The 53,980-nt window shown below is 40.3% G+C and overlaps 1 protein-coding gene and 1 long non-coding RNA gene across 5 annotated transcripts; one reads left to right on the forward strand and one right to left on the reverse strand.

The window, feature by feature from the left end:
* Positions 1-18,803: 18,803 nt before the first annotated feature.
* Positions 18,804-33,633, reverse strand: LOC125895541 (uncharacterized). Of its 2 annotated transcripts, none has more exons than XR_007450184.1 (3): positions 33,188-33,633; positions 19,279-19,542; positions 18,804-19,169 (listed from the first exon to the last, which is right to left on the reverse strand). It is a non-coding gene; the product is annotated as an uncharacterized LOC125895541 (long non-coding RNA). The 2 variants fall into 2 exon arrangements; XR_007450185.1 differs by lacking the exon at positions 33,188-33,633 and adding an exon at positions 23,299-23,348 and having other exon boundaries at positions 19,279-19,351.
* Positions 33,634-35,905: 2,272 nt separating this feature from the next.
* On the forward strand, positions 35,906-42,954 carry LOC125895530 (regulator of G-protein signaling 5-like). Of its 3 annotated transcripts, none has more exons than XM_049587443.1 (6): positions 35,906-36,082; positions 36,233-36,307; positions 36,401-36,520; positions 38,686-38,750; positions 40,531-40,694; positions 41,434-42,954. In XM_049587443.1, the coding sequence occupies exons 1-6, from the start codon at positions 36,039-36,041 to the stop codon at positions 41,671-41,673; spliced, it is 708 nt and encodes a 235-aa protein (XP_049443400.1). In that variant the 5' UTR covers positions 35,906-36,038; the 3' UTR covers positions 41,674-42,954. The 3 variants fall into 3 exon arrangements, with proteins under 3 accessions (XP_049443400.1, XP_049443403.1, XP_049443402.1); XM_049587445.1 differs by having other exon boundaries at positions 35,962-36,082; positions 36,226-36,307; XM_049587446.1 differs by lacking the exon at positions 36,233-36,307 and having other exon boundaries at positions 35,907-36,082.
* Positions 42,955-53,980: the final 11,026 nt, after the last annotated feature.

Genomic DNA, 53,980 nt, shown 5'->3' on the forward strand with positions numbered 1-53,980 from the left:
GAAGGCCTAGCACTTGTCAGTAGTCCAGTGTTTTCACAGCGACAAAGAATGATAAAGTTACACTAAAATTATGTATAACAGGGCTTTCATACAGTTTTGCACACACATTACTCTTGGATGGATTACTCGCGAATGCAGGCTCGCACAGAAATGCCACGCATATCACATGAAAGTGCAGGAGCAGAGCTTTCCACTGATACCACACACATCATTGTGCTGTCATCCCATCACGCTATAAATACAGATTATTTGTCTACAAAATAAAAACCTGACAAATTTCTTTACAATCCATTATACAGATCTTGTTACCAGTCACTTCATATAGTGAGGAATATCGTATCTTACCACGTCTTAGGCTTGCGCATGTTTCTCCCTGTCTATCCACATTTGTAGTCCGGCTTTCAAGATGCAAATATCTCCATATTGTCCAGTTGACACTCCATCAAAAGACCAGCCACTTCACCTTTGCGCACCCAGACAACTGTAGCCTAATTATGCATGCATGGGCCGTAGTCACCATATACATTGAGGGGGACATGTGTCCCCCCCATGCCTTAAATGACCCCCCAATATATAACTGAAACTGAAAAACAACAACAGACTTTGTTTACTGCAAACAAAGTGGCAAATATTATCTTGGAGGACATCATTGTTCTTGGTTGACTATTTTTCTATAATCTTAGATGTAAATATTGCATGTTTCTTTCAGATAAAAAACATTTTTGACTTGTGAATGAGTCAATGGAATTTCTTGCAATAATGAAAAAAATTGGCAATCATGTCCGCCTGGCACAAACCACATGTTTTGGACAGCTGTGAAGTGACAGAATGTCCCACCATCACAGTTCTTATATTGACAGATTCTAGAGAGTCTTCCCTCTTCATATATGGTAGAATATGTCTTCTTCCAACTTGCTATGGTGAAATACATGTAAAAATGTAAGAATTTAGTAACACAGATTTGTTTTTTTCATTGATATAAAATTAATATAAAATACAAGCAGATAGAAGGACATGGAATGATGGCAAATCTGGTTAGCCCAGATTGTCCTGAAAAAAAAAACCCAAGATATAGCATGTGTATGTAGCCTTTAGAATGACTGTGATAGGCAGTAAAAATACCCCAAAAACGGCCCAAAGGGTTATACTGTGCAAAGACAATATGCCCAACATACTTAGAATATGCTAACAAATCTATAAGCTGACCCATTAATACAGCTTAGAGAATTCCATGGTCTAATTGCTAATCTTATTGATCAAAATGGTCATGGTTTTTATTGGGAGGGGGTTTGTCTTTTAAAATTGATATAGCCAGCCATGAATTTTTTTATTACTTTTTTTATTTATTTTTTTGCTGTGTCTGAATTTATTGTTGTACCTCAGTACCATTGACACCGAGGCTTCTCCCTTGATGTGATTTCCAAGGTTTTAAAAATACAAATGAATGAAATCCTCTGAAGCAGCATTTTATATGAAGTAGGCTACTCACCGTATTAGGTGTCCAAATTTACCCAGTGGGCCACATTGGACCACATGGTGGGCTGGTTTTATCCAGCAGGCCATTTGTTTGACACCCCTGGTATACACTTTTGATACTTTACTTACACATTTTACTGCCTTCCCTAATTTAACTTACGCAGGATTTTTAATGAAAGATAATATATATATTTTTCAATTACATGTTTCAGCACTTTTCCTTTGGCAAAGGATTCCTCCACCATTGCATATTAACCTAGTTGATCCCCATGCAAACCATCAGGTTTTGAAAGACTGTTTTACTGGATGTCATATGGCAACTTTCCTAAGTCAAGCAGCTATCTGTAGTATTGAAATGTTTGTGTAGTGCAGCAAAAAGTAAGGAAGATAAAGACTGAGGTCTTTAGTGGACGGATGTATAATCAATTCAGAGGCCAGGGTTTGTGTCTCATTTGACCTTTGACTCTTAAATATTTGACCACAATCTTCCCTCTATCTTTCCCTGACTAAGTGCTTTCAGTTGCTTAACTTTAACCAAACTCAAGTCATGCTTTAGTAGCCACAGAAGAAAGAAAATCAGGATTGACAGCGTATCAACAATTTTGTTGAAAGCATCATTACAAAAGATTCTTCAGACTGTTAATTTCTAAAAAAATTGGTGCTCATAGATTGAAGGCTGTACTGAACGTAGAGAGGAATTACTGTTCTGCTGCAGATGCAGTGATAGTTAAACATTTGACCTTTGTCATAACAAAATAAACAGTCCATGGAGTCACCAGGCTAAAAATCGATATTTCGTGTGCAGCTGCTGTGTTGCAACTTCTATTAGGTACACTTACGTAAGACTCAGAATCGTTGGGACAAAACCATCCATGCAGTAGATGCCACACTTGTTATTTTTAAAATGTACAAATTCAAATGAAAGTAAATTACTCCCTGTCTTAAAATGTGCAAATGTTTTCAATAGCAAATCAATGCAAATCCAGGTAGGGTCACGTGACAATGAAAACTGCACTCATAGTTTAAAAACCTCAAGATGAGCTCAGAGCTGGACCTAAGTTAGTGGAGGTGAAGGTTGACATACCGTATCTGGCCATTCAAAGTCATATTTTCTTTCCAAAGGGGGTATTTTAGTTCCCCTAAACATCTACATATTTGTCACTTGAAATTGCATTCATGGTGTTCAATTGATAGTAGGGCCATAACGGTATATGTATTTGTATCGAACCGTTCGGTACGCGACTTTCGGTTCGGCACGACCCTGTACCGAATTATTGGGCGCAGGATATTATTTTATTTTATTTTGTTTTATTTTAATTCCGTTTTTGCGAGCCGAACCATTTAAAATATCTAGTTCCCCGACGGACATAATTGAGTGACTGACCGAGTCCGGCCGTAAATCTCCGCTTTCACTTTGTGCAGCGCATTCTCGCATTTTGACAACATGGCAAGTGAGCCTGACGAGCCTGAAGACCCACCCGCAAACCTTAAGTCCTCCGTTTGGGAAAACTTTGGTTTCAGGGTAAAATACGAAGATGGAAATAAACAAGTTGACAAGACAAAAGCAGTGTGCCGACACTGCAGAACAGCGGTCAGGTATGTACTTGGAAACACGTCTAACATGCTAACGCATCTAAAGTGACACCACCTGAGTTTGAACGTTAACTGGCACGACTAGAAAAAGCAATCTGGTGCAAACTACAATATCGTCGTCGTTTAAAAAGAAAGCGTTTTCCTGACCATCGCGCTAAAGAAATAACCAACGCCACTGGAGTTGAGTAAAATTGTTCAAGCTGCATTTTAGATATAAGCATGTTTTGTTTACTGCACTTTAACAACGTGGCAAAGCTAAGTTCCTAGTAAAACTGAATCTGAACAGGCTTTAAAGCTGACCAGCTGCACTATACTTTTTATTTTAATTGAGTAAAACTGTTTAAGCAGAAATTTATATTTATATTTTTCATTCAAAAAATGTGTTAAAAAAACAGCAGGATTTTATTTTTCACTTTTATATTTCTATTTTCATTCAAACAATGTGAAAAAGCAGGATTTTATATATATTTGTTTCATTCGAAAATTGTGTAAAAAGAGTTAACTGCTGTGGTGGTATGTTTTAATAAGATTACCAATAAGTAAAAGATATTTAATAGTTGTCTATTTTTTCATTACTGTACTGAAAAAAAAAAAAAAAAACGAACCGTGACTTGTGTACCGAGGTACATACCGAACTGTGATTTTTGTGTACCGTTACACCCCTATTTGATAGTGAATAAAGTTGTATGTGTTCTGATTAGTCAGAGGGTATAGGAGTGAAATGGTGTGTACAGTCATGACCTCCAGGGCATTACCATTGCTGGAAATCAGCAAAAACTCAGTAAAAAGCTTCAGATGATGGAAGATGCACTGGTCTATATTTGATCCAAGGACCTTAATTTTTCTGCCTTTAAAAAACTTTTCCACATACAGTACAGGCCAAAAGTTTGGACACACCTTCTCATTCAATGTGTTTTCTTTATTTTCATGACTATTTACATTGTAGATTCTCACAGAAGGCATCAAAACTATGAATGAACACATGTGGAGTTATGTACTTAACAAAAAAAGGTGAAATAACTGAAAACATGTTTTATATTCTAGTTTCTTCAAAATAGCCACCCTTTGCTCTGATTACTGCTTTGCACACTCTTGGCATTCTCTCCATGAGCTTCAAGAGGTAGTCACCTGAAATGGTTTCCACTTCACAGGTGTGCCTTATCAGGGTTAATTAGTGGAATTTCTTGCTTTATCAATGGGGTTGGGACCATCAGTTGTGTTGTGCAGAAGTCAGGTTAATACACAGCCGACAGCCCTATTGGACAACTGTTAAAATTCATATTATGGCAAGAACCAATCAGCTAACTAAAGAAAAACGAGTGGCCATCATTACTTTAAGAAATGAAGGTCAGTCAGTCCGGAAAATTGCAAAAACTTTAAATGTGTCCCCAAGTGGAGTCACAAAAACCATCAAGCGCTACAACGAAACTGGCACACATGAGGACCGACCCAGGAAAGGAAGACCAAGAGTCACCTCTGCTTCTGAGGATAAGTTCATCCGAGTCACCAGCCTCAGAAATCGCAAGTTAACAGCAGCTCAGATCAGAGACCAGATGAATGCCACACAGAGTTCTAGCAGCAGACCCATCTCTAGAACAACTGTTAAGAGGAGACTGCGCGAATCAGGCCTTCATGGTCAAATAGCTGCTAGAAAACCACTGCTAAGGAGAGGCAACAAGCAGAAGAGATTTGTTTGGGCCAAGAAACACAAGGAATGGACATTAGACCAGTGGAAATCTGTGCTTTGGTCTGATGAGTCCAAATTTGAGATCTTTGGTTCCAACCGCCGTGTCTTTGTGAGACGCAGAAAAGGTGAACGGATGGATTCCACATGCCTGGTTCCCACTGTGAAGCATGGAGGAGGAGGTGTGATGGTGTGGGGGTGTTTTGCTGGTGACACTGTTGGGGATTTATTCAAAATTGAAGGCACACTGAACCAGCATGGCTACCACAGCATCCTGCAGCGACATGCCATCCCATCCGGTTTGCGTTTAGTTGGACCATCATTTATTTTTCAACAGGACAATGACCCCAAACACACCTCCAGGCTGTGTAAGGGCTATTTGACCAAGAAGGAGAGTGATGGAGTGCTGCGGCAGATGACCTGGCCTCCACAGTCACCGGACCTGAACCCATTCGAGATGGTTTGGGGTGAGCTGGACCGCAGAGTGAAGGCAAAGGGGCTAACAAGTGCTAAACACCTCTGGGAACTCCTTCAAGACTGTTGGAAAACCATTTCAGGTGACTACCTCTTGAAGCTCATGGAGAGAATGCCAAGAGTGTGCAAAGCAGTAATCAGAGCAAAGGGTGGCTATTTTGAAGAAACTAGAATATAAAACATGTTTTCAGTTATTTCACCTTTTTTTGTTAAGTACATAACTCCACATGTGTTCATTCATAGTTTTGATGCCTTCTGTGAGAATCTACAATGTAAATAGTCATGAAAATAAAGAAAACGCATTGAATGAGAAGGTGTGTCCAAACTTTTGCCCTGTACTGTATATTGTTAATATGGCATATTAGTCACATGTAAAATGCAAACACAGAGCACACAGGCAGAACCACTTTGCACACAGACTCTATTCAGGGCAAAAGGGCTACCTCTGCCCTGCATACGTTAATGTTATGTGTAGGATTAGGGTTCATTTTCTAGTAATGTTGATGTGCTGGCTAAACAGTCAGGTCCGGTGTTCCAGAGTGAGTTGTCTAAACCTATAAGGTTAACTAAGTACATTTACTTAGACTACATAGGAACAATTCTGAGGCACTTGTGCTTTAATTGTGTACTTTTACTTCTATACCACAACAGAGAAAAATGTGTTTTTTTTTTAATTTCACTACATTTTGTCAGTTCTAGTTAGTTGACAAACAAGGATTTTGAAAACTGTTGCCGCTTACTTCTTATCTCAACGACTGTTGGATGGACTGCCATAATGCTAAAATAAAACAATAAAGGTCCCCTGGAAACCCTACTGAGTTCTATGATCTTAGTGCCAATGATCAACATTTTGAAAATATCCACTTGTCTATGTAGCAGATGACCACCATACTATTTACTACATTAAAGAAGCGCTCCACCAATTGTACATGTAAATGTCAGTGTATAAGTCACAGGAAGTCTCTAAAGGCAGTTGTATAATGTCCTCTGTGGTAATTAGTGTATTCAACATATGAGAACAAGAACTAGAGGTCACCAAACTCAAGTATGAGAAATTAACTCCAGTGACATCACCTCAGTCTCTGCAAGAGCTCGGAGACGCTGAAACCCTTTGTCATCAACTATGGCATGGAATCCGAATAAAGCTGGAATTAATTAGCAAGAGATGGATCTAAAGGGCTAGCCTTCTTGGTGCGCCCATATTTGAAAAAAAAAAAAAAAAGCTTCCTAAGTGCCCTCTTGGATGCCGCTAAGGTAGGTAAAACATAATAAAGTGCCCTCTAGGGTGCCTTAAATTTGAGAAAACGTGATGCAGTGGCATATAGGCTGCCCTAAATCAGTGGCGGCCCTAGCAGATTAGGTGCCTTAGGCCAAAAAAGGTCAGTTGCTGTAACTCACCAGTCAAAGTACTGCACGTTTCTTACCAAAATGCAAAAAGATGAAAATATGTGCTAATTTGTTTTCAGTAAGATGTTGTACATGTGTTATGACAATCACATATATCAATAATAAAAGAGATTTCCAAATTAATTTGTTCAGAGAATGATAAACAACAACAGTTAAAACAATAAAATTATATATGACACTGTAAAATGATAATAAAATGTACAAATTAACTTTCTAATTGAACTAAGTGAGGCATGGGTATTGAACTTCTGGGCTGATAATCAGCAAAAGCAGATACTGATGTTTTATTTTTGTGTTTTATTTTGTTTTTTTTTATTTATTCTTTCATGCCAGGGAAACAACAAAATCTGCACTACGAAAAAATAAATGAACAGTTTTGAAGTCATTCAGTCCTTCATTACACTATCTTTGATTGTGCACAAATTCAATAATACACGTTTATGAATCAACCTTTGACATAACCTTCTTTCACATGAAAAACCCCTTAAAAAAATAAGCAAAAGAACTTTTAAACCTTTTACATCATAAATCCCTCTATAATATCTGTTTTATACTGCTGTGAAAACATCAACATATTTCTCCTTCAAACAGCTGCATTTATTTGTTTCTCACCAAAAGCTACACTTCACAAGATTACATTGAAAACATCATAAGTACATTGTAATTTACCTTCTCCCGATACTCATTTTTACTGAATAGAGCTTGAACGCCTCACAGTGTAAATCAATGCAAACTGTGCACTGTTCGTTGGGACCAAAGGCTGCTTAGAGGTAACAATAACTAGCTCTCCTCCTGCTGATTTCATTTTTTTCCTCTCCACTCCTCTCAGTAGTGTAGTGGTAGTTGAGTGGGCACCAGTGAGCTTTTGTCGCCTTGACATGATAATGATACGGCGTGTTCCGGGGTTCAGTGGCATCAGATAACTTGCCTATCCCCCACAGAAAGCAGGTAAAGTGTACGAGCAGGGGAGAAAAAAAGTCCTCCCTATTACTGTATGTATTAGGCTTTGATGTGTAGTTATGGTGTTGTTTCCTCATGTAATATTTATAAATAATAGTAGCAATATTTGTGATATCCCCTTCAGATGATGGCGCCCTTAGCATTCACCTATACTGCCTATGCCATGATCAGTGTGGAATCCAGTATTTTTTGAGCTTGTTCCACTTTGTACTGTGTGTACTTTGGACTAAAGATCAGGATATGTCAACTGCATTGATTTTTAGCATTAGCATTTTAACTCAACATACTGAATATTCTCACATGCACTTACTGACATTAGGATGGTAAAATGTAAAACTGTGAGGTGAAAATGATAAGCTCAGCCTACAAAATAAACTTTTAATTTCTGTAAAACACGGCCTTTCCTTTGGCACAACTTTCAGTCTCAACTTTACTTTTTTTAATTTTATTTTTTTGCTTTTGTTTGCACTAAGTATTTAAGAATAGCAAAGCTGCTTGTCACATCAAATGTTCCTCTAATGTGGCATGTGTTGAATATAGATTTCAAAAGGGCAATGTGCACTGAAACCAAGAAAGGCCTGTGAGTGCATTATCAAGTGTATATGCAAATTCTGTATATAAATACATATATATAGTCATGACAATGTATGCCAAGTACAGAAAGATAAGGTTTAAAATTAGCGAAGTGTTCCTTTTTTAGAAACACAGTGTCATATCTGCGTGAGTGTACACTGTCTTACATAAGACACAAGGTGGTGCTACAGTATATTGCAACATCAGAACAACAGCGCTTGGTTTAACTCACCCAGAGGTACTAGGGTTGTTGTTTACAAGTCTGAGGTAAAGCTACAGTGGAAGTTGAATGTAAACGGAAAGTCAGACTTTCAGAAGAAACATAGTATATTCATATATACTGTATGCACATATTTACACAAACAATCCAATTCAGTCATCACCAAATATGATACCATTCCATGGTATTTGCATCAAAGATCAAACCTGACGTCATCACCTCATGTATTCACAATGTCCACAACACACTAGAGACAGATCTCTGACGCCATCGTTTCGTTGCTTCATCCACAGTGATTCACACTAGTGGGCTGTAAGTGGTGCTGTGGAAACTTAGAGACAAAGGTGGCTCTTGCCCAAGGGTCGTTACTGAGAAACAGTTTATCTCATTTGACCTTCAGCTCTCCCTGCCCCTGGGGGAGTATGAAAACCACCATAGTTTGTCTCAGATCTAGATGGTTTTTAGTGTCACTTGTTATAGTTTATAGCGTAATGCTTTTGGATATTTCAACAACTGAAGAGAGGAATACAGATGCTGAATGGGAAAATTGTTTTGGGACTTAACTGGAGCTGCCTGTATATTCCCAGCACCAATAATAGGAGTACTGTTACTGATTTTATTCAAAGGACAAAGAAGAATACACAGGCTTTTCATCTTCAGTCCATTGTTGTTTCCACCTCTCTCTCACTGTCCATTTTAGTTTTGCACAATAAGTGTTTAACTTTCCTTAAAAAATCCTTTGACTCACCTGTTTCCACACACACAACACAAATGTGCAACACAATTCTAGTGCACAAGGCAAATAATACACTTGATACTACAACTACCTCTGCTTGGTAAGTGATGACACATGATGAGGTGACAGGTTTAAAGACACCAATGGATAAGGTGGAGTTGAACAACAAATCTGTCCTTTATTTTCGATGTTAGGACATGTGAAAGTACACTATAACACTTATATGGCTTACCCAATGAAGTAGAGTGGTTAGGGTTTATGTTTGTAGTCTGTTTATCCCGGGGTTATAGGCTGATTTGGAAGGTGATCTAATTAGTGAATAAGCATCAGTGTTGTTGCCATGCTAAAGTGCAAGTAAGTATACCATCTAACGCTAATAGCGTTTGTGAAGAGACACATGTCCACCACTTAAATGGTTAACAAAAAAAGAAAGGATATTGTTGGGTTTAGGTGGATTTATTTTAATACACTGAGCTGTACATTTGATTACAGTTGCTATAGTTTCCCATCACTGCTCTCTGCTTGCTAACCCTCTGGGACCAAGTGTGTACTGTGCTGGTGGGCCAGTTCTCCCTCAAGGACATACAGCACAGTTCATTGAGTGCCCTATACAGCAGGTCAAAACTATCCCCAACACATGCACGCACGCCTGCATGCATGCATGCACCTCTTATGGGTGTTCTTTTTATGACTGTTATTGTGTACATTTTTTACACCACTACATTTATGTAATGGTTAACTATGAACATTTGCAAATTAACATTGTACATTTAACAAAACATGAAGCTGAATAGGGGCTTTTCACACTGTGAATTCTGAGAGCAGAAGTTGGCAAAGGCAGCAGAGACTTCAGGGCCGTGTCCACCAAGTGTTTTTTTTCCTGAGCCCAGTGTAATTTTTATATTTTTTGTAAAGGGAACGCTGTGTATTTATGCTACCTTACAAACACTAGCAGCAGGAGGAAGCGCTGAGCGTGAATTTTGCGCTGAGTACTGCACGTTGGGGTTTCTTTTTCTGAGTGCCATTGTTCAACTTTGGGTAAAAAGCAACTGTGATGAGCACAGCATTTTTACTCAGCCATTCAACCGCAGTGGAGGAGGGACAAATACCACAAAGACCAACTGTCATATCTCATTTTCCATATCATAGTAACCAGATGCAACCAAAGCGTCTCAGCTGAAAAAACGCTGCACCTCCGAAGCACTCTCAGATGCTCCCAGCAGGGCGTTTCCCGAGGAGCACCTGGTGTTTTTTTAGCTGGGAAAAAACGCTTTGTTCGACATTGGACCTTACTTCCGATTATCATTTGCAAAAGTCATAATAGTATACCATACTGTTCCAACAACAAGCCTTATTTAAGTTTCCACAACTTTCTGTTGGATAATGGATTGCAAGATTGCTGGGGTACAGTAATCATAAGAGACGAGGGCACCACGATCAGAATTCTTTATGGCACCTATGTGTGTCTGCAGTTTTCATTTTCATAAGGGGGATATGTATTCATCCCCAAAAGGCTAAAGACATTTCAAAAAGGAGGCTGTTCCGCCAAGGTTTGTCTGGAACAACTGGGGAAGAAGCCAAAAATGGCAGTCGACATATAAGAAGGGCCGGTGATCGACTTGGTGATCAGGGCTTGGTGCCAGGAGATGGTTGCCTCAGTAGGTGCAGCTTCTGCCCCGGCCCTTACCATGCTTTATGTCCTCCACCTGGTAGGTTAAAGTGCCACCCAGTGAGAGTCGATATAATACTAAATGTGGTAAGTTAGCATGAAAATCATGTATCAGTAGTTGTTTTAGAACACTTGTTCTGGCATGCTAAAATATTACAATATCCTGGTCTTGTCAATCTCGTGAACCCCATATTGATAAAGAACTAGTTAAGCGAAAGTCCGAGCGGGGCGGATGGGGAGGGTGGTGAAAGGGTCCAATGAACACAGACTCTAACCTGAGAGAGCGGTGTTCACATCCTGTAAGATTAAAAAGCTAAACCCTGTTCTATTTTTCCTAAACCTAACCACATGCTTTTGTTGTGTAAACCCAACCACGTTTTTGTCGTTGAATGAAAAAAAAACTTTAATTAGTGGCGCTGAATCGATGTAGTGCATTTATTTTTTGAAAGAGACTGTATGAAAACGATAGATTTCCTGTGAAAACAGAAGTGTATTTTTACACAATGCATGTAACAGGCAGAACTTGACACAGTGTCCTAGAACATCAACAACTAATCGTAAGTACTATATCGTAGGCAACTGGACTTGCTTACGTTTCAGTCCTCCGTCAGTTGTTGTAGAGTTACGTTTCAGTCCAGTTGCCTACGATATAGCACTTACGATTACCATGACCTGGATGACTGAGAATCTTCACCGACACATCAAAAACCAACGCACCCGTGGTACCTTGCATGTTGTAACTGGACGTTGAAAGTCCATGACCAAATGTTGATATGTGACAGGGTTGGAGTGAGATTGTGTTGACAGATTGTAACATTTTTCTCAGGAGCTGGAGGCGACCAAACCAGAACTAAAGGAAAAATGAATATTGAACTTATCAGGTGGAGAAAATTCAAATCCAAATGAATGTTAATGTTGCTTTCTGTCTGCAACGTGTGGTAATAAAAGCAACTATTTCTGAACACATTATCCATAGCAATTTATTAAGGTGATAATATGTTGGAGCTTTGCCTCCGTCAGTTGTTGTAGAGTTTTTCAGCCCACTAGCGGCCAGATTTTATTGATTAATGCATTTAACATTTTAATGGTCAATGACAGAAGCAACTCCTTGTATTAAATACTTCATTATTTGTCAATTTAATCAGGGGTTGATTGGAATTGATTTGAGTACTTCTCTCACTACCTAAAGTTTTACCCATAAAAAGGAGTGCAGCTGCAGGTTTCTGTCATGTGTTTCTGTAATGAATAGCCTCTGGATGTAACAGTCAGTATGATTTTAATCAATCTTGCAGGGAGAGAACAGTACATGTTGTTACTGACTGACCACAGAGTGTCTGCATAATTCATGCGGTTGGGCAAAATTTACTTATTGCCTTAGAACATAGAAAACAGTTTCTTCATCCTTAAGGCGTATTACTGAGATGTTCTTAGGTGTGCGCATGAATACGCATTTTGACTGTAGAAGGCCAGATAGGAGTACTGTTTTTAAAGTCATGCTGACATTGAATTAGTACGCATAAAACATTGATGTTTAAAAAGCACAAAGTGAGGATCATAACCCTTCCACTGAACAAACATCCTCTGTACTTTTGCCGGAGGTCTGGTGGGCAGTGTCAGAGTCTCTTGCTCGAAATGATACAAAACAACCTATTGTGGCTCACAGTTGACCTATGGCTAAGTCCCGCCCTCAAACGCAATGAGCCAATCACAGTGCATATAGCCATCTCCATACACTCGGACATTCTCTGCCTCGACCTTCATTGAAATGCATTACAGAAAGTCAGTTTTGTTCGGTTTTATGAACTTTTTCGGAGATTTGAAGTTTAAAAATGGTCAAACAGTGTGCATGGCGTACATGCAACTCCACCACAAGGTATCCTGAGAGGCTGGGCGACGAGGTGTATTTTTTACACTTTAAACCACATCTCATCCGAGAAAAGTGTCTCCTTTGGATAAAGTTGTGTGGTAACGTTAGACCACAACATCAACTCAATGTGAATAAGATTAACAATGATGTCTACATCTGTTCTAAGGTAAGTCAACATTGTGTTTGAGGCAACATATTGTCACTTTGCTGGAAAGAATCTATCTTATCTTTAACATCTCTAGCTAACGTTAGCTAAAGTTAGCCTAACGTTAGCTCCTAGCTGCATTGTTCATCATGTCACCTTGTTTGAGTTCTTTAGCCTATTATGTTCTAGTTTTGTACTTTGGTGATCGTACATCATTGTTAGCTGTTGTCCAAAGGGCTCTAGTTAAGCTAACATTAACTTCTGGAGCTTAGCTTCATTAATTTATCTGTAATAATCGCAAAGATAACAAAGGTTGGCAAACGTTATGCTGAATGATTCAGTGTAAATACTGTAGCACCAAACTGACGGAGAGACACTCTTGGTAAAGATGGTAAAAAGGCCGTTATCCCTTTCTCATATCCTGAGCCAAAAACCTTAACTTCAGTGGCACTTCAAATTGTTGTCTTTGATGGTGATGGCAACGAGATGCTGTTCACAAGCGTACACTGTGACCTGTTAAATTCTGGCTTGTAATGTAAGCTTTTCATCGACCTTCTCAACAATATAATGATGAATATATCCCTCCAATGGGTAGTTTAGACCCTTTTGGTTACTTCTCAATGACATTTCAGGGCTTGACGCTAACTTTTTTCCCAAGGAGCACATGTGCTCCTAAGTTGAAAAAGTAAGGAGCGCACAACTTTAGGGGCACAATGTAAATTGATCAAATAATGTGTTTTCTGTAATAAACATGATGCAAATCGACATTTACAAGCAAAATTATGTAATGAATTTGTATAAAAAATGTACAGAAAGTTAAAATCATCAAGTTTTGAAAAAGTAGGCCTATTGCAATTTAATTTTGTCTTTAATGTTATTATCTAATATATATTATCTTTGCAATATGATTATCTTATATAATGTTATTATTATCCTAAAGCATTCTCCAGGTCCTCTGAAACTATGCAGGACTTAAGCCTCTTTCACACAGAGCTTTCACGGCGCCCACCGCAGGGTAGGGCGCAGAGGACAGGATTTGGGGGAGTACAGGCTCGTTCAGGAGCTACAGCTCCATGGTGACCGCTTCCGGGTCTACTTCAGGCTCTTCTCTGCTATTGGACGCGCGGCGCTGAGGTGTCGTCACAGTGCGCAGACGCCACAACATGCGCCCTCTCGCGCGCTGCTCAGCTCGGTGGCAGAGCGGTGTGCACTTACGTCACGGTAGCACATACACAATGAATGGGTTCGTCGGCGGAGGTCTGCGCTTTGCACACTCTGTGTGAATAGGCCTTTATTTCCACCCTGCCCAGCAGCGGTACCATGGCAAACGGTCCCTAAAGGCCTCTACACATGATCAGCTGTAAAACCGCTTTGGCTGTCCCATTGTTTGTCTATGGAGAGGGCAGCAAAGCCTGACAAAGCGGCACCGCTACCCTTGGCGTCGCGCACCACTCTGATTTTCTGCCCGAGCGCTGCGCTCAGAGTTGAAATTATTTGAACTACGGGGAGAACGGAGCAGGCTTCCCCGGAGATCCGCCGCTTTACCTGGTCCATCTCCTCTACACTTTGACTTATTTCCACGCTGCCGACATTGGGACTTAAGCCCTTTTCACACAGAGCGCGCAAAGCACAGACCTCCGCCGACGGACCCATTCATTGTGTATGTGCTACCGCTGCACAAGAGCGCATTGTGCCGACAGTGGCTTGGAAAACCGCCCATAACCGTGTCACATGGGGAAGAGGGAAGAGGGAAGACGGCTGGAGTTCCTCCAACATTTGTGGTTAGAGTATCATATTTCAAAAATACAGGCTGATTTTTTTATGCGCACATGTGCCCCTAAATATTTTTTACAGTTTGCACACATCTATTTTTAGTCGCAAATGCGAGTGAAACGCTCCCACTGTCGAGCCCCACATTTGATCATTATATCCCCAAAAATCATCAAATGCCATGTACTGTGACACCTGCCATAGCGCCGGTCACTGAATGTTGATAGTTTGTCTGAGTGAGTGGAGGGGGGCGTGGCTTAGCCATAGGTCAGTTGTGTCCGTACACTTGACATAATACTACAGCTAATTTGCCATATGTAAAAACAAAAGATGCCGCACATCATTGAACGTTAGCTAGCTCACCTGATTGCACGGGGATTCGTTGGTAACAGTTGGCCTATCATTAATGTTGTGTACTGTAAACTAGATATTACTATTGTGTGCCAATTATCTTTGGTGATAATATGTAAGATTCATGTTAATCTGTGTTTTCAGACACATTTTACTTTTTGAATTAAAAAAAAAAAAAAAAAGTAAAATAAAAACTTTGTTTAAATCATCAAAAGGTAATTTGGCGCCCCCCTGCAATAACTCAGAGGACCACCTATGGGTCACTGACCGCCTGTTGAAAACCCAGGGTTTAGAGGACAGTGGCTTAAAATAGCATTTGCCATGACAAACTGACTGCAGCCTAACATTCCAAATGACACACCTCATGCGTAGCAAATGGAAGTCTTGGTGTGATCATTACATCAGTGATGGCAGTGAATAAATAGCTGACACACATACTCTGTGGCACACGCACGTATGTATGTACACACATTAACACACTGTGTGAACTTAATGTCCCATTAGTGGGCTAACACTAATGAGAGCTAACTGCCATTAGCTTGGTAGTAGTTTACCAGCTGGCTCCGGGAGTAGTCCACAAGCTTTTAGCAAGGATTTACTTTTCTGTGCCACTTTCTGGTTTGACCAGGTCTATACAAGGTTCCTGTAAAAAGGATGGGTGTAATTCTGTTATTTTAGGCAAGGCAAGGCAAGTTTATTTGTATGGCACAATTCGACACAAGGTGATTCAAAGTGCTTTACAGAGACACTGAAAGCAACAAGACACAATTTAAAACAATAAAAACAGTCAATTAAAAAGGGAATTAGAAATTGAATGAAAAGAATGACAGTGATAATAAAATACAGTAACATAAAATAAAAACAGGCTCAATACATTGCATCTAAGAGCAGTAAGAAGTAGAATAATTAAAGGCATAAATCAGCAGTGTGTAGTTAAAAAGTACAGGCAGTAGAATACAGCAGGTAAGTATTTAATCTAAGAGTACGCTTCAGTAAACAATAGTGTTTTTAGCCCTGATTTAAAGGAGCTGACAGTTTGAGCAGACCTCAGATCTACAGGAAGTTTGTTCCACAGGTGAGGAGCATAATAACTGAATGCTGCCTCACCTTGCTTGGTTCTTGTTCTTGTAACACACAACAAACCAGTTCCAGATGACCAAAGGGGTCTGGATGCTTCGTAGAGAACCGGTAGATCAAGCATGTATTTTGGTCCGAGACCATTCAGGGCTTTCTGGACCAGCAGTAAGATTTTAAAATCTATTCTTTGACTCATAGGAAGCCAGTACAGCGATTTAATGACTGGTGTAATATGGTCCAGTTTCCTGGTGTTTGTAAGTACTCTGGCGGCAGCGTTCTGAATCAGCTGCAGCTGTCTGATTGATTTTTTGTTAAGGCCTGTAAATATGCCATTGCAATAATCCAACCTACTAAAAATGAATGCATGAATAAGTTTTTCCATGTCTTGTTTAGACAGAAACCCCTTAATTCTAGCTATGTTTTTTTTGTCAGGTGGTAATAGGCAGATTTATTGATAAACTTTAAATGGCTGTTGAAGTTCAGGTCTGAGTCAATAATAACACCAAGATTTCTGGCTTGATTTGCAGCTGTCAATGACATAGAGCCAAGGTGAGCGCTGATCTTTGCCCTCTAATTTTTAGGGCCAAAAATGAACACCTCTGTCTCCAGTCTTTGATTTGATGAATACAGTTAACCAATGAGAGTAAGGGACTGTAGTCATGTGATGACACTGGGATATAGAGTTGTGTGTCATCGGCATATGTATGACAGGAGATGTTGTGATGTTCCATAATCTGGGCTAGGGGTAGCATATAGATGTTGAATAGAAGTGGTCCGGGAATGGACCCTTGAGGAACCCCACGTGTGATCGTAGTTCGCTCAGATTCATGGTTACCAATTGACACAAAAAAGTCCCTATCTTGTAAATAAGATTTGAATCATTGTAACACAGTGCTGGTGAGTCCCACCCACTTTTCCAATCTGCTAAGTAGTATATCATGATCAACTGTATCAAATGCAGCACTGAGATCTAGTAATACCAGGACAGAGGATTTGCATGCATCATTATTCTGATGAATATCATTTAAGATTTTGATAAGTATAGTCTCAGTGCTGTGGTGTGGCCGAAATCCAGACTGAAATGTGTTAAAAAGATTGTTTTGCATCATAAAAGTATGGATTTGCTGGAAGACAACCCTTTCAATGATTTTCCCCAAAAATGGCAGATTTGATATTGGCCTATAGTTACTAATCGTTGTGGCGTCCAGATATGATTTTTTCAGGAGAGGTTTTATTACTTAGAGCTCATGTTGCAGAGAAGGGGTTTCAATTTTGTTGATTTAAAGGACTTTTTTTTTTTTTTTTCTTAAACTCCTCAGCTTGCAGACAGACCATGATGTAACCCACAATACACAAGATGTATGTGTATCACTGGGCCTGGGGGCTAGATCATTCTCATTCCTAGGTCATGCTGCAAACAACATCAACATAGCCACAGTGCTGCACCATGTGTTCTCTTTTTTCCAGGAACCCTGGTGTTATTTACCACTGATATACTGCACTAGAAAGCAGAAATAGTAAATCTGACAGGTTGTCTGCTGATATTAAAAACATGTTGAGTGTGTAATAAACCATATGTGCTCTGACATTATTACAATAAGCAGACAATCCTTTTTTTTCTTCTGTAATATGAGACTCTGACATTTGTTATTACACAGACCATCCTCCAGCACAACAGCTGTGGCCTGTGGCCACGACATGGTCACATTATGGCTCCTGAAAGCACTTAGAGGCCGTCTGCAGACTTACAGTCTTGGTCTTCAGAGGGGCTTGTGGTCGATCTGTAATAGTCAAGGTTTATATGACATAACTGCAGATGTAATAATATTTATAGAAAGATGGCTGGTGTGTTTATGGCTGCATATTATACAATAGTGACTTCTTTATGAACCAAAGTCACTATTATTGCACTATTATATATTATTATCTTATTTGATAGAACATTCACAAAAACACAGATCTACATAGGGATAGAGAATGTAAGTGTAAGAATATAAACGCAAGAATAAAAAAAACAAACAAACAAAAAAAACAGCAGTGAAATGACAACTACAGAGATGTATTACTACAATAGATATACTTATGATGGTGGTGCAAATTTAGGTGATTTACAGTGCAGGTAGTGCAATGTAAGATGATTAAATTAAATATCTCACTAAATACAAATCCAAAAAGGCAGTCTAGTTCAGCACCCTAAAGACAGGTGAGCAGATGAGTATCAGTCAGTTCAGTCCATTCAAACCTGCTGTTACTGGGAGTCGACAAAAGACTTCCTCAGTCTGTCTATTGAACAGAACCGGGAGAGAAGTCTGCCACTGAACATACTCCTGTGCTTGGTGGGTGTGCTGTGCAGAGGGTGGTGGGCATTATCTATGAGCAGTTTGTTAAGAGTCCTCCTCTCCGTAACTGATATAAGGGAGCCCAGCTCTGTGCCAACTCCAGAGCCAGCTCTCCTCACGAGCCTGTCCAATGGAGTAGCATCCCTATTCTTGAGGCTGCCATCCCAGCACACCACAGTATAGAAGAACTCTGGTGACGGAGCATCAGCAGCTTAGTGGGTAGAGCAGGCGCCCCATGTACAAGGCTGTTGCTGCAGCGGCCCGGTTTCGAATACAGCCTGTGGCCCCTTGCTGCATGTCATTCCCCTCTCTCTCTCTCCCCCTTTCATGCTTACTTGTCCTGTCCATTAAAGGCAAAATGCCCCAAAAAATATCTAAAAAAAAAAAGAACTGGTGACAACTGACTGGTAGAACATCAGCAGAAATTTCCTACAGATGCTGAAAGACCCCAGCCTCCCTCTCGATCAAAACCAATTGCAGATGGCGTCTGGTCCTCCAGAAATCCACCACCATCTCTTTGGTCTTGAAGGTGTTCAGCTGTAGACAGTTTGACCTGTACCATTTCATGAAGTCCTCCGTCAGTCTCCTGTACTTGCCCTCTTGTCCACTTCTAATACACCCCACGATTGCAGTGTCATCTGAGAACTTCTGCACGTGGCATGACTCAGAGTTGTACTAAAAAGGGTAAACAAGACAGGGGAGAGCACGGTCCCCTGCGGTGTGCCAGTGTTGCTGACCACAGTCTCAGAGCAGCAGTCTCTCAGCCTGACATACTGTGGTCTCCCTGTGAGTATTTGCAATCCAGGTCAAGTGGACATCTGAAGCATCCTGAAAAAAGTGAAGAGAAATCAACATTTTATTTAACTCCATTGATATCTCTTTTTATTGACCTATTCCTGCATTACTGAGAATGTGGCAGCAATATGTTATCAATCACCTGCTTTGTTTTGAAACTCTGACAACAGTGAGTCCAGTAAATGTCATTTTTAAGCTGACAGAGCCATAAAAACCTGTGAAACAAACACAGGTGGTATTTTAAGCTTCAAGACAAAAAAGGAAAAATGTGTCCTTGTGCGCATGTATCCATCAGTGTCACGTCGTTAATCACATGGTCAGAGCAGCTCCCATTAAGCCAGATGTTCATGACTTCTCGACAAGTAGAAAAAAAAAACTCTGCAGACCACTTAATTTTCCTCCACACCTGCACAAATATACAAAAAAGAAAGCACATAAATTGGACACAGATTGAAGCATGCACACAAACACACACAACACACTGGCTCATCCATCATCGAGCTCTCGCCCCATAAGATCAAAGAGGTGAATGCAGCCATCCAACAACAGTGGCTCTGATATGTATCTAAACCTGTGTGCTGTTCCACACGTAGCCTCATCACAGCTCATTATTGCCCGCCATGACTGATTCATTGATGAGGTCTATATACAAACAATCACAGCAGTTGCCTCTCTCTTTGCCTGCACCAGCATCATGTGTTCTGTGCTATGGGTCATTAAATTAAAGCTGGTATAGTCTACTCCTTTGTTTGGCCTCGATATGCTAATTGTCACAGCTGAGGGCGCATAATGAAAGTAGTGCTTACAGTAATCCCTGTGCAATCTTCCATTATTGGAGTCAGCCAGTGTTTAAACTGTCATGCCAGATGAAACTCCTCAAAGTTAACAGCTTTCATAGAACAACTGTTGTAGTCCTCTCTGGGGCCTCATGTGGAGAGGCTGGGCTGGAGGAGCCTGCATGATAGGTGGATCTGTTGTGAACTGAAAAATTCTGCCTTCAGTTGCAGCCACATCACGTCTGTGGCCATTTCATTAAAAAGCTGCTGGCTGACGAGAAGGGATGGAAAATTGTAAATACAGCTCTAGTTTCAGTTCAGTCAGGAAGACAATACTTTTCTTGCTCAGACAGTAAGTTTTCTTTCTCACCCTGCCACTCACTCCTTGCACCCGTGCTCATTCACTATCTCCAGGTGTCATTGTCTGGTTGCCTCCACCTCCACATCACCACCTAGTCTGCCCCAGCAGTCAGCAGCCTCAGAGTCAGCAGGCACCACCACCACCAGTATTTGGACTCCATGGGGGTATTTATCCTGCTGCCGCTCAGATGTGCCTCGATCACAAAATGTCTCCCTCTGGTGTCCAAGTGCTAAAGACTTCTGTTAAATCTCAATCAGCACAACTCATCTGTTAATCTTACATATTCTGTATAAAATACCATCTTTACTTCATTCTTCTGTCTCTCCTGATTAACTTGGCTACAGTACAAAAAAGCTTTGTTTTCAGCAAGCAGTCTGGCTCAGTTCAGTTGATTACACATTAGAAAGTTTTTTTTTTCTGTGACAGAACTAGAACCACAGCAGTTTGCTGATTAGTCAAGAGAGAATTGTCACTATTGCAGTCTACAATGAGGATAAAAACAGAGTTCAGATGACATTTTTCGAAACAACTTTTTATGTCGGGGCTTCAGGACACTTTGATCACTACGGACAAGCAGTATGGAGATATTTTGTGGTTTCAATTCTGTGTTCTTTGACGTTTTAATCTGGGTCACTGTCAGCCATTAGGTGTGCAGTTGTGCTACTTCTCCCTCAGATCTCCGTAAGTGTTGTGAGGACTCTTAAACTTCACCAGAGCCTCCCTTGGCATATGGGTGAGTAGATAATGGCTGAATGTTCATTTTTGGGTGCACTATCCCTTTAACATACAAGTAATCTTTGAGAACAAAGTTCAGGAACGAATGGTGACCAACTAAGACTGTATGTGCTGTGCCCTACAACCTAGCACAGTAAGCCAGTTTAACATGTCACATTATCTGTAAAATGATCGAAAGCTAAAAATAAAGCTCCTATAATAGTCATCTGTGTTCCTGCTATTTCCATTGCAACAGATCGTGGCAATCCACAGAGGAGAGGCTAATGAGATGATAGCAGAAGAGGCTAAAATTAGCTAAGCTTTGCTTGGCATAGCAGGAGAACAACTAGAGTTACTAAAATAAAGAATTAAGGTTAAAAAAAGATGTCTCTCCATCTGTTCTATCACCTTCACTGAACTGCTTGGTGACAGAAGAAATAGAAAAAGTAAGACAGAAGAAGTCAGCAGAATTTTTGAGCTGAGCCCTTCAAAAAGGGGTGTGTTTGCTGCTCTGATTACATTTTTGCATTTGTGTGAGTAAATGCAACAATTTATATGCAATATACACTTTTAAATGCCTAATTTCCCCCAAATTTTTCAGCTTGACTCTAATCCTTTCTACTCACTTTTGTTACCAGGTCCTTTTCTCTATTTGTTTTCCACTGCAGATAGTACCCCCTCGCCATGCGCAACTGCGGTGATATCATCTTTGTTATCATATGTGTAGAATGTCCTGTGTCACATGACCAATCACTAGTCCGTAGTGTTTTAACTCTACCTGTTAGTATCTTGTTGTCACACTTGGAGCCTTGACTGAGAAGGTACAAAAAAAGTACCAGGTATCATCCAGAGCTTTTAGGAAAAGCTTGCTGATGGAAAACCAAAAAAGAGGGAGAGGGAGTAGTGTTGAGTAGAGCCATGCCAGACATTGCACTAGAAATGTAGCATAACATACCATTAGATGCTAGCGATGTGACTTTAGGAGTTAAAGTCTTGGTCAGTCAATTACTCCTTCACTTTTGTCCTGAACAACTTTAAAAAGATTGCTACATTTTCTACCATTAGGCAATTCAAGGTCACCAAAGGATGAATCCTAATAATTTTGCTGATCTCCTGACTTTTCGTCTAATGCCACCAAGTCAGTTTTCACACTGAGTGAAAAATCTCAGCATCTGCTATATAGATAAGCACAAATATATGGACTGACATGCATGCTTCCTAGACAATAACTTTGGTGATCTGCTGACTTTTCCTCTAGTACCACCATGAGGTTAAACTTTATAGTTTAATGTGAAATGTTCAGACAGCTATTGGATAGTCTGAGTGGGCGGAAGTTCGCTGCATAGATCAGCCTCTCATTGGGCGGAACGAGCCACCCGCTGAAGTCCCGCCCTACCACCTCCGGCTGCAGTTTTCAACACGTCCTTTACTAACTTTTGCGGTGTTTGATCTTGCGGGGATGTAGCCATTTTTCTGCCATGGTTTGCGTCCTGTAGATGATATTTTTGTGGGCGTGTTACACCAAAACCTGTTTTCCCCCAGCAGTATTTTTGCAAGTGCACCGTTGCTGTGGCACCGCCCAGAATGATTGTGATTGGTTGAAAGAAATACAAGCAGCCGGGGTGTTTTTTTCTCCAATCTTAAAGTGAGAGTCGGCCCAGCCAGACCTTTCTTTTCTTGAGAAAGGTCTGGTGAGCGAGACTAGCCATTGGATGGATTGCTATAGACTTTGGTACAGACACTGAGGTATCCCACAGGATGAGTTGTTATAATCGCACCTAAATTTGTTTGCATGCTAATGTTACCAGCAAAACAGCACCAACTTTGCCATTGTGAACATGTTAACTTGCAAATGCAGCTCAAAGTACAGCCTCACAAAGCTGCCAGTGTGTTTGGGACTCAGTTTTTTTGTTATTAATAACACCCACCATAAAATTTTAGTCAGTCCCTGCAATGAAACTTTTCAATATACTTTCTATTGATACTGGAGATTCAGTTATTTACATTACATGGACGTGTTTCTGTGCTTGTGTTCAGCTGATATAATTGGCTGATTATATTGTACAGATGTACCTAATTACCTAGGAAGTCAGTGTATTTGGTGCAGTCAGAATTTTAGGTACTTATTTACCATCAAGCCAGAATGTTTCCTCTCAGTGTATAAGCAGAGGTCCTTGGTGCCTGTAGTCCTACCTGGTAAATGATCACCAGCTTCCACTGACCATTACAATTACTTTTCCTCCCTTTGATTTTATTTTTCTGTTTCTCATTCAAAAGAGAGTGAAGGTGTGGGATGGAAAGATGTACTGACCTTGTTGTAATGGTAGAGGTGCCATGCTGAGGCAGAACGGGGTGAAGAAGTTAATCCTGCTCTGCTGCGCCTGTTGCCATTAAAAGTGCAGTGATGCATATGTGAAATGTAAGTTCTCTCAAGACCTTACTGAAAATAAAGCACAGTAAACAAGCTGATTCAAAATGTAATAATGATGTCAGCTGCCCTTTGATTTCCACATCCTGCCTGACAGTTCTACTTGTTAAGTGTCTCTCATGATGACAGATGCAGTTCTTGACCACATGAGGCATGCAGTCACCATGTGCTAGCTGTTCTCTGCCTAACTGATGGGAGTGAAGTAGATGGCTTATGTAGGTCTCAACTGTCCCTTTGCTGAGGAGCTGTGAGATCAGTGGGGATGAGGAGATGTGAGCGGAATAATTTATAGAGCCTAAGCCACTTTACGGAGCCTATTCCCTGTCACCTTCTGTGGTTTATGGGGGTCCATATCCCCTGCTCTGATGGTGCCTTGGCTCTTCTTGACCTTTGGAGCCATTTAATAAATTGTAAATTTGATGTGACTCACACCTGCATACATTAAACCCACTGCCTTTTATGCTATAGTGATTGTTACCTGAAATAATTTGTAATGCTGCTAATCTTATCAGCTATCTTGTTTTGGTCAAAACAGCAACTTGCAGTAAGGCGTCGGCTGTGATGTTTTGCTTTGGAAACAACACACTGAAAACCTCCAGTGCAAAACAGAAAAGGATTTCTAGCCACAACATGACCTACAGACAAAGGTATTCTGAGGCATCATTACAATTACAGCTGGACTCAACTTAATTTTATACTAACACTAAGGCAGTGGTGGGCGGTATGACCAAAAATTTGTATCAAAGTATTATTCATTGCATGACTCGGCTCCTATATACATTCACAGTGGCTAACTCTACGGTCAGGAATACATTAAAGAATAAAACTTGGGGCATCAGTGGCTTCGTGGTAAAGCAGGCGCCCCATATACAAGGCTGTTGCCGCAGCTGCCTGGGTTGGACTCCAGCCTGTGGCCCTTTGCTGGATGTCACTCCCTCTCTCTCTCTCTCTCCCCCAAAAATATCTTTAAAAAAAAAAATTGATGCCATCATGTACTGAAGGCTTTGATTACAAACAAATAAATAAAATAAAATAAAAACAAATAGATATGCCAAAAACTTTAACATTACGTTCTCTTCAAAACAATATATTTTGAGATTGTTGGGTTAACACAGTAACTAAAGCCTTCAGTATAAACACAATGACATTAAATGGTTTTATATTCTATGTCCATTTAAACGCCACAATAAATGTTGGCATTGTATGTTTCTACAAACCATGAATATGTTACATTTGTATGTTATTATGTTGTCGATACGTTGAAAGTTAGTGTTTCAACAATGCTGTGATCAACATGTGGTTAGATTTAGGCACAAAAACAGCTTGATTACTGATAGGGAAAGGTCATATTCTGGTTTAAAATAGCCACATTTAGTAGTACAATCCTGGCTGGAAATGCAAAAATGTCTTATTTAAAAAAAAAGAACACTGTTTGTGGCACTGTCCCTGCTGCAAACATATGACAGGTCACTAAAAACACCCAAGAGGCTAAAAATCTTCTGGAAAACTAAGCAATGTCTCACTAAAAAAACAACCAGTTTTGTTGTTTGTTGGTCTTGTAAAGTGGTCTGCAGTTTGGCAGGAGTCTTGATATCAGGCCATCCGCCATTCCCTCCACCCTGAAGTCAGCTCATAAATTATCTCACTTTAGAAACTTTACATTTGTACTTTTAAGAGGTGTCATATTAAAGTATCTGTGGTTTGCACACATATACAATGCCAATATTTTCTTCTCAGTACAATATGGCACTAAACTATTATACTCAATGTATTTAAGTATTCAAATTCAAACATTGTATTGCACAAGTGAGAAACAAGCCTAATATTAATTTACATTATGTTTAAGTATTTTTGCTCTGATGAGACATACCACTGTAATCAAAAGGTTACTCTCTATTACTGTACATATGGTAGGCTAATATGATACATTACACTTGGAAAAAAACATGTGCAAGACAATCTTTTTCTGAACCTGAACAAAGTATACTATTTATGTAAACATAATTATAGGTAGCAGATTAGAAACTGCCCATATGGATCCATTCTGGAGCAATAGGTCATTTTTGGAACAACTGAACTGTTTTGTCTTGAGGACTTGTTTGGTCAGTGTGTTTGTGAGTGTGTTTTATTTTTTTACACCTCAGGGCACCAAGAGAAAAGTCACCCTGTTGCTGGTTGAGGAGTGTCAACTTGCAGGACAAACATTTCCCCTAAAAGCTAATTTCTACTCCCTTTATGTACGAAAATAGATACGTCCCTTTCAAATGTCGTAAACGTCACTGCCCTCATATTTCTGTGCGTCCTTTATGATGGCATAGATAATGGATGGCATTAGAGGGCAGAGTCAAAAGTTTCACACAACAAAAAACAAGGCGACAGTGGAGGAGGTCGTAATATTGTACATTTAAATTAAGGCAGCATTGTAGACAGCAGTAGTCTGTGCAGTCATTATATACATCCTGACATGAGGACGGAAAATTCTTGTCAATATATTACGATCTATCTCATTCCACAGTTACGTAAATTTCCTCGTTGTCTACTAAGGTCGTATCTTGATTGAACTACACTACACTGCCCCCACCATCTCTGGTGCTCAGTTTTGTCTGTATCCATAAGCTTTAAGGAAACTTGCACAAATATGGGCAAAATGAATGTAGACTACAGACAGAAGGCTCTGTCCGTCTCTGTCATTGTCACCGTCCCCATCTCTGTATCTTATTTTAAACACAAATAAACTGCATTAGCTGGATATATTTTGGGGCAAATGTATTGCTGTGGTAGTGGTACGCACCATCTAGGGATCAGAGATTTTTAGATTTCCAGTGAGATATATCACATTACAAAATACATAACATAACATTCATTATATGAATTGACATGTTTTTCTTTGGCTTCTTAATCAAACATGTGAGGTTACTGCACCATTAAGAAAACTCTTTGTACACCAGGGGTGTATAAAATCTTTTCTCAGTATGCCAAGGACATGAAACCATAGCCATTCAGCCATTTGCGTTACTGTTTTTATGTGCATTTGTTGCTGTCTATCTACAGGTTTTGTCTAAGGATTGAATAACTATGTTAAGCTGCTGCAGCACAAAATGAGATTCTCTTGTCGAATTTGAAAAGGCCTGTTGAGAGATGAGGCAGGCTTCTCAAGGACAATGTGAGTGTACCAGGAACACAAAGAGCCATCATCACCTTGTTCCTGTGTAAGCCTGGCTTCTGGTACTCGAATCAGATCCTGCTGTCCGGATAAGCGCAAGCTTAGCAGCAGGAGATTGCAGGAGACAAAATCTATAATCAACCCCTCGTTGACAGGAACCGAAAATACCTCTCACACTGTAAAATCCAAATGAAATGACATCACATCTTCATGTCTGGTACAGCACACGTATCTGGTCTAACAATCACTTGCCTTGTGTTTTGCAAAAACACGTATTGGCAGATAGGTACAAATTTGAGATACCTAAATGCACTTAGTTTCATTTCACCACTAATGATAAATGTGCCGTCTCGTTACTAAGTACAGCACCTAAGCATTTCCTTTGTATACTATTTTATACATCTACTCCACTACATCTCAGAGGTAAACAGTGTAGTTTTTCTCCACTGCATTCGTCAGACAGCTTTAGTTACCTTTAGCATTAGAATTTTAACCCCCTTCCTGGCCAGTAAAAACAATGCATTTCAAGACGTTTTGATTTTGAATGTTCGTGATGAACTGAGGGATATGTCTTGAGAAAATTCTCCCTCTGAAGCTAAATAAAAACTAAAATAAAAGTGAAACTTATCTATGCTCTCTTCAAAGCCAGACTCCATTGACAAAAACAGTAATTCTACCTTGCTGAACACAGGAGGTGCTGGTCTACTGCTGCCTCAATATGTGGTTTGTTTGCACAAGCTGTGTGAGAGTTTGTCAACACATGTTTTGATATAGTTTTGCTGTTGTTAACGCAGTCACCAAAGACTTAAATTCATCAAAAATGTTCTCTGTTTTTGCATTCTTCCTTCACCGTACAAACAAGCAAGAAAAACAGAGTTTTCTTCACAAATTCAACGTAACAAGGGGCGTGGGGAGTTATTGATATACAAATGATTATTTGGGGGTGAAATTTTCTTTTAAGTATATTTTCCTTATTTTACTACTTTTACTAAAGTATGGTTTAGAAAGCAGGACTTTGTGGAGTATTTTCACAGTCTGGTATAGTTTCTCAGGATGGCATTGCTTTGGCCTCTAGTACTACCGTAAGAAACCTCGGAGTAATATTTGACCAAGATTTGTCTTTTAACTCCCATTTAAAACAAATCTCACAGACTGCATTTTTTCATCTGCGTAATTTTGCGAAAATTAGGCCTATCCTGTCCCAAAGAGATGCAGAAAAATTGGTCCACGCTTTTGTTACCTCTATGCTGGATTACTGTAACTCCTTATTATCAGGTAGCTCTAATAAGTCTTTAAAAACTCTCCAGCTAATTCAGAATGCAGCAGCACATGTACTAACAGGAACTATGAAACAAGATCATATTTCTTTTGTTTTAGCTTCTCTGCACTGGCTCCCTGTAAAATCCAGAATTGAATTTAAAATGCTACTGTTAACTTGTAACGCTCTAAATGGACAGGCTCCATCATATCTTAGGCCTAGTCCACAGGAGCACGGGTATTTTTAAAACCGAACTTTTTTGGCCTCCAAAAAAATCTGCGTCCATACGAGTGGTGTAATAAAAATACCTCCGTCCACATGACACTGCAAATTTCACTATCAAGCAATGTAATACACATGCCAAAGCAGTAGGTGGCGATATAACTCGTAATTGTAAGGCGATTGTAGCCAATCGTCATTACCAGAAAAACAACAATCTCTGACCCCCCCCCCCCCCACAACACCCACTCAGTAGAAAGAACTCCAGAGTGTCGAAATCAGTCTGATGACAGATTCTGATTCCTCAGCAGCTCCATGAGAATCACTGTGCCATCATGTCACTGAGTAGCGTTAGTTGTATGATACAGCCACAAAGTGCTGATATGCTGCTAAATAGCAGCAGTATTTTGTTTAGGTCCATCCTCAAATCGTCTCTCGCACACACTGGATCGGGTAATAACGCAGCTGTTTTCTGTTTATGTCGCACACTGTGACATCATACAATGGAGACAAGACAAAATAACTGCGGTTATCCTGTCCACACGACTGCTGACATCGGACTTTTCAAAAAAGTTGACCCTGGACTCTGGTTACAAATAACTCCGGTTACAGGGGCCCAAAACTGCAGTTACGTGTGGATGAAATGCCAAACAGTGAGCAAAGAGTCACGGTTTTATAAATACCCGCCTTGGTGAGGACAGCCCCTTAGAGAGCTCATAGTGCCCTATTATCCCACTAGAACACTGCCCTCGGAGAACGCAGGGTTACTCGTGGTCCCTAAAGCTTCAGCTATCAGGCTCCTCTTCTGTCGAACCATCTTCCTGTTTCGGTCCAGGAGGCAGACACCGTCTCCACATTTAAGACTAGACCTAAGCCTTTCCTTTTTGACAAAGCTTATAGTTAGGGCTGGCTCAGGCTTGCCTTGTACCAGCCCCTAGTTAGGCTGACTTAGGCCTAGTCTCTCTCTCTCTCTCTCTCTCTCTCTCTCTCCTTTGCTAACACTCATGTGCTGTTACTGCAGCTCGCTAACTCAGCTCTACTGCATGTCACGAACTTCTTCTCCGGAGCCTTTGTGCTCCACTGTCTCGCAGGTTAACTTATGTTGCAGCGGTGCCTGGATAGTGTGACGTGTGTGGTTGTGCTGCTGCCATGGTCCTGCCAGATGCCTCCTGCTGCTGCTGTTATCATTAGCCATACTTCTACTGCTATTATACACATATAATTATTGTCACATACATATACTATCATATATTAATATAGACTTACAACATATTGTACCACAACAGCCAGAATTACTTAATGAATAAGAAATTAACTTAATTAATGCTGTTGTAAGCTATTATCATTACTGTCTGTCCTGCATCTCTGTCTCTCTCTGTCTCTCTTTATGTATCATTTTGTCATACGGATTACTGTTAATTTATTATGTTGATCTGTTCTGTACGACATCTATTGGATGTCTGTCCGTCCTGGAAGAGGGATCCCTCCTCAGTTGCTCTTCCTGAGGTTTCTACCGTTTTTTTTCTCCTTTAAAGGGTTTTGTTTAGGGGAGTTTTTCCTTATCTGCTGCGAGGGTCCAAAGGACAGAGGGATGTCGTATGCTGTAAAGCCCTGTGAGGCAAACTGTGATTTGTGATATTGGACACTAGAATTGATTGACTGATTGATTGATTTACTCGAGTAAAGGCTCTGGATACTTCTTCCACCACTGTTTATCATTCAGAAGACCATTTGTCAAACTAGCATTATGATCTCTTCTCTGATTTTTTTTTATTTTTTATCTTGACCTCACTGTTTGAATTCACCCCTCTTTTAAAAGGGGGCCTCTGGCAGCACTCCATGCTTTATATGTCTTCATATGTTGTTCTACAAATCAGAAAGGTATGTTTGTGCTTCAGCTGCTCTTAGATCACTTAGTGAAAAGAATCCAAGCTGCTTTTAGGCATCAAATAAAAAGAAAAATGTTCAGGGTTACAGATTTAGATATGAGGTCATGTGTTGGGAGACAGAGAGAAGTGAGGAGGAAAGTGATACCTATTTCCATGCATGCATTTATCAAAGAGTTTTCCACCAGACTTTGAATTTACATGTGCTTGCCATTAGCTTAATCTGATTTATTTATTACCTGGGAGTAAGGCTACAGATGTTGAATCCGTTTCTTCTCTTAGGTTGAGATAAATGAGCAGATTAAAGCAAACAACACAGCTCGTTCTCTCCAAAAGGCCTCACAGTGCTTCAGTGCTACAAAGAAGTGACAAGGGATGATGATCTGAAGATATAAGAGCTTCCTAATTCAAAACAATATGGTGTACGTTAACCGTCATTTAAGTTTAAATGGTCTATTTAATATTGGATTCATACTGAAAATTCTGCTCTGGCATTTGCTCCTCTGCCGGTTATTTATTCTCCTGACAGTGTTGCAGTGCATAAAGCTGCTGCAGTTGTAAACTGTGGAATTATATAGACAGTGGCAGCCAGGGCTGTTTCAAGACACTCTGGGGGCCCCAGGCAAGAGGCACCAAGTAAAGAACAGTCCCTAAAGTGTGGTGAGGTTTGAGAGAAATGTGAATGGCTCATTTCTCCTCTGACACATCACATACCTGTGTGCCGCCACGGCTCGGCTGTTCAGGTACTTCTGGGCAGTCATGATGCCAACAAAAAAGGAAATTATTGGACCTGGAGCCTTCCCCGTGCCGGTAAGCCCTTATCTTGCGTCGTATTTGACAGGAATAGGGGTCTGTGGACCCCGTTCAACCCACAACCAGCAGGATTCGCCTTTTGTTTCTGCTGCTGGTTGAAATCTGTACTCACACAGCGTGCTCCTGAATGATTTGTTTTGCTTACACAAAACTATTTTTAGTTGCAAATGTGAGTAACCGTAGAGCTCTGTGGAAAACAAATCACTGTAGCATATATAAACAAATCTATCCTACCAGTTAAAAGAAATAACTTTGACTGCTTAAAGATACTCAATCGCTCAGCTAATACCTGAAATGTCACTGGAAATCAAACCACTGCAGCAGCATATTGAGTGCCAGGTGGCCAGCACGCGCCGTTATTGGACGGCGCATGGACACTCACCCTCTTGCGATTGGACTCTGAACTTATCCCACAGTAGTGGTACCGTGAGGTACCGTAGCACTACGGTACTCCAGCAATGCTAGCGCGGGTGGCAACCAATCATGTGGGACATGGTCTCAATTTGCGTGACGCGTGAAAAGAGACAGAAATGCTGTGCAGTCCCGCACAATGCAGGACGTCTGGTCACCCCACTTAGGCACTCACAAGCAGCAGCTAGTAGGGGCCCCATTAGGGGGGATTCCAACGTGTTGTCGTTGTTGCAGTGTCTACAGGGGTTCCATCATATTGTCATTGATATGGACCAATGTCAGCCGTCTCTGGGGGCCTATCCCAGCTGACATTAGGCAAGAGGCAGGGTGCACCCTGGACAGGTTGCCAGACTATCACAGGGCTGACACATAGAGACAGACAACCATTCACGCTCACGGGCAATTTAGAGTCACCCATTAACCCAACCTGCATGTCTTTGGACTGTGGGAGGAAGCCGGAGCACCCAGAGAAAACCCATGCTGATACAGGGAACACATATGTTCTCCTTGTGAATTATTAGATGTTTTGAATCAAACTACATTTTGTTTCTAGAGCAGCAACAGTATTTTTTACACCAGGAAAGTTACTATATAAATAATATTCCTGACATCACAATACTGAGTGAAGCTTACATTTTATCAGTCACTGTGAGTCATTCCTCCTATCCTTTGTCCTGCTCCCTCTCTGCTGATGTGAATCACTGCATGCAGATAACATTAGCACTGGTAGAAGGAGAAAGGGATGTTTGTGTCAGCCAGTAGCTTTTTTTTATTTATTTATTTATTTTTTTTTAAGATATTTTTTGGGGGCATCTTTTGCCTTTAATTGACAGGAAAGCGAAGTGTGAAGTGGGGAGGGAGAGAGGGAGTGACATGCAGCAAAGGGCCACAGGCTGGAATCAAACCCGGGCCGCTGCGGCAACAGCCTTGTACATGGGATGCCTGCTCCTGATCCACTAAGCTACCAACGCCCCATCAGCCAGCAGCTTAGTTTAAAAGTATTTGCTCAATTTTACGATAAGTAGCAAACTAGTCTAAATTACCTTACATACAGAGAGCTGTTATTTTAGCTTACTGTAACAATTCGCTATTGGCCGAACTAGCATGTTGTCTTTGTCTAAAAGATCTGTGTTGGACCATGTATACAGTGTGTATTTTTTATGTATGCGTCATACAATTTCAGCGTTGAAAAACCAATCTGTGATGGTGGTAAACAGACCTAGTGGGAATTTGACTCCCTAAAGGTGGCCTTGGTGTGTTGTTGAGCTAGTTTGTGGTGCTTGTTTGGATAGAGGGATTCTGTTGAGACTTCCAGATGGCTGGACTTTCTGATGCCAGAAATTTGGATTGCCTCTAACTGTTGCTCAGCAGCAGATAAATAAAAGATCCTCTTTTCAGCTGTTGTGCCAGGTCCTATTCATTTTAATTCTGAACTTATCTCTCCCTCATTTCTTGACCAAGGTAATTATTATTAGAACTGTTCCGAAATGGCAAGATAAGTTCAGCTATTTATATGTTCAAATAAACACAAGAAGTTTGTACTCTGGAGAAAGGATCGACACTCAGTGAAAAACCTAAGCCCTATGATAAGCTAATATGGCAAGGCTTAACTATACAGACCAGTGAGCAGTGATAACTAACATGTCTTTGGGGTCATCGGGTGGGAACCTCCTTTCACCAGTGTTTCGTCTAGTTGGTCCCACGACACCTCCAGGAGGCTAGACAGTGATCTCTGGCGTCCCAGAGATACTCCCCTAATGCCAGGTCTCACTGCTCCCCTCCCCGCACCAACCCAATAACCTCCTTTACCTTACTTACACATGGCTTTCTCAGCCCAAATAGCACTGCCACCTTCAACCAAACCCAGGCTCTGTACATGCGAGCTCCAGGTAGAAGCAGTGCTGATACTACCTTTCCTAGCACATTCACCATACTCTATTTCACACGCTGCATAGCATAACTACAATATAAGCTAAAGTTAAAGGAGCTAAATGAACTTACAGGATCAGCAAGCACACTCACCTTGCCGCATGGCCTCAAACAAAATGGATTCAAATAGGCCACTCCCACACTTAAATACTTCCTCTTCCTGGATTTCCTCCTGAGAGGAAGTGGATCTCTCCACCTGATCTCAAGGAGTTATGTGCCCTGTTTAGTAGTTCCCCCTGCTGGCCCCCAACATTTTTTCTTCTCTTATAGATAAACTGGCTACATTTAATTGCTTCATCTGACATTTCCCTCACTGTCTTCCTCAAACTCTGTCCCCGCACTCCGAGTTCCCCCAGGAGCGAGACAGCTGATCTTGCTATGAATCCCCTACACCCCACTTCCACTGGACAAATCCTAGTCTTCCATCCTCGCTGCTCAGCTTCTGCTCCTAAGTCTGCATATCTAAGCTTTTTTCTTTCATAGGCCTCTTCCACTGAGTCTTCCCAAGGAACTGTCAGCTCAATGAAATAAACTATCTGTTGACTCAGTGACCACAACACTGAGTCAGGCCTCTGCCTGGTACAAACTATTTCCTGGCGAACAACAAGCTTTCCCCCTAAATCTACTTGCATTTCCCAATCACAAGCACCTTCTAGGCGGCCACACCCTTGCCTCCTCACTAACTTATCCCTTCTGTGTTTCTCCCCCTCATGGACAAACTGAATTACTAAACTCCTATCCTTAACACCTTCTGAATTCACCTGTCTTCGTTTCCCTTCGATGCCTGCAGCTAAACATTTCAACACCTGGTTATGTCGCCACGTATATCGGCCTTGTGACAAGCTAACTTTACAGCCTGACAAAATATACTTTAAGGTTGCAGTACCTGAACACAATGGGCATGATGGGTCCTCATTTACCCACAGTTTTAGGTTCTGGGGGGTTGGTATCACATCATATGTAGCCCCTACCAGGAATCTAATACGATTATCCTCCATACTCCACAGGTCCCTCCAACTAAGCTTCCTCCTCTCTACACTTTCCCAATTCAACCACTGTCCCTGTTTAGCCTGGGCCACTACCTTTGCACCCCTTAGCATCTCTTCCTGTCTACGTATCTGTTCTACAACCAGCTTTCTTTTATCTTTGAGACCTGCTTTATTCCAAATTGAACATTACCTACAATCTCTGCATGCCTAAGAGCTGCCTCTGCCTCCTGAACTGCCGATCTTGGGTTCCACTTCCTCCCCTTGGTTGGATTTGGATATAGATTATATGATAATTGATATAGACACATATCAGACCCTAAAAGTTACAGGATATTTTGGACTGATGTTTGTCATGCACATTCAACAACAGAAATGCAGAAATACAAAATACTCCACCATCAGCTTGAACACACTGCACGACAGTGCACTTTTGCCACAACATAGGGTAGCGTAGGAAGACTATCCTGATGACCTGTATCAGTCTGGCCCCACTTCCAAACACTTTCAGAAGGTGGGAGCACTTGCCTTGATGGACAAACTTCCTCAGTCAATCAGCTTAACAAACAATGTTGGTGATAAACATCTTCATCACCAGTGGAGTCAGTTGAAAAATTAAGCTTTTGCTAAATCCAGTCTAAAGAATGACAAAAAATGTATTTTCCTTTGAGAAACTCCACAAGTGCATGCTCTTGTTCTTGTTTAATTGTTGTTATTGACTCTACTGACTTCACTTATTGCTGTGTTTACTACCTAGCAGGAACCGCCATCAGTTCTGCAAGCTGCGGCCTGCATTTTACATCATACAGCACAGTTCCTGATGGCTGCTTATGCTGTCAACTACGGTGCGGATCCCTGATTGGCCCCCTTTGGATTTTAATTTCTGGAAAGTATTTGGGCAAGCAGCAGGGCCAAAGTGATACAGAGAGCGAAACAGAATGTTGAGCTCACGATATCAGGATGGTCTTACCAGGCTACAATATATGAGCTGTGTCCTGTTTCCATACTACAAACTAATTCTGTGCAAACATGGATGAGCTACTTGTAGCTGCGCATGTAAAATAAGTTACAGATGGTGGTGACACAGCCTCAGGAGAGCAAAACAAGACTCTGTTGTCCCTAACAGTATGCATTCTATACTGTTTTTTGTATACCAGAGTAGCTGCAAAAACAGTGACTATTAGTACATATTACATAGGTAGTAAGACAGTTCCACGAGATTGAGATAAAAAGTACCTTTTAAAAAAATCTTTTTTTTGTGAGGTTTAATTGGCAACCTTATTAAAGTTGAATTTTGAGTTCATGTAAATCAGAACATGTGTTGCAATATGCCTCCTTACTGCAAAGCAAAAAAAAAAAAAAAAAAAAAAAAACAAACACAAAAAAACCCCTGAATACTATAACAAATACAGTTGTATATAATATACAATGAGTATGTATAAATGAAACCAGATGGTTTTAATGAGGGGCAAGACTTTTAACTCTCACTGCTGCATGTGAAGGAAAACTGGGTCCACCAATAAAAACAAATGACAACACTTTCCCACAAATACCTCCTTCATCATACAGTCACAGCACTGATGACAGTATTCGTGCCTGGATTTAATTTTTGCTCAAATTGATGAAGCTCTTTGTGTTTTTCCACAGCGGGGAGACATTCCACAGAAGGAAAACACCTTTTGTTTTGGTTACTTACGATCCCATCTGCTGTAAATTTCCCCCAGTTGCTCTCCCTCTCTCCGTCTCTATTTTTTTTCCTCTCTCCCTCCCTGCCCAATGTGATTGGTCAGTTGTGAGTCAGTGAGCACTCTGGAGGTATAAAACCACTGCTGGGGGTGGAGATACTAACAGCCTGCTGTCTAACACTGAAAGCCCTGCGGCTAGCAAGCACACTGTTGCTTCCAGTACTGTCATTATTTACAACAACAGCACATAATTGGGATCTGTAACATTCCAACATGTGTAGAGGACTTGCAACCCTTCCTGCAACATGCTTAAAAAGGTAAGACCAATTTAGCTTTAAGAACTGGTGGATAGAAGTGTTGTTATGTTCCTGCTAAAATAAAACAGAAGAATATAGCCTTAGAATATCTGACAATATTTAACTGAAAGTAAAGCATGTGTTATTTTAAACTTGTAAATGAGTTAACAGCAGGAGTTCAGTGAAGAAAATGAGGAACCAGTTGCTCTCCACTTGTTTACATAAAACAGATCTTTATTCAAGCAGGTCAGTTGTCCACATATTATTGATATAAAACAAACTGACTGAAATCTTCTTCAATGCATTTCACTGACTGTCCTCTCATCTGCCTTTCCACAGTGCCAAAGACATCAAACATAAAATAAGCTTCTTACTCCAGAAGCCTGAGCCCCAGGCAACAGATCAGAAGCAGATAAAAGAGAAGGCTGATGCTGTGGCTGCTGCTTCTGCTTCTGCAAAGTTAGTTCAATTTATTGATGCTTTAAAATATTCCTTTGTGTTCATATTCCTCAGATGTCACATCGAGCTACTCTTCCAGCAATTAAAGAATTAATTTGAACCACTATCACAGTGATTATGATCAAAGCAGAAACTCCTCCATTCATGTCTGCTGAGAGAGTAACATGTTGCATTAAAAGGGATTCATAAACTGCATTTTCATCAGGAAGCACCGCACAGGGGGGAAATATGATGGTGGTGGCTGTGATAGCAAAGAATAAATCTCACCAGTTAAAGAAAAGAAAGAAATTCTGTTTTATGATAAATATGTTTAATTTATTCAGCCCCAACTGCTGGTGGGAACATGGATATTCAGAATTAGAGGTTAGTTGTTTTTTTTTTATTGATGTAACTATTTTTTTATTGACCTTGATTATGTCCAAAAATTGCTTTTTCATGGGCAAAGGTTTAGACACATAATCCCTAAATGATTTTTTACAAAATCAAAAATGATTTACAACTGGGTGTTGACTTTAACTCTAATGACTTGGAGCTTTAATCTTAAGACTTAGTTTCCATAAGGTCAAAGAGGACACTACCGGCAGGTCAAACTACAGTATGACATTGATTCCTTTCAGTTGTGTGTGGTTTGTTTGGAGAGAGATGAAGGGGTGATGAGGAGAAATGAATGGGTTGATGTGGAAAGAGAGCTTGCACTGACGCACTGAGTTGAAAATGGAAATAGATAATTTCCTGCTTAATTTGTTATTTGGTTCAGTGGCACTTTATTTTGTTTTGACAACCGCTTGCGTCTCTTTTCATGTGTGTAATTGTATTGCAGGTGGGTTTGTGTTACCATGGATAAAATCTATAAAGCCCTTACTGTTCATATTAGTCTGACATAATTACTACATTAGAGTATTGATTTTGAAATTGAATTCCATTTGCCGAAGAACATTATGTTTTGTGTTGGGCATAAATGGCCCGCCCTCAGGCTGTGTTCCCTCCCTTCTTTATGACCATGACACTCAAATTGACCTTTCCTTTTCAGTAATATATAACCCATTCAGAGACTGTTATAATCAATATTCAGTTTTCCTGCAGTTGTCGCAGCAGTGTCATTAAGTAATTCACAAAACAAAGACATGCTGTGATCACCTGTGACATGCATTATTCAGCTGATGTATACGCATATACATTAGTCTTTTTTCTAGCTGGGTTTAGATGTTAATAATTATTCAGGTGATGACATCCTTAAGGGGCTTTTATTGAACAGCAGGTTTTGAAATGTAAATGCCAGATGACGCATCATGTGATTTGATTTGCTGCCATTATTGATCCATTCATTAGTGCAATTGGGATCTGGATGAGCTGTATTCATATAGAAAAAAAAGAAAACCTCCATACAGGCAGGCAAATTTCCAATGTGGAAGTAAAATCCTGAGAGTTTTACCTCAGTTGGTGCACACTCCTGTGATCTCAAACATTTGGTAGGTGGTCACTGATGTTCCAACAGAATCAAACATGTTTTATATTATTGTTAGTTTTTAGCTTTGGCTCATGCCAATACTGAAGCACAATGACATGAAGCATTGCCAACAGCCAATTGGTGTGCTCTCGCCTCTGGCACCAAACAGGAAGCAGCAAACCAGGTTGACAGTAAACATGGAGGGGACACTGAATAGGCACAAGAAGGAAAACAAATATTTTGTACAGTGGAAAAGGACGAGAAACTGGTGGAGCTGTGGAGTGAACAAGAGTCAGCATGTCTGATCCACCAAGAAATCTTAATTTTTGAAACATGGTCTCCTTTCATTAAAATAGCATGGCTAACCAATGGAGGGTGGAAGCATGGTGACAAAATCCAAAATGTACACAAATAGTTCATCTTTGTGGATTATATTGATACCTAATTTACAAGAACACTGTCGACATATGACGACTTTTTTCTTGTGTTTCTAGAGTTACGTGTTTAGTGGACATGTAAGGAATTCTTAATATTTTATATTTCTTTGGCATAAGATACAAAATAATACCGGATCAGAAACATCTCCACCACAAATTTGCGTGATCTACTGTATAGTTTACATGTGAATATTTGTATGCATATTGCAATTTTTCTTCAACACGTCTCACTGAGAAAGTCTGTGGCACCTTACTTAAAAAGCTGTTTATCTGTGTTCCAGGATGCCTACTCAAGCTGAGGTGGAAAAATGGAAGGAGTCTTTCAGCTATGTGATGAGCAGTCAAAGTAAGTATTAGGTTTTTGTGTCACACCTAAACATGCTGAACTTGAATTGGAACAAGTCCTAATAAGGCTGCATTCAAATCCAAAGTGAGCCCAAAGGACTTTGATTCTGATATACCATAAACTTATAGTACTGACAATAACATCAGGCAGATGCTTGACTCATGAGTCTTCCAGCAGAATCTCTCTCAGGGTTTACTAAAAAACTCTAAACATGTTCATTCTCATGTGACAAGATTGTGTTGTAATCATGGGAATATTATCAGACAAGGCCCTGACCTTCACATTCCTCATTAATGGTTGCCAGTAAGGTTTTAGCAATCTCAGAAGTGATGCTTAGTCTCTTTCTTCTCTCTTTGTAAAGCACAAAATGAGAATAAAATAACTGTAGTACAGAAGGTGTGTTGACTTTTGACCAGTCCTAATAATAAGTAGTCTAATGTAGCTTTGATCATAATGTTAAACAAAAATTAAGAAAATTTGGCTGGGTGACATAAATACTAAAATTAAGCACACATATTTGCACACACACACACATACACAGGCACTCTCCGACGCATTCTCATGCTCTGGTCATCTGCTACGTGTCTCGCGGCACTACTCAATGGCCCCTCAGGGCGCACTGACCAGTGCAGAGTGTGTATGTGTCTGTGTGAGTGTGAGTGTGCATAAGCCCACTGAGAATTACTCTGTGTGAGTGCGTGGATACCAAACGGGAGCAATGGCCTTTTCAGGAACCAGCTGCATTCTGACTTAGTCTGTTCCATGACCTCATCCACTGACCTCTAACATGATCATGTCCTCCTTCTGCCTTCCCTACTTCATCTGTCAGCTCTCATTGGTCCCATATTCTTTTGTTTATTTTATTGTGGCCTTATTGATCTCAACCATCTGATCTGTCCTCTAAGTCATGCAGGATTTGAGAGCAGAGGCGCTGCATCAGTTAATTATCTGATAAAAAAAAAAAAAAATGTAACTACGCTATGCTGTGCTTTTCCATTAAGTGCGTAGATGGAAAATACTTGGCTTTGTGTATCCAAAAAGATAAGATGCAATTATGGCTGTGAAGATTTATTATTGTTGTTTTTGTAAAAAGTAACAACTCTATACTCAAAGTGTAATTCTGCTTTTTTCATGCTTCCTGCCTTCGGATGATGACTGCTTATTTTCTCTTAGGAAGATGAATACACTTGAATTGACTTTTTCATCTTTTGCTCACTTTTAACAACTTTTAATTGCCATGTCTTTAGCTCCATTAGCGAGGGGAGAACAACTACCTGTTTCAGTTAGGTGCTGTAAAGCAGCTCCTGTGAAACAAGTCCTTTTTAAGCCTAAAATACATCATAATGCACCACTTTTTTGACATTGTATGCTGTAATTACACTCATGTTCCACAATGAGTGTGTTAAAGATTTAGTGCCCTCTTAATTGGAAGCTAATTTTAGCCAATATACTGTTTGGCCTATACATTGGGCCAAGGTAGCATTTTTTGCTAGCTTTTGGCAAGTTTGGTACCTGAAATCACCAGTGTGACTACTTTTGCTGATCATTAATTACAAGTCTTGTCAGATTTAGACCCCAGGTGATTACCTTGGACATGTGTTAAGACTGCATTTTCATATTCCTTTAAATGAGCATGAATATGTCATGACATATATTACCCTCTGTTAATGATACTTAAATGCAGCATGAATCAGCCTTGTCAATGTGTGCACTCCTGTCTGTAGGTGAACTGGATATTAAATAGAAACACTTTTCTGTTTCTGTTGTGTATTTTTCTCAGAGGGTCGTAAGGTCTTTGGTCACTTCCTTAAGTCAGAGTTCAGCGAGGAGAACTTAGACTTCTGGGTCGCCTGTGAAGACTACAAGAAGTCCACACCATCCGAGATGGCAACCAAAGCCAAAACGCTCTACCAACAACATGTGGAGGCAGATGCTCCTAATGAGGTAATGACTTTGATCTGAAACAAACAGTAACACCAGTGACATAAAACTTAACAGTAGATAAAGCATTGAAAAAGTTAAAAAGGTGGAAAATGTGGAAGACAAAACATGCCAGGCAGGACTATAGAAAGAGAGGCTAAGAAAAGCAAAAGGTGGGAAAAAAGTTGACATTGTTTCAAAGCATAAATCACACTCCAGAGGCTTTACTGGAAATCTTATTGATGTGATGGCACATTCTCCTTCAATAAAGTGAATACTTGCAGTTGATTGTGACAGCAAAGCTTTGAATATGCTCACTGACAACACAGCTATACTATATAACCATTTAGTCACTTTCCTGATGAAAGGCTAAAGCTCTATGGTTTTATTATTATCCTGGGAAGCTGGGTGCTTAGCATGGATGAAGGATATTTGGCACACACAGTTCAGTCCTTTGGGATTACTGCTAATGGAAATAAAATGGAAAAATAAATAAACAGAGAATAGTTCAAAGGGTGTATTTTTTTATTTTATTTTACCCAAGCTTGTTTCATTTTATTGTCTCTTCATATCAAGTCCTTACAACTTTTATTTTTTGAAATTGATGCATTCAGGGTTTTTTTTTTTTGTAAGTGGAGCAATAAAAGTTAATATTCTTTTCTGAGTAACTTCCTTGTCTTCTTCCATGAAAATTACAGTGTCACACTCTTGAAATATAAACATAGTTTTAGTGTTTTAACCTTCTCATTTCTTGTAATTCAAGGTCAACTTGGATGCAGCAACCAGAGAAGAAACGAGGCAGAACGTCCAGAATGCCTGCCCGTCTTGTTTCAATGTGGCTCAGAAGACGATCTACACCTTAATGGAGAAAGACTCCTACAGGCGCTTCCTCAAATCCAAACTAATCCAGAATCTGTCACTGACACAGTCCACTGATGCTGATGAGAAGAAGAAAAACTGTAACTATGCCCAGACCAAGCAGATATTAACTGGTGGTGCCTAAAGAGCCAGTCAACATGGAAGACTAGAGGAAGGTGCCGAAGACTGAAAATGTAGAATATAATTATAGAATAGAGAAACCAGTGGTTTGGAAGGTGACATTAATGTGACATGTGGTCAAGAGTTAATTTCTTTTTCAATACTTTTATGTGTTGTTAATTCCTGGGTGTCTTTGGTAGTGGCCTATGTTTGAAGTGGCTTCTGTATGTTCATTGGTGCATATACCCAAAAATGATTTTATTTGTTTCCCATTTCTGCATTCACCATGAGCTATTGTATATTGTCCAAATCAAAATTGTTGCTGACTGATCAAATATGTAATATTTTAACGTAAAATATAAATACAGAGACTGTTTAAATGTTTGCTTCTGGTTTCACAAATCAAAACACAACCTGTTCTCCAACTCATGGCTAGGATATATTGATACTGACAACAAAAAACTATATTAAGACATCTCCACCCAACAGACACACCTTCAAACAACCCCAGTGTCTGTGGAACCTGTTGTCACTGTAATGTATCTTTTCTTTATAAGAATGTAAGGATGACTGTAACCTATCAGTGTTTACAAATACCTGTGTGTAATTATGATGACGATAAGTAACCCAGCACAAATGAAGTGGGCATGTTTAGTTTTTGGAACTAACTTACATTAAATGGACTGTCATGTAATCGTGTGCTGTGTAGTGATGTTTGGCTGCAGTTCGTTAGACCCAGTGTGGTTATTTTCCATCATGTTGTATTAGATATACAATGTAGTGTTACTTATCCATTAGTTTTCCCAGTTTTCTTCTTGCTACCATCACACATTCGCACAGCAGCAGATGGATGATATTAATGTCCATGTTCTCATCACCTTAAAGTATGTACGTTATTGATCAAACCCTGCTGTGTTTCTCAAAGTGTAACCATAGTAACAACTAGCTGTGCTGTACAAAAATCTTGAAACGATCCCTGCACTGTGTAAATGTTGGCTTTGTCTATTTCTAGTTGGAATTTTAAGCACGCTTTAATGTTGCAGTATTGATTTCTGCTGCATTTCTGTAGTTACTGAGCAGTAGGAGACAAGGTCAAACTGTGACTCAATGGATCCATTTCTAAAAGCTCCTCTGTTAGTCAGGCTGCTTTGGTCAAATCTTTATGACTGTAATTTGTGCAGGGTACTTAATTAAATGTTCATTCTAATTGAATATATTTTGGTGTTTGGTGTTCAAAATGTAAACTGTGAATAACAGAAAACTCAATACTATGTGAAGATATTTATTAAATTATGCTGTTGTCCTATTTATGTCATATCTGTGACTGTTCGTCGATAAAATACTGTGTTGGATAATGTGAACTTGAACCTTTTCATAAATGTCACATAAACAATTATTTAGCCATGCTAAGTACATGGCTAAATAAGGTTCATGTGTTTCATCAGCTCCAGATTTGTACACCAGTGTGATTTAATTCAACACAAATCCATAGAGTAGGTTCATACACACCATCAGGGAAGGCCATTATTACTGTGAGATATATGTTGATCAAAAGGTAATTTTTTGTGTCTAGAAATTTCATGTGATTTCTGATTTAATTATCGACATCAAGCTTTCCTTCTCAAGCTAATTATCTCAAAATAAAGCCAGTTATGCCGAGATTGTAAGACATTTATTGGCCAATTTCAACAAGAGTTTTAAGCCTCCACACCAGTGACAGCCATGGCTGCAGGCATTACGTTGTCGGGATGACCATCCGTCTGTTTAATTGTCCCATTCTTGTGAATGCAATCCCAGGAACACCATGAGGCAGTTTCCTCAAATTAAGCACAAACATCCACTTGGACTCAAGAATGAACTGATAAGATTTTGGTGGTCAGAGGTCACTGTGACCTCACAAAACTCCTAACAGCAAGCGAGCATCTGACTGTTGTACCGCGTCATGTCACATCATGTAAAAAAACCCACTTACCTAACAGCTGTGGTCTCAGAGTAACCACTGAAATGATGGTTGAGTACGTACTTCCGTATTATTCATATTCACAACAATAGTATTGTGGGTAACTTATAGATATCACTGTTGTAGCTATCATACTGTATCAAACCACCATCTCAACCTTCTAAAATAAGCTACGTTACTAGCAAGCTCTGCTGAGCATCCCACACACCCTTGTGATCTCCCCCCAGCCAGATGTCGACTTAGTTAGGTTTTTGTGGTGAAATGAGGTGGTATCATAAAGATAACTCTTTATTTCAATCTCATGATCCAGCTATTCCTCATCCACTGCGGCACTTCCAACATGAGCGACAGGAATTAAATGGAAAACGGGGCATCCGACAAAAGTCTTGCAAATGGCAACATGCTGCATCTCCTGCTTGTAGTTTTGGAAAACAATGCAATCAAACTGATTTAGTCACAGACACTCATTCGCGTCACATCCAGTTAGGACATGGTGTGAGATAAAAGTATAAGGTGATTGCATTTTATATCCAAAAGACCAAATGTCAATTTTACTCCTTGCTCCCCTGTCCACCTTTAAACTGTGCTGATTGTATAGATCTTATGTCCAGCCGGGCTGAAGATGTTAGTGAAGCATCCACGTTTTAGAACATCCATATTTAAAGCATTGTTTATCATGGCAGCAGTTTTTTATTCTCTCATGTCCCTCTGGTAGTCCACCACAAGGACAGTGGTTTTGCTGATATTAAATCATGCATGTCAATTAAGTGATAACTTCCATTTTGCCAGAGATACACTTAATACCTTCTTAAATTCCTTCAAAGTCTTTACTACATATGAGTTTCGACAGACATGGATGGAAAAACTGCAATACCTGACTGAGGCAGTAATTCTGGTTTGTTTCTTGCCCTCTAAAATATATTTATGAGGTTTGTGGATAACACTTGAAATAAAGAAGTTTATCACAGAAAGACATGTTTGTTACATTAAAGTGTTTTAATCAGTTGACAGCTTATTTAAAGCACTCTGTCAAATTCAAAAACATTTGACATTTTTGAGTTGGACAGAACTAAAATATACAAGTTAGAATATCTTAAATAATTTGACCACTAAACATCACCACAATGTTTGGATAAATATTAAGTTGATTCAGCTTAATTAAGCGTTTTGAGGTCAAAGCCAATTGTGTTGATCCTACTAATTTAGTAGAGTTTGTTGGATTATAAAAGACTCATAGAATTTACTCAGTAAGGTTGGAGTTGGAACTACTTATAAAGATGCATGAAAACTGTTACCTTAAGTCATTTGAGTTGAACCAGTAGATTCTTGTTTATAGTGTGTAAGAGATGTGCAGAGAAACTTTTAATGACCTTTCATTATATGATTCACTGTCCCTTCATAATCACACAGTAATCATTTTTAATGAGCAGACATAAGGCACCTGCTGTAACCTCCAGCAGTGATTGTCTGATGTCTGCAGATTATAACTGATTGCCACATCAGAATCATTATCTAATGATCACCAGAAGACAGTTAGCACACAAGAGAGGAAGTTTCTTTTTTTAAAGAAAAATTATATTACGACACAATTAAAATCCAACCCTTTCTATAGTAGCACCTCTTTTGTTGAAAATAACTTCTATTTTGTTTGACTTGTCATCTGACCAGAAAAGTTTTGCTTGTAGTTTTAAACTTTAAAAACCTTTTTGAGATTAGAGCTGACCTTCAGAAGCTGACCTCCAATCTTCCAAAACCTAATTCACTTCCACAAAACATTCTGATTTGTCCTCATAGTTTAGGCCTCTTAACTATGAGCCCTGAGGGCGTATTTGTTTCGATTTACCTCCATGAATTTAAGGCTGTTTACTGCAGCTGTATTCACACTTGCAGCCTAACTCCATGCCTATTTAAGGGCATCATGTTTGGGACCATGACGTACTATAGAGTAAATAAGCTTGCTTAAATCTAATCTTCTGTAAATCTAACTTTTATAGACGGGAGAGGGCAAACATGCCTAAATATTTACTCTCTGTTAATTCTGTCTGCCTGCTTTGCTGCTTAGTAAGAGGCACAGAAATAGAATAAAAATGCTTGGATGCTTTTTTTTTTTTTAGAAGCATAATTTGCAAAAGTGCTTGGGTTAATAATTCACCGACATCCTTACACAGGCGCCTCAAAATGGATTAGTACTGCACTGAGTTTTTCCATGCAGGCCTAAAATGGGATCCGTCTGAAAACGTCCTTAGTTGCTGATTAATTTATCCTTTGAGAGGAAGATTGTAGTGACAACCGTGCTATTTTTTTTTTTTTTTTTTAAGAAAAAAATCCTCCTTAGGAAGAGTCATGCATACATAAAAGGGTATGAATACTTAAATGCTCATGCCTGCACAGACACACACTCTCATTTCTGTCTGACATACTGCTGTGTATCAGCCTCAGTTGGATTCCACAGCTTGAAATATAGGAGTATACAAGAAGGTGATAAATCCAGTGGGGCTGGAGTGCTTGTGTGAATTCTTATCCGTCATCTCAAATGAATGAGAGTGTGGGAATAGTAAGGAGGGCCATGTGAGGGGGCCTTCAGCAACAAAGAGGAGAGAAAAACAAATCCCATTTTGGGTTGGAGTTACAAATGGAGCAATAATCATTTAAAGTTGTGTTTCTGGCACCTGGTGTATTTCAGTCCAATAGTCATTCACTTATAGCTTTGTTTTGGTCTCCAGCAGCTTCACAGGGGAAATGTCTAGCTCTCATACTCTGTATGCTACCTGGTAACACTTAAAAAAGTTGGTAATTATCTGAAGAAAGTGGAGTTAGTTTTTTCTCTGACACAGCTGCCTGCTTCAGCCAGACGATAAGAGCAACTAAACAGTTACACTGCAGGCTGTAAAACTGTAGAACTGCAGAGCTGGGTGATAATTCTTGCGGGTTTGCGATTTTAATTGACTTTCACATTACGCATTGTCATTTGATTGTTATTATGAAAAAATACTGGTTCAGCTGATCTTTGGGGTCAAAACAAACCAGACTGTTGATAAAAGACAAGACATGAGAATTAGACTTCAGTGTTGAAATCAGATACTAAGTACACCCGACCAGGTTGAAACATGTCACACTACTTCCTGTTTTGAACTGAATTAGAGTTTTCAGTCTCATTCTGAGCCTGACAGGTCACTCTACGCTTAATTAATTTAATTAATATTTATTTAGAATATAAATCCAACATATATTTTTGATAATATATTGATTGACTGATATTATCTTCTGTTTCTTTTGCTGCAGCCGCAGAAGCTCCCTCTCCTTCTTGTCCTACAGGAATGGAGGGAAAGAGAAGGAGCAGCCAGGTTCCGTACTGGAGCAGAGAGCTTCTCTGGCAGAGAAAATATTCATTCATTCAACCTTTATTTAATCTTGAGAAATCTCAGGGCCAAGTGATAAACTGAATCAAGGGGTTTAAGAGTGGAGGCAGGGTCGTGTCTATAGATGATGTCACCCAAATCCAGGACCGACATGAAGACGGCCTCAATTATCCGCTTCCTACTGAGCATGGGAAAACTCACATTTAAGCGATCACGTTTAAGAAACGTGTGCACCTGACAGGTCATATCACATGCTCCTTATTTTTAATTAAAGTCCTCTGTGAGTCGTGAAATTATTTCTATTTCTGCTCCAGTGTTATTGACAACCTATCTGAACTTCGAGCATGACTTCATATTGAGACCAGGCATCATTATGGTAATAATTATAATTATCATAGCTAACAAAGCCTCTACTCCCTATTTCCAATAGCTCTCATTACAGATATAAAAAAAGGTTTGTCAGTGCATCATGTGACGCACGAAGGCCCATCCATCTGTTCATGAATTAAACATCCAGCCCACTCATGCACAATGATGAACACTTGATGGGAACTTTTTGGTTGAGGTTTAAATTAATCGTTATGAGTGACGGATGAACTGCTCAATCTGTGTTTAAGTAAGTCAAAGTTTAAAGAAAAACATTGTCTCAAATGACAGTTTTCCTTAAAAGGAGCAGATGTTAGGATGAATGGAAGCTATGGCTACATATGAAAGTGTGATCAAGCTACTTTACAACCAGTTGAAGTTGGTTTTAGAATCAGATCTTAAAGACCAGAGTTCGTGACACGGGAAGTTAGCCTGCAGACATCAGGAAACAGGAAATACATCACAGTAAAGGCCTTTATACACCAGGGGCGTGACGTATAATCCACCCATCCATTGTTATCTGCTTATCTGAGGCCTGGTCACAGAGGCAGCAGGCTGAGCAAGGTATTCCAGACGTCTCTCCCCAGCAGTGTTTTTCAGCTCCTCCTGGGGGATCCTGAGGCGTTCCCAGGTCTGATGAGATGTATAATCCCTAATTTCTAGTTACATTTAGTCAACGCAAGTGGTTGGGTTTAGGCAACATAAGCACATGTTTAGATTCAGAAAAAATACTAGGTTTTGGCTTCACATTCAAGGGTGAAAGTTGGTGATTGATGGAACCAGTCACCACTACTCCCACCCACCCTGCTTGGACTTTTTGCCGCCTTATGTTGAACTTATGAACGGCCATTCCGATTAAAAGTGGTCATGTAAACGGTCATTCCGATTGAAAAATGGTCATTCCGATTGAAAATTAAATCCGATTAAAGGGGATGGTTTTTCGTTTGTCATTCCGAATGAAAGAATTTTTGTGTGCATGTAAACCCTCATTCCTCTTTAAGTTCATTCCGGTCTTTCTGCGCATGCTCGTTTCCTTGCCCTTCTGGTGCGATGACGTATATAGTGCGCATAGCAATGGGCTGCATAGCAACGGGCTGCATAGCAACGGGCTGAGCTAGAGCAGTCGGACTCATTGCACTCACCGGTTTCCATTCGCCACAACACGGTCTTCTACCTCCCTTCTCCTGCTCAACAGACGAAGCATTAGCAGAACAAGGTTGTTGTTGTACTGCTGCTTCAAGAATATAAGCAAAACACGCCCGAAAAAGGCACTAAGAACGGCGTCGTCAAGCATCTTGTTATCCGGAGCGAGGACTACAGTATTTTCTTCTGGTAAACGTAAACACGTAACATCCGCCCCGCCCCCTATCCAATCAGAAACCTTCCCTGCCCCAAACCTTGCGCAGACCCGAATAAAGGCGATTGAACTGATCTACCATGTAAACCCTCATTCAGAATGAATATTTCCCATGTAAACTACCTGGAAACACTTTAATTCCGAATGATTTCATTCAGATTCATTTCATTCCAAATGAGAAGCCATCATGTAACCGTAACCACTATGTGACGCAGAAGTTACTGCCCAAACACTAGTTTTTGATGACTTCAGAATGAAATGGGGTTGGTCAGCCAGATGTGCCTGAAAAACCTCTCACAGGAGGCGTCCAGGAGACATCCTCATCTGATTCCGGTTACTACCCAAAGCTCATGACCATAGGTGACAGTCAGAATGTAGATGGACTGGTAAATCAAGAGCCTTGCCCTTCACTTTAGCTGCCTCTTCACCACGACTGTCTGGTGCTGTGCCCACATTACTACTGACGCTGCACCAAACAAAAAAATTCTTACTGTAAACTCTTCAAATACCAACACTTGGTCCGAAGTCCATCACGTCAAAATATGACATGCTAGGTACCCTCCGGCGTCAGTTTTGGATGTTGAGACACGGCATGTAAATTCATGCTCCTTACCTGCATAGATGCATTTCAAACTAAAATTCAGTCTGCATAGGGAACATAAAATGTCTGCTCATTAAAAACACAAACAATGTTTTTCACAATTAACTTAGAATGTTGGTTAAACACTTTGTGTTTAGGTGTACTTCCTAAGGTTTAGGCAACAAAAGCCCATAATGAGGTTTAGAAAAAAACATTGGCTTGAAATAACTACGTAGCCCCTGTGAGGAAATTAGGGGTTAAATAAATGTAGTGCCTTATAAAAGGAGGAAAGACCTAATAAATAAGAAATGAAGTGAAATTAAGGTTGTTTTCACAACACTTAATAGAGACAAATAAATATTAATAAGTTAATGGAGATTTCAGTTAAAAAGAATATAAGTGCATTTTAAGTTCATTTTGAAGGTAAAAAATGCATGTCATTTTCACAGCTTATTACTGGACTGTCACTGGTGGCCTGCGTTGTGGGTGAGAATGACAGAGATGCAATTCCGGCAACTTCAGGCAGCCGCCGTCCAAAGGTCCAAGCAGACCGCACCAAGCGCGCTCCTTGATCGCCTGAGTGGATCCTGCGATTTTTATCTAGCGCCCCTGCTGTCACCCTCCAGCATCGCAGCTCAAGTTACACTGCACATGTGCAATCCCCCCGTGTTTGACCCCGTGTCTCAGCCTTCTCTTGAATAGCCTTGGCTAGCACCGGGAAGAGCGCACTGTGATGGACAGAGTCTATCTCTAACAGTTAAAAGAAATATAGTTAAACACTATCACACAGTTCCTCATTATCTGAGAGTTTTTTGAGGCTCGTATTAGTGTGTGTGTGTGTGTGTGTGTGTGTGTGTGTGTGTGTTTGTGCATCGGACGGGAGTAGGAAGACTTTGCCGCCGTGGTCGTCGGGTTCCTTTGTTGACGCCCGCTGAGGATTCCTCTAGCTGAACTGTGAGTTTGCCCAGGGCTGTTTCAAGACACTCTGGGGGCCCCAGGCAAGTGGCACCTTAGAGCCGGACTTCTCCGTCGCCGGTAAGCCCTTATCTTGCGCCGTATTTGACAGGAATACGGCGTCTGTGATCCCCGTTCAACCCACAACCGGCAGGATTCACCTTTAGTTTCTGCTGCTGGTTGAAATCTGTACTCACACAGCGTGCTCCTGAATGATTTGCTTTGCTTGTGCAAAACTATTTTTAGTCGCAAATGCGAGTAAAATGCTCGCACCGTAGAGCTCTGTGGAAAACAAATCACTGTAGCATATAAACAAATCTAACCTACAAGTGAAATAACTTTGACTGCTTAAAAGATACTCAATCGCTCAGCTAATACCTGAAATGTCACTGGAAATCAAACCACTGCAGCAGCATATGAGTGCCAGGTGGCCAGCGCGCGCTGTTATTGGACATGTGGGACATGGTCTTAATTTGCTTGACGCGTGAAAAGAGACAGAAACGCTGTGCAGTCCCGCACAATGCGGGACGTCTGGTCACCCCACTTAGCCACTCGCAAGCAGCAGCTAGTAGGGGGCCCATTAGGGGGGATTCCAACGTGTTGTCGTTGTTGCAGTGTCTACAGGGGTTCCATCATATTGTCATTGATATGGACCAATGTCAGCCATCTCTGGGGGCCCCCTTCCAGCTCGGGGCCCTAGGCAATTGCCTAGTTTGCCTGTCCGGTTGCTACGGCCCTGACTTTGCCGGGCTGTTCTTCTGCGGGGAAGAGCGGAGGATTTTGTCAGCTGAGCTGTGAGTCGGACAAGCTGCGTTGTTTTCGCATGGAGGAGAGGACTGATTCATCTGAACTGTGAGCCTGCTGTGTGGATTCTCTCGCTGGAAAAAGAGGATTTCCATTGGCCGCAACGCACCCGAGCATCAAACAGGCTGCAACGGGGTTTTCTGTTATCGTGAGTGTGTGACTGTGAGTGTGCGTGTGTGGGCCCACGTTGGTGTATAAAGTATTATCAGTTATTGAGTACCAGTTATTGAGTATTGAACCATTAAGGTATTTTGTTATATATTTGTGGTAATTATTATTTATTAACCTTTATTTAACCAGGAAGATCCCATTGAGATTAACAACCTCTTTTCAAGGGAGACCTGGCCAAGATAGGCAGCAGCAAGTATGAAACACAGTTACAAATTACACAGATAAAACAAATAGTATTGAATTTACAAGCAGATTATGAAAAACAAGTACATGTAGTGGAGTCGGCCTCAAGTATTCTTAGTTTGGATTTAAAGGCGCTCAAAGAAATTAACCCTGTTAGTTTCCAGTCATTTTGCAACATATTCCATGCTTAAAGGTGCAGAGTAGACAAAAGCCTTTTTACCCAGTTCAGTACGGGCATATGGACAGAAAGCAACAAGTAGTCTTGCCATGAATGAATCTGTCAATTACAATTAAAGTTCCTTCCACAAATTAACAGTTGTACACTTCACCTTAACAGGTGAGCAGTGGAAGTTAATATTACTCAGGAAATGTACCATGAGGGGGCACCAACTGCTGATTTCACACCAGCGGAAGAGCTTGCCCTGGATCAGAACCGAGCAGGACGATGATGGAGGGGATACGGGGGGGGGGCAAATACAGACTCTGTCCCACCCACAGAAACCGCCCTCTTCATACAAGGTACATTATTCCAGTATACTGTACATGGAATCAATCATTTTATTCATTCATTAATCAACCATTGGTTGTTCACAGATGAACAGCCTGACAGCCTGCCTGGAAATGTAGTGAGTATTGCCTGAAGGACATCCATGGTGTCCACAGAATTCACAAACTGTCAGACGGCTATATGCCATCATATGCCATATCATCTGAGGAAGCAAATAGTCCTGGCACATGTCAAGCTCCAGTGTGAGAAGATAAAGCTGCAGGACATGGAGCCTGACAGACAAATTAAAAGAAAGATCTTAAGGAAACTGGACTTAGAAATTAAGAAACTACAGAAAGAAGTAAGTGATTTTAATGCACACTGTAAGCATGACTGTGATGCAATGTATTAATCAATATTATTTCTCTCTTTCTCTCCACAGCTCAAAGCAGACAGTGACTGATTTTAGTATTTTTCATTTAAATAAAATGAGGTCAAAGAATATTGTGGTTTCATCTTCATGTTTTCATTCACTGATGTAAAGAACATTGGAGTTATTGGTCCAGTTAACTGGGAATATAATTTGGGAAGGTCATAGAGTTACGATACCTAATAACCACTAATTGTGTTAATGCCAAATACACCTACTTGTGTGTTTATTCCAACAATTAATCCTTTTATTGGTAAGGATATGTGCATGTCAAAGTATGCTTGGGCAAGATGCTGAACCCCAGATTGCTCCCAATATTATATGCACCCTGTATGCACCTGACGATGCTTATTGATTGATCGACTGATTGATTCTTTTAATGACCACACAGCCAGGCTGGTGGAATTTGTTTCCAGTACAGCTCATTGATACAGGTTCCAACATAAAGGACACTGAACATATAATATAGATATACAAACACATTATCACACGAATAATTAGGCTATGACAAAAAGATGTTTTAAATGTTTTTTTTTTTATTATTGTAGGCTTAATGTATTTTGTTCAAAAATGAGGCAAATACGTACATAAGAACATGAAATGTAAAACACATTGATTTCCGATCGCATTGACAGCTGACTGGACAGATAAGGCACCAGGCTAAACTAAGCTTGGTTGTTAGCCTGGTCGGGACCAGGCTAAGTGCACAGAATAAATCTCCATGGCAACATGTGTGCCTCTGCTTTCGAACAACCAAATCAACACTAAATTAAGCCAGGATAACCACCATATCCTGGCTTAATCCCTTATCTAGGTTTCGAACAACAGGGCTCAGGTCATTCCAAAAAAACAAAACAAAACAAAAGACACTTGACAAAAACAGCACTTTGAAAACAAAAGGCCTTTAAGGAAATAATGATTCACCAGCTGTTGCATGTACAGAGGGACTGACCACACGGGACATTATAGGACCTGACAACTGAAATTTAAAAAAGATAAACATTAACAGCATTTCATGTGGGGTGATGTTATACAAGACTTATGTTTGTGTGTTTTTCTTCCCCTGCAGCTGTTATACTAACCAGGGTCTGTTCAGGCTCAGGCTCTCAGGCCTGATTGTGGCTTCATTCAGCATTAACCTGCTTAGCACTGGATTTTCTCTCCTGCCTTCCCAACACCAAGCAGCTGTGGCCTGCTAATTAAAACCTGACAGGAGGGATCTGGTGCTCAAATGTAATCATTCATGCAAGGAAGCACGTACACAGTGACACATGCACACGCAAAGCCACTTATTTCTACACACGAACACGCGCATACACTCATTCCATACAGCATACATCCCTCAGGCTGCATGTCTGGATCTCTGGTTTATTGTCTCGAGTCGTTTTGATAATAAACACTGCAGGGCTAAAGTGATTCATCTCACTGTGGTGCGCTTTGTTATTGGTTTGTATTTCTGTTTGTGCTGGTGATAGCATTTGTTCAAGGCTTAAATAGCAGGTTTGTGACGGCCCTGTGACACTTGATTGTGTGCGATTACAATATTTTCATGAAGCATTTGTTGGACGTTTATATAACTATGTTAGTTTTCAGAATAAAAGTTTGTACCTGTAGGTAAATGTTATTGTATTCACTATACTGCTCCACTCTCACTGTGTATTGGGGTTCTTTTTGTACTCGT

The sequence above is a fragment of the Epinephelus fuscoguttatus genome, linkage group LG10 (genome assembly GCF_011397635.1).
Source record: "Epinephelus fuscoguttatus linkage group LG10, E.fuscoguttatus.final_Chr_v1".
Classification (NCBI taxonomy): Eukaryota; Metazoa; Chordata; class Actinopteri; order Perciformes; family Serranidae; genus Epinephelus; species Epinephelus fuscoguttatus.

What these genes read in the sequence shown, in the direction of transcription:
- LOC125895530 (XM_049587443.1), top strand. Translation starts at nt 36,039, where the DNA reads ATGTGTAGAGGACTTGCAACCCTTCCTGCAACATGCTTAAAAAG. An exon ending in GCTGCTTCTGCTTCTGCAAA is followed by an intron (nt 36,521 to 38,685) that starts GTTAGTTCAATT and finishes TCTGTGTTCCAG; the next exon opens with GATGCCTACTCAAGCTGAGG. An exon ending in AGGCAGATGCTCCTAATGAG is followed by an intron (nt 40,695 to 41,433) that starts GTAATGACTTTG and finishes TTGTAATTCAAG; the next exon opens with GTCAACTTGGATGCAGCAAC.